This window comes from Lepidochelys kempii, chromosome 17, assembly GCF_965140285.1.
Source record: "Lepidochelys kempii isolate rLepKem1 chromosome 17, rLepKem1.hap1, whole genome shotgun sequence".
Classification (NCBI taxonomy): Eukaryota; Metazoa; Chordata; order Testudines; family Cheloniidae; genus Lepidochelys; species Lepidochelys kempii.
In genome coordinates this window covers 25310240-25376416 of record NC_136396.1, presented here as the reverse complement: position 1 = coordinate 25376416, position 66177 = coordinate 25310240, and the positions used below count along the sequence as shown (strand labels likewise).

Sequence of the window (66177 nt, the reverse complement as noted above, 5' to 3'; positions counted from 1 at the left end):
CATGGCAGGCTCTGGGGAAGGGGTAGGAGTCTTGGGGGAAGGGGTGGAGTGGGGTCAGGACCTGGGGTAGAACCAGGGGTTAAGCAGTGAGCACCACTGGCACATTGGAAAGTTAGCGCCTGTTGCTCCAGTCCCAGAGTTGGCACCTATGCAAGGAGCCGCATATTAACTTCTGAAGAGCCACATGCAGCTCCGGAACCACAGGCTGGCCACCCCTAATCTAGTTGCTGCCCAGTCTAACAGGGTTGAAAGTTTAGACTGCATGCTTGTATTTTATTTTATTTTGGTAACCACTCTGAGTTGTTACACTTTGACTTATAATCACTTAAGATTTATCTTTATAGTTAATAAGTTTGTTTGTTTATTCTACTGAAGCAGTGCATTTGGTTTGAAGGGTAGCAGAGGCTCCCCTTGGGATAACAAGCCTGGTACATATCAATTTCTTTGTTAAATTGACAAACTCATATTAGCTTGCAGCATCCAGCGGGCATAACTGGGCACTGCAAGACGGAAGTTCCTAGGGTTGTGTCTGGGACCGGAGATATTGGCTAGTATCATTCGCTTGCAAGTAGCTGGGAGCAGCTTACATGCCAGAGGCTATGCGTGAACAGCCCAGGAGTGGGGGTTCTCACAGCAGAGCAGGGTAAGGCTGGCTCCCAGAGTCAAGGATTGGGGTGACCTAGCAGATCACCAGTCTGGATAACACCAGAGGGGAAAGTCACAGTGGCATTTCTAGTCAACATGATCTTGTTCATCATTATGATCTCTGTTGAGAGTGTGTGGGTCACCACAGTCTTCAATGACTTGGCAGGTACACAGTTCTGTGCATGGAAGATTGTTCTGACTACGGACACAGTTGATTGTGCAATGGCCCCTACTGGACAGGCACAAATAAGGTCTGTTAGATGCTCAAATGCCACTGGATCCTTGAAGAATACAGGAAGTAGTTCAACTTTTACATTTTTCCATCAATGTTGCACTGGTGATCCAATATCTGGTTTACCTATGTGTGAAGACATCCAAATCTTTGTTTGTCAAGATGGTCTTTTGACATACTCTTCAAAACCGTCCTCACATGGTTGGAGTTAGGCCAGTGGCTTGTCCTTTTTTATGGTAGATAGAGGTACAAGTAATTCAGGTCTTTTGGCTCTTTTTTTTTTTTTTCTTCTACTCATCCATCACTGCTACCAACTTCCTTGCCGCAGAAAGAGCGGCTTGGCTGTCATATTCTGCCAATTTTGCAAGATCTCTGAAGCGGTAAGCTCCCTTTGTTTTGACAGCACTAAACACAGACTTTTTCCCAATACCAAACAGGGATGACAGTCACATCCTATTAATGTGTGCACACGAGGAAGTATGTTGCAAAGTCAAGAGTGAGTGTGTCACAAATTGCATGCACAGTATGAAACTATGCTTGTCAGTTGTTTTGGTAATGGTGCCTGTTTCAGTCCACCTGTCATCTGTGTGTTCCATTTTGGAAAGTAGTGAAGAGCAAGGACCAAAACATCTGTATCATGTGATCTAATTACTACTGTTCCTTGGACACCAAGAGACCCAAAACGTCATATTGGCACATACAGTATGCAGAAGCATCCTCATCTCTGCTTCCTCTTGAGTACTGTGCAAATCTTGGCCTTCTTCAACACCTCTACTGGTGATGGACTTTGCTACTTCACAACTAGAAAAGCCTCCAGCAAACATTGTTTGTGTTTGGTATGCTCAGATGCATTTTGAACGGTATATTCAGAGAAATTTTACAAGTGACTGCTTGATGGCTATCATGTTTAGAAACCTTTTGCTGTGGAGGCACAGGGCATCCACCAATCATCTGGCATTTTTTGCATTCAGCCTTAGATCCTCTCTGCCACTGTCTTTCTGCAGTTTTCACAGAGTTACTATTAACATATCTGTCAAAGACTTCAATTAAAGAATTAGTATTTTCAAGTCATTTTAGGACCTGCCTCCAACTACTCAGTAACCAATTCATCAAATGTGTGGAATTTGTCTCCAGCTATAATTTGCACAATAGCAATGGCATTTCTGATGTACACTGTGGTTCTTGGTTACATGCTCTTAGCTCATGGATTCTTTTTAGCTTGAGCTTCCAGCTGGTGCCTTAATTCAGCTTTGTCTGTTCTAACTGTTCCATCAGCATGGAGGAGGGACACAGACACAAGTAGAAAAGAAGTACTTCTGGCTAACAAATTTATCTGAGCATAAGCTTTCGTGAGCTACAGCTCACTTCATTGGATGAATTCAGTGGAAAATACAGTGGGGAAATTTATATACACAGAGAGCATGAAACATGAAACAATGGGTGTTACCATACACACTGTAACGAGAGTGATCAGGTGAGGTGAGCTATTACCAGCAGGAGAGCGGGGCGGGGGGGGGGGGGGGGGGACATTTTGTAGTGATAATCAAGGTGGGCCATTTCCAGCGGTTGACAAGAACGTCTGAGGAACAGTGGGGTGTGGGGGGGAAATAAACATGGGGAAATAGTTTTACTTTGTGTAATGAGCCATCCACTCCCAGTCTTTATTCAAGCCTAAGTTAATTGTATCCAGTTTGCAAATTAATTCCAATTCAGCAGTCTCTCATTGGAGTCTGTTTTTGAAGTTTTTTTGTTGAAGAATTGCCACTTTTAGGTCTGTAATCGAGTGACCAAAGAGATTGAAGTGTTCTCCAACTGGTTTCTGAATGTTATAATTCTTGACTTCTGATTTGGGTCCATTTATTCTTTTACGTAGAGACTGTCCAGTTTGACCAATGTACATAGCAGAGGGGCACTGCTGGCACATGATGGCATATATCACATTGGTAGATGTACAACTGAACGAGCCTCTGATGGTGTGGCTGATGTGATTAGGCCCTATGATGGTGTCCCCTGAATAGATATGTGGACATAGTTGGCAATGGGCTTTGTTGCAAGGATAGGTTCCTGGGTTAGTGGTTCTGTTGTGCGGTGTGTGGTTGCTGGTGAGTATTTGCTTCAGGTTGGGGGGCTGTCTGTAAGCAAGGACTGGCCTGTCTCCCAAGATCTGTGAGAGTGATGGGTCGTCTTTTAGGATAGGTTGTAGATCCTTGATGATGCGTTGGAGAGGTTTTAGTTCAGCCCCCTAGTCATTTGTTAAATGGTGTGAGCAGTACTCATGTAGTTCCAGCATTTGTCTGGCAAACGTTAGCTATCACTCAAAAGGTGTTTGAGTCTGAAGACGTTAAGTTCTTACATGTCCTTAAAGAATCTGATGATGCTGTAACTCAGCATATGCTACTAGTACTGCAGGGATTTCAAATGGGGGGTATGCCCAGTATCCTACATAAGTTTTGGGATTATTTTCTCCAAGTTATGCAGATATTTAAATGTCCATGCAGGGGGGCATGGATCAGAATTCATGTTGCGCTCCCCGTCAGTACCCGGCAAGCTAATGATCCAACCAGCAGACCAAATTCATTTATGAGTCCTGGTCACGTGCCATCTGAGGCATGTTGCACATATGCTAAGAAGAATGTTCATACAGAGCGAGTGTGTGACTGGAAACTTCACCTACACATACAGCATGCCATCTTTCCATACTTTTTAGTCCAAATAGTTCCAACTATGCCAGGTGGATAATAATCTACATTCTTTATACGTTAAAGCTGCCTGAAGTACACCGTGTCTCTGAATCTAGGAATTTACTGTGCGCTGAACTTCTGGATCTTTCAGTGGAATTTGGAGTAACATGGCAACAGAGAAAACTGTCATCAAAGGTCAGCACTGGGACTACAGAAAAGGACAGAGGGGTTACAGTGGACAAAAAGCTGGATATGAGTCATAGAATATCAGGGTTGGAAGAGACCTCAGGAGGTCATCTAGTCCAACCCCCTGCTCAAAGCAGGACCAATCCCCAACTAAATCATCCCAGCCAGGGCTTTGTCAAGCCTGACCTTAAAAACCTCTAAGGAAGGAGATTCTACCACCTCCCTAGGTAACGCATTCCAGTGTTTCACCACCCTCCTAGTGAAAACGTTTCTCCTAATATCCAAACTAAACCTCCCCTACTGCAACTTGAGACCATTATGCCTTGTTCTGTCATCTGCTACCACTGAGAACAGTCTAGAGCCATCCTCTTTGGAACCCCCTTTCATGTAGTTGAAACCAGCTATCAAATCCCCCCTCATTCTTCTCTTCCGCAGACTAAACAATCCCAGTTCCCTCAGCCTCTCCTCATAACTCATGTGTTCCAGTACCCTAATCATTTTTGTTGGACGTTTTCCAATTTTTCCACATCCTTCTTGTAGTGTGGGGCCCAACACTGGACACAGTACTCCAGATGAGGCCTCACCAATGTCGAATAGAGGGGAACAATCACGTCCCTCGATCTGCTGGCAATGCCCCTACTTATACATCCCAAAATGCCACTGGCCTTCTTGGCAACAAGGGCACACTGTTGACTCATATCTAGCTTCTCGTCCACTGTAACCCCTAGGTCCTTTTCTGCAGAACTGCTGCCTAGCCACTCGGTCCCTAGTCTGTAGCGGTGCATGGGATTCTTCTGTCCTAAGTGCAGGACTCTGCACTCGTCCTTGTTCAATCTCATCAGATTTCTTTTGGCCCAGTCCTCTAATTTGTCTAGGTCCCTCTGTATCGTATCCTTACCCTCCAGCGTAACTACCTCTCCTCCCAGTTTAGTGTCATCTGCAAACTTGCTGAGGGTGCAATCCATGCCATCCTCCAAATCATTAATGAAGATATTGAACAAAACCGGCCCCAGGACCGACCCTTGGGGCACTCCACTTGATACCGGCTGCCAACTAGACATGGAGCCATTGATCACCACCCATTGAGCTCGACAATCTAGCCAGCTTTCTATCCACCTTATAGTCCATTCATCCAGCCCATACTTCTTTAACTTGCTGGCAAGAATACTGTGGGACACCATATCAAAAGCTTTGCTAAAGTCAAGGAATAACATGTCCACCGCTTTCCCCTCATCCACAGAGCCAGTTATCTCGTCACAGAAGGCAATTAGATTAGTCAGGCATGACTTGCCCTTGGTGAATCCACGCTGACTGTTCCTGATCACTTTCCTCTCCCCTAAGTGCTTCAGAATTGATTCCTTGAGGTCCTGCTCCATGATTTTTTACAGAGACTGAGGTGAGGCTGACTGGCCTGTTGTTCCCTGGATCCTCCTCCTTCTCTTTTTTAAAGATGGGCACTACATTAGCCTTTTTCCAGTTGTCCGGGACTTCTCCCGTTCGCCACGAGTTTTCAAAGATAATGGCCAATGGCTCTGCAATCACAACCGCCAACTCCTTTAGCACTCTCGGATGCAGCGCATCCGGCCCCATAGACTTGTGCTAGTCCAGCTTTTCTAAATAGTCCCAAACCACTCTCCACAGAGGGCTGGTCACCTCCTCCCCATGCTGTGCTGCCCAGTGCAGTACTCTGGGAGCTGACCTTGTTCGTGAAGACCGAGGCAAAAAAAGCATTGAGTACATTAGCTTTTTCCACATCCTCTGTCACTAGGTTGCCTCCCACATTTAGTAAGGGGCCCACACTTTCCTTGACTTTCTTCTTGTTGCTAACACACCTGAAGAAACCCTTCATGTTACTCTTAACATCTCTTGCTAGCTGCAACTCCAAGTGTGATTTGGCCTTCCTGATTTCAGTCCTACATGCCTGAGCAATATTTTTATACTCTTCCCTGGTCATTTGTCCAATCTTCCACTTCTTCTAAGCTTCTTCTTTTTTGTGTTTAAGATCAACAAGGATTTCACTGTTAAGCCAAGCTGGTCGCCTGCCATATTTACTATTCTTTCGACACATCGGGATGGTTTGTCCCTGTAACCTCAACAGGGATTCTTTGAAATACAGCCAGCTCTCCTGGACTCCTTTCCCCCTCATGTTATTCTCTCAGGGGATCCTGCCCATCAGTTTCCTGAGGGAGTCAAAGTCTGTTTTTCTGAAGTCCAGGGTCCGTATTCTGCTGCTCTCCTTTCTTCCTTGTGTCAGGATCCTGAACTCGACCATCTCATGGTCACTGCCTCCCAGGTTCCCCTCCACTTTAGCTTCCCCTACTAATTCTTCCCGGTTTGTGAGCAGCAGGTCAAGAAAAGCTCCCCCCCAGTTGGCTCCTCTAGCACTTGCACCAGGAAATTGTCCCCTACATTTTCCAGAAACTTCCTGGATTGTCTATGCACCGCTGTACTGCTCTCCCAGCAGATATCAGGAAAATTAAAGTCTCCCATGAGAACCAGGGCCTGCGATCTAGTAACTTTCGTTAGTTGCCAGAAGAAAGCCTGTCCACCTCATCCCCCTGGTCCGGTGGTCTAAAGCAGACTCCCACCACGATATCACCCTTGTTGCTCACACTTCTAAACTTAATCCAGAGACACTCAGGTTTTTCTGCAGTTTCATACCGGAGCTCTGAGCAGTCACATTGCTCTCTTACATACAATGCAACTCCCCTACCTTTTCTGCCCTGCTTATTCTTCCTGAACAGTTTATATCCATCCATGACAGTACTCCAGTCATGTGAATTATCCCACCAAGTCTCTCTTATTCCAGTCGCATCATAATTCCTTGACTGTGCCAGGACTTCCAGTTCTCCCTGCTTGTTTCCCAGGCTTCTTGCATTTGTGTATACCACTTAAGATAACTCGCTGATAGTTCCTCTTTCTCAGTATGAGGCAGGAGCCCTCCCCTCTCCCACTCTCCTGCTTGTGCTTCCTCCCGGTATCCCACGTTCCCACTTACCTCAGGGCTTTGGTCTACTTCCCCCGATGAACCTAGTTTAAAGCCCTCTTCACTAGGTTAGCCAGCGTACTTGCGAAGATGCTCTTCATCTTGGCAACAGTGTATCCTTGTTGCCAAGAAGGCCAATGGCATTTTGGGCTGCATTAGTAGGGGCATTGCCAGCAGATTGAGGGATGTGATCATTCCCCTCTATTCGACATTGGTGAGGCCTCATCTGGAGTACTGTGTCCAGTTTTGGGCCCCATGGTACAAGACGAATGTGGAAAAACTGGAAAGAGTCCAGTGGACGGCAACAAAAATGATTAGGGGGCTGGAGCACATGACTTACGAGGAGAGGGAACTGGGATTGTTTAGTCTGCAGAAGAGAAGAATGAGGGGGAATTTGATAGCTGCTTTCAACTACCTGAAGGGAGTTCTAAAGAGGATGGATCTAGACTGTTCCCAGTGGTACCAGATGAGAGAACAAGGAGTAATGACCTCAAGTTGCAGTGCGGGAGGTTTAGGTTTGATGTTAGGAAAAACTTTTTCACTAGGAGGGTGGTGAAGCACTGGAATGGGTTACCTAGGGAGATGGTGGAATCTCCTTCCTTAGATATTTTTAAGGTCAGGCTTGACAATGCCCTGGCTGGGATGATTTAGTTGGGGATTGGTCCTGCTTTGAGCAGGGGGTTGGACTAGATGACCTCCTGAGGTTTCTTCCAACCCTGATATTCTATGAGTCTATGACTGTAGGACTGATGAGAAAGAAGTCGGCCCTTATAAGATGGACCCTCAAGAAATGTCCTGACTAAATATGCAAAAGCTACAAGAGAAAGTGGCCTAACAAGAAGTAGTGAACACAAAATCAACAAAATTCCTTGCCTCTGCACTGGACGGGGATGAAGAGCATGTTATGGGTCTTACCAACCATGTCATCAATAATATGACAAAGCCATTTAATCCTGAATCACAGCCAGAGGTGCTCACCAGCATGTTTACTGGACTGCATGTAACATAAGGTGTACAAGCTGTGATGGACTCAGACCAGAAGGATATAAGAGAGTAGTGGAAGGCAGGTATATCAGCCTCAGAATGAGCAGGTCCCTGTTCCCTGGATAGCCAAACAAAGGCTACTCCAGCCCAATCAAGACACCTGACGCCAATTTAATCAGTTAAGGCCATTAGGCTAATGGAGACAGCTAGAACCAATTAAGGTCCCACTCATACTGCTTAAAACCTCTCCTTTCCAGTTCTTCTTGAGAGAAGCCCAGGTGAAAGGAGCTGGAGGAGAGGAAGCATTGCTGAATCCTGAGGTAAGGGTGAAGCTTGGAAAAAGGGGACCATGGGGAAGTGGCCCAGGGAATCAAAGCAGTGTCAGTGGTGAAGGAAAAACTGCCAACAGCTGCTACCATTAGGGTCCCTGGGCTGGAACCCGGAGTAGAGGGCAGGCCCGGGTTCCCTCCTTTCCCCCCCATGCTCTACAGAGCTCCCCTTGAGAGGGTAAGCAGATTTGGGTCCAGACGGGAGGCCAAACTGCGCCTACTGAGCTCTAAGGAGCAACAGAGACTGTGGGTATTCCACCTTCCCACCTCCCTTACTGGCCTGTGATGAAAGTAGCTCAATAAGCTGTGACCTTTGCTGCTATACCGGGAGAGGTCATATTGAGGGTCTTAGCGAGCTTCTGAGGCCACTGAATCCGCCTGGAAGTGCGGGACCCACCAATACAGGCTCGGAGCTTTGTCACAAAGCGTCTTTACTGTAAATAGCTATAGTTGGTGAAGAATAAATGGAGAGATTTGTGAGAGGTGCACTGATTCTGATGGAACATGTAGTATCTTCAGCCCAATCAGGAAATCTGGCATCAAAACATTTGCTGACATGGCCCAGACCACAAAATTTAAGTTTGGCAAGGGAGGGATAATCAGAATCAACAAAAAGTTCTAACAAGCTTGCACCTCCCCAGAATTTTCCAGTATGTGCAATAAAACAGCACAGGGTGTGTACCGAGTTCATTTGGGTGAGTTCATTTCACTTGCTGAACAACAGCACACAGCTGCTGATCCATGCTCCGAATGGCATGGTGCTGTCCTACAGCACTGACATTTGCTTACATATCAGCATTGTAGTATAGCCCGTGGCCATGTCAGCTTCTTTGAATGTCTTCTGGAAGATGGTATCTCTGCTGGCTGAATTATATGCCTCTTTATTGACCAAAGGACAAACTCCGGTACCAACTGGGGGACAAAAGTAGCAGATCCCTGGAAGCTACAATCACCTGCTTTGGATATTATTCTGAGGCTTTCATTTTGGGTATTTCAGACCAAAGGATTGAAGCAGCATTGTACAAAACCACTTGTTCATTTGAAAGCTGTTCATCAGGCTCATGCACCAGAAGAACATCCACAAAACATGTGGATGACTTAAGTTCCTGCTTCTACTTACTAGCAACTTGGACAGCCGATGTGACAAAGTGGGACTGTTCTTAATGTTTCCTCTGAATACTGTAGGTGTGCCTCAGTTTCCCCATGCATTTCTTTAAGTCTCTCAGTGGTGGGATAAGAGGGTGTAATTGTTGCAAAGGGCCAGTGTACATAAATAGCCAACACTCTGATTCCTGGCAACTGATGGTCTGGGCCCTTCCCCCCTGCAAGGTGAGAGCTAAAGGGTTGGAGAACAAAGGAATCAGGTGACCTCCTGGCCCGGGAAAGGGACAAAGCCCAGAGGAGGAGGGGCTGGAGAGTGAGTCAGTTTGGGGCTGACTGGGGGCGTGGAGTGAAGTGCAGACGTGGTTGTCTTGCTCACTGCCCCCCAAAATGGACCCAGCTGAGGGGTCCTGTTCTCTGTACCTACAAGCTCTGTTTTAGACCGTGTTCCTGTCCTCTAATAAACCTCTGTTTTACTGGCTGGCTGAGAGTCACGTCTGACTGCGAAGTTGGGGTGCAGGACCCTCTGGCTTCCCCAGGACCCTGCCTGGGCGGACTCGCTGTGGGAAGCACACGGAGGGGCAGAGGATGCTGAATGCTCTGGGGTCAGACCTAGGAAGGTGGAAGCTGTGTGAGCTTTTTGCCCTGAAGACATAGAATCATAGAATATCAGGGTTGGAAGGGACCCCTGAAGGTCATCTAGTCCAACCCCCTGCTCGAAGCAGGACCAATTCCCAGTTAAATCATCCCAGCCAGGGCTTTGTCAAGCCTGACCTTAAAAACCTCTAAGGACGGAGATTCTACCACCTCCCTAGGTAACGCATTCCAGTGTTTCACCACCCTCTTAGTGAAAAAGTTTTTCCTAATATCCAATCTAAACCTCCCCCACTGCAACTTGAGACCATTACTCTTGAGACCATGACAGTCTATTCACAGAAAGGAGACTTCACCAGAGTCCTGACTGGCTTCGTAGGAAGCAGTTCCAGAACATTGCCTGGGGACTCCGTGACAGCCTCAGCTAATGTTTTGCTGCACAAAGCAATGTTAGACTTGCCTTGTCCATGCTATGTATGGAATGAAATTGTAGAACCATAGTGGTTTTTCTAATCTTACCTGTAATTTGGAAAAGCTTACAGTTTCTACATCTGAGGGGAGTAGTGTTTATAGCTTTGTAGCAGCTTGGGCAGGAGAAAAACCTTGCCACACAAGATCATAGTCTATATCTTCAATCAGCTGATAAAATGCAGTTACATAAAGCGACTATTTTTCCAGTGTAACTAGATGATTTTGCTTTAAGATTAATTTTACTCAAGCAGCAAGAAAGGCATGTTGAGTGATAAACTGGATCCTTAGCAATCAAGACTTCCACAGCTAGTCTGCGCAACATGTCATCTTCTCTCTGAAGTGCAATGTCCCTTAGATTTGTTGCTCTCTCAAATCATTCAATCATAGAATCATAGAATATCAGGGTTGGAAGGGACCTCAGGAGGTCATCTAGTCCAACCCCCTGCTCAAAAGCAGGACCCATACCCAATTAAATCATCCCAGCCAGGGCTTTGTCAAGCCTGACCTTAAAAACTTCTAAGGAAGGAGATTCCACCACCTCCCTAGGCAACGCATTCCAGTGTTTCACCACCCTCCTAGTGAAAAAGTTTTTCCTAATATCCAACCTGAACCTCCCCCACTGCAACTTGAGACCATTACTCCTTGTCCTGTCCTCTTCCACCACTGAGAATAGTCTAGAACCATCCTCTCTGGAACTACCTCTCAGATAGGTGAAAGCAGCTATCAAATCCCCCCTCATTCTTCTCTTCTGCAGACTAAACAATCCCAGTTCCCTCAGCCTCTCCTCATAACTCATGTGTTCCAGACTCCTAATCATTTTTGTTGCCCTTCGCTGGACTCTTTCCAATTTATCCACATCCTTCTGGACACAGTACTCCCGATGAGGCCTCACCAATGTCGAATAGAGGGGGATGATCACGTCCCTCGATCTGCTCGCTATGCCCCTACTTATACATCCCAAAATGCCATTGGCCTTCTTGGCAACAAGGGCACACTGCTGACTCATATCCAGCTTCTCGTCCACTGTCACCCCTAGGTCCTTTTCCGCAGAACTGCTGCCTAGCCATTCGGTCCCTAGTCTGTAGCTGTGCATTGGGTTCTTCCGTCCTAAGTGCAGGACCCTGCACTTATCCTTATTGAACCTCATCAGATTTCTTTTGGCCCAATCCTCCAATTTGTCTAGGTCCCTCTGGATCCTATCCCTGCCCTCCAGCGTATCTACCACTCCTCCCAGTTTAGTATCATCCGCAAATTTGCTGAGAGTGCAATCCACACCATCCTCCAGATCATTTATGAAGATATTGAACAAAACCGGCCCCAGGACCGACCCCTGGGGCACTCCACTTGACACCGGCTGCCAACTAGACATGGAGCCATTGATCACTACCCGTTGAGCCCGACAATCTAGTCAACTTTCTACCCACCTTATGGTGCATTCATCCAGCCCATACTTCCTTAACTTGCTGACAAGAATACTGTGGGAGACCGTGTCAAAAGCTTTGCTAAAGTCAAGATACAATACATCCACTGCTTTCCCTTCATCCACAGAACCAGTAATCTCATCATAGAAGGCGATTAGATTAGTCAGGCATGACCTTCCCTTGGTGAATCCATGCTGACTGTTCCTGATCACTTTCCTCTCATGTAAGTGCTTCAGGATTGATTCTTTGAGGACCTGCTCCATGATTTTTCCAGGGACTGAAGTGAGGCTGACTGGCCTGTAGTTCCCAGGATCCTCCTTCTTCCCTTTTTTAAAGATTGGCACTACATTAGCCTTTTTCCAGTCATCCGGGACTTCCCCGGTTCGCCACGAGTTTTCAAAGATAATGGCCAATGGCTCTGCAATCACAGCCGCCAGTTCCTTTAGCACTTTCGGATGCAACTCATCCGGCCCCATGGACTTGTGCACGTCCAGTTTTTCTAAATAGTCCCTAACCACCTCTTTCTCCACAGAGGGATGGCCATCTATTTCCCATGTTGTGATGCCCAGCACAGCGGTCTGGGAGCTGACCTTGTTCGTGAAGACAGAGGCAAAAAAATCATTGAATACATTAGCTTTTTCCACATCCTCCGTCACTAGGTTGCCTCCCTCATTCATTAAGGGGCCCACACTTTCCTTGGTTTTCTTCTTGTTGCCAACATACCTGAAGAAACCCTTCTTGTTACTCTTGACATCTCTCGCTAGCTGCAGCTCCAGGTGCGATTTGGCCCTCCTAATTTCATTCCTACATGCCCGAGCAATATTTTTATACTCTTCCCTGGTCATCTGTCCAACCTTCCACTTCTTGTAAGCTTCTTTTTTATGCTTAAGATCCGCTAGGATTTTACTGTTAAGCCAACCTGGTCGCCTGCCATATTTACTATTCTTTCGACACATCGGGATGGTTTGTCCCTGTAACCTCAACAGGGATTCCTTGAAATACAGCTAGCTCTCCTGGACTCCTTTCCCCTTCATGTTAGTCCCCCAGGGGATCCTACGCATCCGTTCCCTGAGGGAGTCAAAGTCTGCTTTCCTGAAGTCCAGGGTCCGTATCCTGCTGCTTAACTTTCTTCCCTGTGTCAGGATCCTGAACTCAACCAACTCATGGTCACTGCCTCCCAGATTCCCATCCACTTTTGCTTCCCCTACTAATTCTTCCCAGTTTGTGAGCAGCAGGTGAAGAAAAGCTCCCCCCCCTAGTTGGTTCCTCTAGCACTTGCACCAGGAAATTGTCCCCTACGCTTTCCAAAAACTTCCTGGATTGTCTATGCACCGCTGTACTGCTCTCCCAGCAGATATCAGGAAAATTAAAGTCACCCATGAGAACCAGGGCATGCGATCTAGTAGCTTCTGCGAGCTGCCGGAAGAAAGCCTCATCCACCTCATCCCCCTGGTCCGGTGGTCTATAGCAGACTCCCACCACTACATCACTCTTGTTGCTCACACTTCTAAACTTAATCCAGAGACACTCAGGTTTTTCTGCAGTATCGTACCGGAGCTCTGAGCAGTCATACTGCTCCCTTACATACAGTGCTACTCCCCCACCTTTTCTGCCCTGCCTGTCCTAAATGTTTCTATTTAATAAATGTTTCTATTTAATGAAGTTTCTTGTCTGTCTTGTTTTTCTCAAGTAAACAATGTAACAGGACCAATCGCTGGAGGACATGATTGCTCTGGTGGCTGTAGAAGCAGGTGAATGTGTTGTTGTCTGATCAGATTCACAGTCTTCTCTTTCTTGGATTCAGTACAAGTCTGACGTGCCAAATTCAACTTGCTTATGTATTTCTGAGAGCAACCCCTGGGATAGGGTATTGGTGGCACATCATCTGAACTAGAAAACTCATCCAGTAGATACCCAATATAATTAATCTCTCCTGGCTTTTGCTGCCAGCATCCCAGAAATCTGTGCACCAGTGGGGGCCTTTTTACAGTTTTGCATTCTTTTGATTTTCTTGACAAATAACACATTTTTCAAAGTTTGTGGAGAGTTTCTTTTTTATATAAGCTTTAAGAGGCTTGTCATCTGAGACTTTAACTTCCATTCTAGAGGTAAAGTTCTCAAAGAATTTGTTAGCATCCCCACTATCACTGTTTTTTGTACAACTATACAGACTTGTGCTAAAGTTAGATATGTTAGTAACACTGTATATGTGATACTATATGTATCAAAATTGCCATTTTTGTTTCGTGAGCACTTTGATTGAAGCCCAGTATGAAGCTGTGTATTGTCATCTCTAACACTAATACTGACCTGTGCATAAGTATCTGAATTAAAAAGAGTTTTTAGAATATTTCAAAAGCTAGTGCTGCATAGGCAATTACAGATCAAAACCTTCCATCAGGCACACTTGATGCTGTTTTGTATGTACAAAAGCTTACAAATAGAGAAGCATTACATTAGGACAGCGTTTCTCAAACTGGGGTCCACAAGGGTACCCCAGGAGGTCTGCTGGCCCCGCTGATCAACTCCTCTCCCTCCCTCCCAGCACCTCCTGCATGCTGTGGAACAGCTGTTCCCCAGTGTGGAGGAGGCGATGGGAGAGAGGGGGAGGAGCAGGGATGGAATCATGTCTGGGGCTGCTGGTCCCACTGATCAACTCCTCCCTCTTCCTCCCAGTGCCTCCTGCACACCACAGAACAGCTGTTCAGTGGCATGCAGGAGGTGCTGGGAAGGAGAGGGAGGGGGTGGAAAGAGGCAGGGCAGGGGTGGAGTGGGGGCGAGAAGAGGTGGGGTGGGGCTTTGGAAGAAGGTGTGGAGTGGGGACTGGGGTGAGCGGGGGAATAAGAGGTCTGAATATTTTTAAATCAAAATGGGGGTCCTCGGGTTGCTGAAGTTTGAGAACTGCTGCATTAGGAATTAAAATACATTTATATCTACCCACTATGCAGTACAAACTATGGGCATGCAATCTACTGCTACTGGTTCACTACCTACAGTGTGAGACTGATCTGGTCAGCAAATTTCAATTGAAAATATAGAAAACTGTTATATCACTTGTGAGATACTTTGACAATTAAGAATAGAATACTGCAAAAGGTTGATATTTGCCATTTTGACACCTGCTAAACAAGCTATTTCTTTTCAGACATTATTAAGAATTGCCATATTTGGTCAGACCAATTGTTCATCTAGTTCAGTATCTTGTCTTTTGACAGTAGCCAGGGCCAGATGCTTCAGAGGGAATAAACAGAACAGGGTAATTTTTCCCGTCCCAGCTTCTGGCAGCTTCAGAGGCTTAGGGACACCCAGAGCATGGGGTTGCCAATAAAAGCTTTTAATACATTGTGGTTTGGTAGTTTTGACCAAACACCACATTAAGGTGTTGAAATTAACTTAAACAGTAAAAACTGTAGTTGTAGTCATGTTGCAGTGTTTTTGGACCTTAGCAAAAAAATGACTTTTTCATTTTGGGTACCATTGTTTCACCTCACCTACAGCTTTACAGCACCACTTGACAACTCCACATCATCATACCTCATCTAAACATACATAAAATAAGCTTTCAAATGATATATGATGTAGGTGTGTGTAGGGTGGGTACATTAAACTCCAAAAATATGACCCTTTTTAGAGAATTGCCTTATGCCTAAAGAGAGTGTCCGAGAGAGCTGTTTCCTGCAGCTCTTAGAGGACACAAGGCCCCTGCTCACAGGAGAAATGCTTGTTGTCAAGCTAAATATGCGAAACGGCAGCAATCAATAATCCTAGAGACTGGATATCAGATGGCAGATAGTCAGAATTGAGGCATTGTAAACAGTGTAGTCCTGAGTTCTGCAGCTTTGCACTCAGCTGCTTTGGAAAACGTTCCAGCATCTTTAGCAACAGAATTCTTCCTTTGTAAATCCTGCTGCTAGTAAAGCAGAGAGTAACTAAATAGTCACTATTACTAGAAAGGAGTACTTGTGGCACCTTAGAGACTAACCAATTTATTTGAGCATAAGCTTTCGTGAGCTATAGCTCACTTCATCGGATGCATACTGTGGAAAATACAGATGATGTTTTTATACACACAATCCATGAAAAAATGGGTGTTTATCACTACAAAGTTTTTTTCTCCCCCCATCCCACTCTCCTGCTGCTAATAGCCAGAGCTGTCCCTAGGGTATGGCGAATAGGGGTGACCGCTCTGGGCCCCACGGGCCAGTGCAATTGGCCAGTGCAGTCAGTCCCAGAAGTGACACATCAGTTCTGGAAGTGATGCATTCATCACTTCCACCCCAGGCCCCGCACCCTACTTGGGATGGCCCTGACTATTATGTTACTTACTGTTCCTTTTGCAGCTTCAGCTCAAAAACTGCTTTGGTGATAAGGCACATAGTCACACAGTTTAAAAAAAAAAATCAATATCTTAGCCAAAAACAGAAAATTAAGTTGTTGACAATTATTTGTGACAAGTTTGGTTTGGGGCAGGGAGTGGGCCAGTTTTCATCAGAGAAACAAAAAATGTTGACAGGCTTTCCTATAGCCCTGCTACTGCTAAATAGAGCCCTCCAACAACTGGAATATGCTCATCTCCTTACTAGCATATAGAGTGACCATATGTTGTACTAAGATTTTCTTGTTTTGTTTTTTTTCAGTGAGTCAGTATAGTTTTTGCCAGCCCAGAGGATGGGCAGCCAATGTCTTATGTTTTCACAATGTTTTGTCCAACTTTCATAAAATAAATACATGGTTAATATGAGTTTAAAAGGCCAGGGACACTTCCTTGTGAAGAATCTGTGCAGCAGGTCATGCTCGAGCTGTGAAAATGTCAGTTTTTGATGGAACTTTAGAGGCAGTGATTTATCATGTATTTCTGGCAGTGTCCAAAATGTGCTGCTATTGCTAACATCTTTCCAAACAAAAATTAGGCACAATAGGACTTCTGTAACGTTTCTGTCCTACCTTAATCTAGATGAGATGATTCTATGCTGACTTCATTTTGGTCACTTCGTGCTTTACCTAGGAATAAAACTAGGGTTCTATTTTCCCGCTGCTTGGAAACCAAACTTATTAAACTGGATAATGCCATTGATCTATTTACAGTATAAGGTTGCCATAGAGTTGTAACTAACATTAAGACTGATGCCCACTATACATTTAAAACTAAAAAGTGACTTTGTAAAAATGACTTGGGTTTCCAACTCTACTGTGTCTCAGTCAGGGTGGAGCACCTTGTGAGGTATCTTCACACTAGCTCAAAGTCACAGACTCACAGCTATCCTATATTCATTATTTTAAATAGTATTTCTGATAATCTGACAATAATTTAAACAGTTATTTCTTTAAAAAACATCCTTATAAGTTATGGTGTATTGAAAACAACTTTCTGGGTCACAAAAAAGAAAACAAAAAGATGAAATACAAGCTATACAAGCACAGAAGAGTTCGATACTTAAGTTTTTATGTCATGAAAACAACGAAGTTGATCAAGATCATGGAATAACTGCCGACGAAAATTTTTATGCAGACGAAGCTCAAGAAATGCAACAACACACGGAACAATCATTTGAAACAGATGCAGACACAAAACAAGAAATTACAACAGTTGAAATTGTACTAGCATGGGATAGAGATGACATTGGCACATGGCTGCAATCTTTAAACAACGAATTACGTGCCATTATACTTGAGAAAGGCCCTGTGAGAATAAAAGGTCTTGAATATCCTAAAGACATTAGAGGTAGGAAATTCACATAAAACAATTACTACAAAAGACTTTCTAATGGTGAAATTGTCAACAGACGATGGCTTGTGTACTCTAAATGCAAGAAGAACAGGAGTACTTGTGGCACCTTAGAGATGAACACATTTATTTGAGCATAAGCTTTTGTGGGCTACAGCCCACTTCATCAAATGCATAGAATGGAACATATAGTAAGAAGATATATATACATACAGAGAACATGAAAAGGTGGAAGTTGCCATACCAACTCTGAGGCTAATTAATTAAGATGACACAGTGATGAGTGAACATCTCCGAAGAGTAACTGAAAATGAAATACATGACCACTGTTTGGGACCAAGAATTCAAAATGAACTGATCATGCTAATGAGTGATAAAGTGAAAGACAAAATTGTTTCATTGGTTACTCTGGCAAAATATTTTGCCGTAATTCTAGACTGCACTCCAGACATAAGTCATCAAGAACAGATGTCTTTAGTAGTGAGATTTGTCGACATTAGTGATTCAGCACAGATTACAGTTAAGGAATCGTTTATCACATTTTTAGAAGCAGAAGACACTACAGGTTTTGGACTTCTTCAAGCTCTCCTTGCTGAACTAAAACGAACAGGATTGTCCGTAATGAACATTACAGGACAAGGCTATGATAATAGTGCCAATATGAGAAGATGCATTTCTGGAGTGCAAGCTAGATTGCTGGCAGAAAATCCACAAGCCTTTTTTGTTCCATGTGCATGCCACAGCCTTAATTTGATTTTGTGTGATATGGCCGAATCTTCTGTAGAAGCTATTTCTTTTTTTGGTTTGCTGCAACGCATTTACGTGCTCTTTTCAGCTTCCACTCAATGATGGCAAATATTCAAAGCACATGTCAATGGTATTACCGCTAAGCCTCTATCTGAGACACACTGGGAAAGCAGAGTAGAAAGTGCAAAAACGTTGAGATATCAATCTGAGGAAGTTTACAAAGCACTGGTTGCTATTTCAGAAGAAGCCAGAGATCCAAAAGCTAAAAGTGAAGCACAGTAGTTGGCCTCTGAAATATCCAGCTTCAAGTTTCTAAAATCTGTCATAATCTAGTGTGACATTCTTGTAAGTGTAAGCAAAATAATGCAGAGTCCAATGATGCAGCTTGATTCAACACACAAGACTTTTTAGTGAAATACACAGAAAATGGATTCAAAGCAGCACAGGTTACAGTAAGAGAGCTTCCACAGGCACTCGGTGTAGAACCAAAATGGCCATGTCGGAATGTGACACGAGTTTCAAGGAAAAAACGGCAAGCAGAATATGAAGGAGCAGATGAGCCCATAGAAGATCCAGAAAAGAAATTTGACGTTGAATTTTTTAATATTGATTAAAAGTTTAATACCTTATGAGTACACCATGAACAATTTGGATTTTCAACTAAATTCAACGGAATAGGAAAACAAGAGCAGCTAATGACAAAGTGCAAGAACCTAGAGAGCCTCCTGAAGCACAGTGATTGTTGTGATTTAAATGGACTTGAACTGTATGAAGAATTGAGTACACTGTCATCCATGTTGCCACATGCAGAATCGGTGATGGACATTGTACAGTTTATTCATACCAGCAAACTTGTTGACACATATCCTAATGTGTACATTGCCACTCGTATTCTACTTACAATTCCTGTTACAGTAGTATCAGGAGAATGGAGTTTTTAATGAGCTTTAGTTTTGAGAAACTATCTCCATTCTACAATGAGTCAGGAATGCTTGACTGGTCTTTCTATTCTTGCAATCAAACAAGACATCACTTTTTGTCTTTGTCATACGATGACATTATTACTGATTTTGCAGCCAAAAAAAGCCAGAAAGATTGCTTTTAATTAAAAACAAATCCTTGTTTCAATACCTCTTCATAGAAATTTCCAATAAAATGTTGACAAATTTAAAAAATTATATTATTTGCATCATTCTGTCAATAAATCAGAATTTCTTCTATAGCGCTACTTCTTCAGTGCAAGTATAGTCCATCAGCATTACAGTGAGCTTAATTAGTTTAAGCTGGTTTTAAGAAAGTGCATGTGGCAAGTTTTCCAATACTGTAAGCTTATGTTTGTGTTGCTAAGAGCAAGTTGGGCATAGGGGCACCAGTTTAATAATCCCTCCTAGGGCACCATAAATCCTAAGGATGGCCCTGCACAGGAATGTTAAATGTTGTCATATTATGGTCACTATTTCCAAGCGGTCCTGTTATAGTTACCTCTTGGACCAGATCCTATGCTTCACTCAGGACTAAAGCGAGAGTTGCCTCTTCCCTTGGGGTTTCAGTACCAGCTGCTCCAAGAAGCAGTCATTTAAAGTATCGAGAAATTTTGTCTCTGCATTTCATCCTGAGGTGACATGTACCTAGTCAATATGGGGATAACTGAAATCCCCCACTATTATTGAGTTCTTTGTTTCGATAGCCTCTCTAATCTCCCTTAGCATTTCATCATCACTATCACTGTCCTGGTCAGGTGGTCAATAATAGATCCCTACTGTTATATTCTTATTAGAATATGGAATTACTATCCACAGAGATTCTATGGAACATGTGGATTCATTTAAGATTTTTACTTCATTTGATTCTACATTTTCTTTCACATATAGTGCTACTCCCGTCCTCCCCCCCACACCCCCCGTTCTGTCCTTCCAGTATATTTTGTACCACGGAATGATTGTGTCCCACTGATTGTCCTCACTCCACCAGGTTTCCGTGATGCCAATTCTATCAATATCCTCCTCCTTTAACAGGAGGCACGCTAGTCATTGATGTATTCCTAGGTGTGTGACAGCTGTTGTCCCCAGACACCACAGGGTCAAAGTGCCCTGGGTGTTGCCCTGAGCTGACATGTTGAAACGCTGCTCCAAAGGGGGCATTTTGCTGTGGCTGCCCGGCTAACCGAGTCGGGGAAGGAGGCAAGTTGTTGGAAATGGGTCACTCTGAGTGGACTGCAGCTGAGGCTTGCTGGGCTATGCCCCAGTCGGAGAGGGGTGCCCTGCTCTAGGCTGGGCTGGAGGCTGTGGGGCTGTCGAGTGGCTGCCTGGGTGCTGAGACGCGCAGGGCCTGCCCTGCCGGGGAAGGGCTGGCTGCCGCACAGCTCTCCGTGCCCCCGGGCGGGGGGCACTGGGTATGCGGCAGCCCCTGGCCTGGCCTGGCCTGTTGGGGGAGCCGGCGCCACCCAGCCCAGGCTGGGTCACCTCCAGCTCTGGGGCAGAGCTCTGTGGGGGATGCCCTCTGACCTTTCAACCCTCAGCAGTGTCTCTACCCTGGGTCCGCCCTGGAGAGGGCGGCAGGTCGCAGCCCCCAGGAGCCGATTTCCTCAGGGGGAATTCTCCGTCATGCGAAGCGGTGCCATCGGCACGGTTTTCGCACCTCCTCCCTACACGCGTCAGACCAAAGAGGGCGGCGCCGCGCATGCGTAGTGGGTGACGCAGTGCTCTTCCCTCACCCTCCCTTCCCCCAGGCAGAGGGGGCGCGCTGACGCATTACGCGCGGGGTGTGGGCAGGTCGGGTCGCGCGCATGCGCGGGGGGCGGGTCGTGGTGGCGGTGCTGCGGAGCTGGGGTTGCCGGGTCTGTGGACGCCATGTCGGGCCGCTCGGTGCGAGCTGAAACCCGCAGCCGCGCCAAAGATGACATCAAAAAAGTGATGGCGGCCATCGAGCGCGTCCGCAAATGGTGAGAGGCGGGGCCTGGGGGCGGGGCCTTGAAGTGTGGAGCCAATCACCGTGCCTCATTGGCTTCGGTGGTGGGACTCCCATGGAGAATAGCCAATCAAAGTTCCTCGGGAGCCAGCGGGCGGGGCCAGCGGGGGGAACATCCAATTACCTCTCCTTACGGTTTGAAAGGGCGGGGAAGCGAAGAGCAACCCGATTGGCAGGGGCTATGCCCAATCACAATTTCCCCCCAGGCGTGCGGCCTCTGAAGAGCTTTTAGAGGGACATGCTCTGAGGTCAATCAGGGCCCGCGGGCTGAGGAGGCGGGTTCTTCTGTTACTATGGGGCCCGGGAGCCGCCCACACTGAGCCAAAGTGTCCCGCGTTACGCAGGATCATGGGCCCGGAGGGCCCGGCCCTGCGGTGAGTTCCGCTTGAGCCCGGGGCCGGGGCCGGGGCCGGGGCCGTGTACCAGGCCCAGCCCGGGGCGCGGAGGCCCAGAGGCGCAGGCCGGGCTCTGCCCGAAGCGGGGCCTGCGGCGGGCGTTGGGCCTGCCGCCGACTTCGTACCCGGCAAGCCCCTCCCCTCACCGTGCCTCAGTTTCCTCGCTAGTGTAACGGTGCTCGCCGGCGGGTGTGTGGTGCGGTGCTCCTCCCCGCCCGTCTCTTGGGCATCGCCGCTTGTTGCGGCCGGGACCGGTGCCTGGGCTTGGGGGTCGGGGCTGGCACGGGGACGTGATGGGTAGGAGGGACCTGACCCGGGGTAGCTGCTGCCCTGGGGCCCGACGCCCTGCTCTAGCCCCCCGTGCAGTGCACAAGACCGTCCGTTAGAGCTTTGACCCCCTTCGTCCAGCTGACCGGAACCCGTCAGGGCCTGCCTACCTGCAGCAGTCGCGCTGGTGAATCCTAAATCGGTTGAAGAACTAGTTCATTCTGCTTCTGCTGCCCAGCCAAAATGCTGGGCGATGGAAGGGGCTGCAGCTGTTTTCAGGAAAGGCAGTCCCAAAACAGCTGTGCAGAAACAGTAACAACCTCTCCCCAGGAGGCTGGGGTAGGGGTAGTGTAGAGGTCACCCTTCTCCTGTCCTTACAGCAGCTAAGACTCTGGGGGAGAATAGCAGAGGTTATTACATAAGGTGGAGCTCCTGAGTAGGGATTAGAGCTGGGCAAATAACTGTCTCTTCAGTTCACTAGCAATTCCAAATGTCAGAAATGAAACATTTTGTTCCAATTTTAGGTATTTTAAACTGTTTTTAAAAATGTATGTGGAAAAGAAGAGTCACAGAATCTAATTAGAAAAGGAGGACTTGTGGCACCTTAGAGACTAACCAATTTATTTGAGCATGAGCTTTCGTGAGCTACAGCTCACTTCATCGGATGCATACCATGGAAACTGCAGAACACATTATATACACACAGAGACCATGAAACCATATGTGTGTATATAATGTCTTCTGCAGTTTCCACGGTATGCATCCAATGAAGTGAGCTGAAGCTCACGAAAGCTTATGCTCAAATAAATTGGTTAGTCTCTAAGGTGCCACAAGTACTCCTTTTCTTTTTGCGAATACAGACTAACACGGCTGTTACTCTGAAATGTGTTAAGTGGTGTTCTAATACAAAAGATCACCTCCTGCCCCAAAGAGCTTACGGTATTGATTGTTGAACTCTTGCAGTGGCGTCAGAGAGAAAAGTCATGGATAACTTTCAGATAGAGGGAGGGGGCTGCCCCTCATCAAAGATGGGAGGAGGAATAGCTTAGTGGTTTGAGCATTGGCCTGCTAAACCCAGGGTTGTGAGTTCAATCTTTGAGGGGGCCATTTAGGGATCTGGGGCAAAATTGGGGATTGGTCCCCCTTTGAGCAGGGGCTTGGACTAGATGACCACCTGAGGTCCCTTCCAACCGTGATAGTCTATGATTCCCGTGAGCCAATAGCTCAGCAGGCTGATAGATGAGTCACATCAGTTTTATAGCCAATGGTTTAATGTGGCCAGCATCACATCCAGGTGCCTCTGACTGCCCTAACCCACTGGATCAGGCACCTATTTTGCAGTTGGGTGAACTGAAGGTAGCCTTTCAGTGTGAGATCAAGCAAAATTAAACCAGTGGCTTCAGTTAAAGCCCAGGGAAGTGGAAGGCCAGGGTGGCCAAGTTTTCATGGTTTTCTTTGCAATCCCAAGGGCCCATAGACCACTGTAAATCAACTCCTGCTCCGAGTAGATCCTCGGTAGAATGTCTAACTCTCCCATCCCCAGTCAACCACTAATTTCCTACCCTTGTTTCAGCAAGGAGGGATTGGGATAGGCTTCTAATTTCCCTCACTGCAAACCAGTTCTGCAGGCAGAGTGCAGATTTTGACACCATTGCACGTTGGCCCTGGTGATGTTAAGGTGAGAGGCACCAGTATAAAAACTGGGAAAGGGAGAGCACCATGCTGAGCATCTGAGTGAGCAGAGACACCCCCCGCCCCTTTTCCAGCCAAGTCAGTCCGCTAGGAAAGCCCTGCTCTAGAGATAATGGGGAAAAGGCCCATTCGAGGGGAGACAATGTTCCCACAACCCCTGATTCCAGAGGAATGTTTGTATTCCTAGCCCTCATTGGTCCCCTAGAGGGCACTGGAGGGAGTTCACACCTTTGCTGCTGCTGCTTTTCTGGAGAGTTTTGTGGTGAGATTGTGTCCGTTTCACTCTGCTTCTCTCCTGCCTAGGCAAGTGTATGCAGAAGTAGCAGCACAGGCATGATCCTGAGCTGAATTTAATGGCTGTGTCCTAAGTAATTACCAGGACTTCCTTGGTTGTGTGGTTGGGAGAGATGGTTGGCTTTGTTGGTTGTAACCTGTCTCCTGCTCGGTGGTAGGGAGAAGAAGTGGGTGACGGTGGGAGACACATCCCTTCGGATATTCAAGTGGGTGCCTGTAGCAGACAGTAAAGAGGTAAGTGCTGGGTCTGCTGTAAGAAAGGCTCTTAAGGATTGCATGCGCTGGCTGGAGAGGAGGAGGCCATGCCTCACTGCTGAGGGGGACGGACTCTAGTTCTGCCCTTCAGAATGTCATCCCAGCTCCCACCAGGAAGGTCTGGTCTTCGGGGTCTCCTCTGCATGGCGCAGACAAACCCGTGGAGCTCTCAGAAAAACAAAAAAAGGGCATCGTTTCCTGTGGCTCCCCTCGCTAGTCAGAGAACAGTGAACAAATTGACGCTTTTTGCGGGGCGTCTCTGGGACAGGGGAGCTCTGGGGCCGATGGGTCTGTGGCCAGTTTGCTCATTGGGAAATCCCCAGAGAGGATCTGGAAGGCCAAACCTTCCTTTTGCAATGGACTTCAGGCTCAGGGGTTGGCCCAACAATCCACACAGCATCTATAATGTGGTGTAGCCACATTTGCTGCACTTGTGGCCTGGGCAGGTACAGTGAACATAGGCGAATGCGCCTCTGGCTCTGTGCTGTTGCTGCTGCCTGAGGAGGGCAGTGCTCCTCAAAGGCCTGCTGCCTCTCTCCCCTCTGCTTGCTGAGTGTGACTCTGTTAATCCCATGTTCTCTCTCCCTTCAAGAAAGAGAAGTCCAAAACAAGTAGCAGCACTGCCCAAGAACCCAATGGCTTCCCAGCTGACTCATCTGCCAACTCCTCCCTCCTCCTGGAGTTCCAGGGTAAGTCTGCCTACCCCCAGAACTCAGGCTGGCAGGGGGAGGGCACTGCTGCCGTTCATATCAAGAGGACTTTGTAAATATTGAGGTGTCATTAGTACAGTATCTATGTCTTGCACATCCCCCCAGGAGCAATGCAGATTTCCACAAGGGATGTTGTTCTGACACATAAGAACGGCCATATTGGGTCAGACCAATGATTCATCTAGTCTAGTATCCTGTCTTCTGACAGTGGCCAATGCTGGGTGCCCCAGAGGGAATGAACAGAACAAGCAATTATTGAGTGATCCATCCCATCATCCACTCCCAGCTTCTGGCAGTCAGAAGCTAGGGAAACCCAGAGCATGGGCTTGCATACCTGCCTATCCTGCTCCGACTCCCTTCTCTCCAGTGACTGCTGTGGGGAGAGGCTGTTAGCAGCCTGCAGCCAGGACACCCTGCCCTACACCATTCCCTGTAGCAACTGGCACAGGGATCTCCTGCACTGTCATGATGAAGCCTTTCTGGGTATGTCCCGCTTTAGAACAGTGGCTCGCAAACATTTTACTGAAACGCCCCGCCAGCTGCACATTTTGTCTTTTTTAGTGATCCGCACAGGGTCCAAATTCATGGGTGGGGGTGTGTGTGCAAAATCACAGGTCAGCCTCCTCCTCCGCCGCTACTTTCTCTGTTCTCGCACCACCAAGGGGGCACTGACCCCCCGCAGCTGGAGGTGTGGCCAGGCCAAACATGAGCAAGTGGTGCTGTGACCCCATGAGGCCGGTTGCAATACCCAGAGCATGGAGCTGTGCCCAGCCCCATAGGACATGAGCCATCGCTGCAGGGTGAGTGTGGGGAAGGCTTGCTGTCAACCCCTGCCCCTTCAGGGCCTCCCCTTGGAAAAGCTGCTGTAGGAATCCTAGGAGCAGGGGATAGTGCTGGGGCTTCCAGGTAGCCTTTGTTTGCGTCTCACAGCAGGGGTTGCAGGCAGGAAGGGGGACCGTACCCAGAGGCATGTGTCCTTCAGCTCATCTGGGTGGAGACCAGTGAATCATAGAATCATAGAATATCAGGGTTGGAAGGGACCTCACAAGGGCATCTAGTCTGACCCCCTGCTCAGAGCAGGACCAACCCCAGCTAAATCATCCCCGCTAGGGCTTTGTCAAGCCTGATCTTGGAGGCAGCACCATTACTTTCCCCCAGAGTCTGTGGTGGGTCCAGGATGGATTTTAATATTAAGGCCAGTCTTGCTCCTTGGCCCATTCCATTCAGCCATAAGGGCTTTAGGAGCACTGGAGGTCTCAGCCCCAGGGACTAGGAGCACTCTGTGATGAAGGGATTCGCAGAGGAGATGTGCACGTCACGGTGATGTCAGACTGGGGGAAAGGAACCAGTACAGCCTGGGAAACTCTACTGAACAGCTTTGTGTCCCATTCCTATGTCAGGTGCTCTTTGCTCAGCAAACACCCCAGGAACCCCTCCTCTGCCTGCTCTCTCTTCCCATGCTCAGGCGTCTCCTTCTCTCGGAGGAGCGGTATCCTGGGGATTGACCATATGGCTAATCCTGGAAATCCAGGGCAGCCTAGCATACACGGCTTGGGAACCCCATAGGGAGAGGCGGGTGCAGAGCTCTCCTGCTGGCATGACTCCTCCCTGCTCCCTTGGGTCATTCTCTGTGGGTGCCATCTTTCAGTGCTGCCCCCTGCTGTGCTACTGCAGCTGTGAACCAGGCATCCCCCCTAACATGCTGACGTTTTTTCAGATGAGACCAGTAACCAGAGCTCCTTGTCAGACGTTTACCAGCTCAAGGTCGACAGCAGCCCGAACTCGAGCCCCAGCCCCCAGCAAAGCGAGTCAATGAGTCCGGCACATATGTCCGACTTCCGCACGGACGACTCACAGCCACCTACACTGGGGCAGGAGACCCTGGAAGGTATGATGCGGCCAGCTGCACTGGGAGAGGAGATGGTGGAGGGGGCGGGCCCTAAGGAAAGCGCAGTTCAGCCAGCCATTCTGGGCCTGGTGAGCCCTGGGAGAGGCACAGTACAGCTGCCCATGATGGGCTAGGTGAGCTTTTGCTCCTTGCCCTGGCAGGGCATTTGCTGCCTTGTTCCTGTGCAAGAAGCCTGGCTGGGCAGGCTGTTTGCATGCATGTTTGCAGCAGCACTGCTGTGTTAATGCTGCTGCATGTCCAACATGGTGTTGGCTTTTCCTAGGCCTCCCTGTGGTGCAAGGGCAGCAGAGACCTGAATGCCCTCTAGGCATGGTGCTCCCCTCTGAGTCCTAGGAGTATGTTGTGCCTGCAGGCAAGGGGGCAGTAGCTGGCTGGCTCACTTGGTGAGGCCAGGCAGAGCTCTTGCTGCTAACATTGGGCTCACAGGGCCAATACATCCGTAATCCTCCCCTTTCCCTTCCAGAGCCCTGCCTCCCTTCCTCGGAAGTTGCAGATGAGCCTCCCACTCTCACGAAGGAGGAGCCTGTCCCTCTCGAGACTCAGGTAAGGAGAAGGGAAACTAAAGCCTTCCCTACATATGTACAGGCCCAAAGTACACCCTTCATCCCTCTGGTGTGTTGACTCTGAAACCTAACAATGGCACATGATGTGTCAGCATTATGAACTGTTTCACTGCTGCCCTTTTGAGCAGAAGCATCCAGCTAATATACTTTCCCCACAGTCTTGGGCTGCCCTCTGCCCAGCTTCCCTAATCATTTCTGTACTGCAGTTCTGAGCTGTGAGTGCCAAAATCGATACTGCCTGGAGAACTGAAAATGTGGGGACAGCCTGAAAGAATCACAGTAAATAACCCAGGCCACTACCGTGAGCCTGCTGTTCTCATCAGGTGCAGTTAATTAAAATGCTTCCCTGTGTCACGTCATTGGAGCTGCCCCAACCAGAGGCCTGGCCTCAGAAGTGCGAGCATTTGCTGTGGAGTGCCCTGGGCCTTGAATCTAGGCAGGGCACTGCTGGGAGCAAGCCCGTGCTGTTGGTGCCGCTAGTGGCCCGTGTAGGATGCTATGGGCCGCTGAGCCTCATCATCGGACTGTAGCCTCTGCCTCTCCCTTCAGTGCTGTTGGCTCCCTGTGAGCAGAGCCCCCAGGGCAGTGGCTGAGCTGTGCGCAGAGCTGGGAGCTGCATCCCGCATCACTCATGACCTCTGCTCTCCTGCTGTTCCAGGACACTGAAGAGGAGGATTCTGGGGCGCCGCCTCTGAAGAGATTTTGTGCAGATCAGAACTCTGTGTGCCACACGGCCTCGGAGAGCTAGGGACAGGCCCCTCCTGCCTGCCCCCGCCGCAGAGCCCTCCTGCCCTACCCCGGGTCAGGCCCCTCCCACCAGCCCCCCGCAGAACCAGCTCGCCATCCCCAGGGACGGGTTCCTCCCTCCAGCCCCCCGCAGAGCCGGCCTGCCCTCCCCAGTGATGGGCCCCTTCCACCAGCCCTCCTCCCTTCCCCAAGCCAGCCTGCCCTCCCCAGGGACAGGCCCCTCCTGCCAACCCCGGCAGAGCCGGCCTGCCCTCCCCAGGGACGGGCTCCTCCCACCAGCCCCTTGCAGAGGAACTAGTCTGTAGTCTGTCCTTCCCTCAGGGACAGGCCAGGGCACCTCGCACCATCAGTACTTGCAAACTTGCCTCTATTTATTGGCTCCCTTTTCCTGCTGATCTGTGCTGGTGCGGCAGGGGCGGGGCTGGTCATGTGGCCTGCTTGTGTGAGGGGCTGAGTCCTCTGGGTCTCCTGCTCTGCCTGGGCACTGGGCGAGAACTGCAGCCTGACAGATGTTGTTCCCCTGCAGGACGATGGTATTTAGGGTCCCGTGCCCCCGGTTGCCAGGAATGAAAGAGCCGTTCCTGCTGCACTAAGTAGTTTCTCTTCCCCAGAGAATTGTTTCCATGTCCTGGAGCTTCCCTCAGTAAACAAGCCTCATTGATGGGCCGGGTTAGGTGAGCATTTGGGGCATGGGACCGCCCAGCACTGGAACTTTAACAAAGGCCTTTGCCCTGCAGGGCAGGGATCCTGAGCTGGGACAGTGTGCAATAGCTGTTGGTTTAAGCCATTTGTGCTGGAGGAGACAGGTGCACCCGCGCTATGGAGGGTAGGCAGATGAGTGAGTCAGGGCACAGCCGCCATCCCCAGGCATGCACTATGGGGCCTCTGGAGGTCTTGGCACTCTCCCCCGGCCCCTGCAGGGTAGCAGTATTCAAGGGTGCAGGCTGTCGGCACAGAGCCCTTAGTATTGGATCCAGGGAGGTTGCCACCAGGTCCCTGGCTGACTCTGTGCCTGGCATCGACCTGTGGTTCCTTATGTGAGTGCCCATGGGAGAGGCTGAGGCAGCATAGGGTTTCTTCAGCTTGAGGGTGGGGAGGTCCTGCTGTGAGGCCCACTCCAAGTCTACCTCAGGGACCGGGAAGGACACAGCAGGGTCTAGGGTCTCTCCCAGAAAACCCAGGGGCCTTAGTTCTCACTCTGCCAGCACTGTCAGGGTGGCGTCATTTCCCAGTGCACCCTTACACTGCCTGCCCTTGGTGCCTGATTTGCACACTCTGGCACCTCTCTCACCCGGCTCCCAGTCAGAGCTGCTCCCCAGGCTTGTTTACCAAGGAGCTCCCATCCCTCCTATCCAACGCCATGGACCTGTTTCCTCTTCGTTGCGATCTGCATGTCAAATTGAGTCTGTGATTGAGCCTCTGTTGAAGCCGAAGGCGCCGGCTGTGCGTGGAAGTGGAGAGATATTTTAGCACTGAATAGAATATTTTTAAAATTAAACTATTTGAAATACAGTGTGTGAATTTTTCTGCAGCAGCCTGAAGAGGGCTGGATCCCCACCATCCTCTCCATGGACCTCTGTGAGTGCAGAAGCGACAGGACATAGGGACAGCATCTTGCCTGGGAAGGGGTGTCAGGGGCTGCTTTGTTCATGTCTTCAAGTGGATGCAGCTGCATATTCTACATAGTGTCTGCGACCTGCGTGCTGGAGCTGGAGGATTTTCCCAGCAGTACCCCTAGAGGGGCGGGGCTCGTGCTGTGTGGCCATAGTCCCTCCCCTGACTATATGAGACAGTACCGCCTTAACCCCCCAACATTCCCCTCCCCCCCCCCGTGTTCCTTCTTACCACCCATGGCTGGAGTTGCAGCACGCCGTGCATTTTACCTCACACTCCTCTATTTAGTGATGTTTTGAGTTGTATGTGTTTCATTAGGACTGTAGTACAGTGTGTGTTAAGTTACTGTCAGCTGTAGGTTGTGTTTTTCTGGTGATGCCCCCATCAGCATTTAAACATTGTCCAGCGGGAAAGTGGCATCCCCACTAATAATCCCCACACGCAGTGCTCGTTGTGTCCAGGCACAGCCCACATCAAGGTGCGCTGTTCCATTTGCACACCGTTTGCTACGCAGACTCAGGTGGCAAGGGATCTTTGTCTGAAGCAGCTCCTGCTCCAAGAGGCAGGAAGATTTACACCTCCTCTTCCTTGCAGATTCAGATTGCTAACCAGCAGCCACTGCTGCCCAAGAACGACTTTGCTACCTGGACAGCTTTGTCTAAATTTGCAGACCAGCTGCCCGAGGCCTTGAGGGAGGAATTTCAGGCATTGGTCACCGAAGGCTGCTTGGTGGCTAAGGCTTCTTTGCAGTCTACACTAGACATCACAATAATTCAGCCAGAGTGAAGGCACCTGCAGTGCCCATGAGGAGGTCTTTCTGGCTGCAGAATTCTGGCATTGCTCCTGCTGTCCAGCAGGCCACTGGGGATTTGCCCTTTGATGGGCAGGAGCTGTTCTCGGATAAGATGGATGAGACTGCTCTCCTACAAGGATTCTAGACTGCCCTAAGGCCCTTGGGCCATTACAGAATTCAATGGCAACAACAGCAGTATTGTCTGCAGCACGTTTGGGGAGCTTTTCACTCCCCCAAAGCAGGACAATCCCGGAAAAGGGCCTCGGCCCCACAGGAGGAAGCAGTTGGGTTCAGGATTCAGCCAGTTCACATGCCATCCCCAGGCACCTCCCAAGCACCCATTTTGACTCCTTGGTCCACAGCAGTGTTCCAGCCGTTGCTCTCCCTCCCCTCCCACCGTCCTCCCCTCTGTGGATGGGCTGACTCACTTTTACAATGCTTGGGGCTCAATCACCACTGACAGCTGGGTCCTAAGCACCGTCTGATCGGGCTGTGCCATCCAGTTCCTCTCCATCTGGCCCCGTCCCTCTTCAGGGACCCCTCTCACGAGATACTGCTCCTTGAGCAGGTGTACTCTCTTGCTCCTCCAGAGCACCAGGGTCAGGTTTTCTATTCCCGGTACTTTCTGGTGCCCAAATCCAAGAGAGGGGTAAGGCCCATTCTTGACCTTTGCGGCCTCAACAAATATATCAGGTACATGAGGTTGCAAATGATCGCTTTGGCACCTATTCTCTCTGTGTTGTATTAAACTGGTTTGAGACCTGGATTGTCAAGACACCTGCTTTCATGCGACCATTTTGCCAAGCCACAGAAAATTCCTTTTGTTTGTTTTGTTAGAGAACCGTTTTCAGTCCACAGTGCTTCCCTTCAGCTCCTCTTCTGCCCCTTGGGTTTTTACCAAATGCATGATCATCATCACGGCATAACTCCAGAAGAACGGGATCCACAGCTTCCCATAGCTGGATGACTGGTTGCTGAGGGGCAGATCCAGAGAGGAAGTCCTTTCTCATGTCAACATCACACTGCGCTTGCTTGACCATCTAGGTCTTATCCTAAACACCAGGAAGTCCACTGTGACAGGTTGGATCACAGAAACCCCCTTGGGGCTGCCAACTCATGTGCCAAGACTACTTCTGCCCCTGCTTTCCCTGCCAGCTTGGGACTCCAGCACCCTGTCTTGCTGAGCCAGACATGCCAGTCTGCTCCAACACAGACCCAGGGTCTGAACCTCGTGCCCCAAAGCTGCAGACTTAATTGAAAGCAACTTAAGAAGTGTTCCTGTCTTTAACACTTGGATGCTCGACTCCCAATGGGGTCCGAACCCTAAATAAATCCGTTTTACAGGGTAAATTCATAAATTGTTCACCCTCAATAACACTGATACAGAGAGATGCACAGCTGTTCCCCCCCCCCCCACAGGTATTAATACATACTCAGGATTAATTAAGAAGTAAAAAGTGATTTTATTAAATTCAGAAAGTAGGATTTAAGTGGTTCCAGGTAGTAACAGACAGAACAAAGTGAATTACCAAGCAAAATAAAATAAAACACAAGTCTAAGTCTAGTACAGTAATAAAACTGAATACAGATAAAATCTCACCCTCAGAGATGTTTCAATAAGTTTCTTTCACAGACTGGATGCGTTCCTAATCTGGCCACAATCCTTTCCCCTGGTACAGCCCTTGTTCCAGCTCAGGTGGTAGCTAGGGGATTTCTCATGATGGCTCCGCTTTGTTCTGCTCCACCCACTTATATATCTTTTGCATAAAGTGGGAATCCTTTGTCCCTCTGGGTTCCTACCCCTCCTTCTCAATGGAAAAGCACCAGGTTAAAGATGGATTCTAGTTCAGGTGACATGATCACATTTCACTGTAAGACTTCATTACCCACTTGCCAGCCCACAGATATACAGGAAGACTTACAAGTAAAACAGAGCCATCTACAGTCAATTGTCCTGGCCAATGGGAGCCATTAAGATTCCAAACCACTATTAATCATAGAATATCAGGATTGGAAGGGACCTCAGGAGGTCATCTAGTCCAACCCCCTGCTCAAAGCAGGACCAATCCCCAATTTTTGCCCCAGATCCCTAAAGGGCCCCCTCAAGGATTGAATTCACAACCCTGGGTTCAGCAGGCCAATGCTCAAACCATTGAGCTATCCCTCCCCCACCCAAGGAATTAAGCATGTTCCCACCTGGAATCGAACCGGGGACTTTCGCAAGTGAGGCAAACGTGATAACCACTACACTGTGGAAACCTGTAAAGATGGATTCCACTCATCCTATTTGTATAAATGAATCACTCTTGTACCTGAAACTAGAAATATGAAATATAACTCTGAGGACCTATTGTAATTATGCACAATGTGGGCTTTCAGATACAAGAGTGATACATTTATACAAATAGGATGACCACACTAAGTAGATTATAAGCTTTGTAATGATACCTTACAAGAGACCTTTTGCATGAAGCATATTCCAGTTACATTATATTCACACTCTTTAGCATATTTTTATAAAATCATATAGAGTGCAACGTCACATCCACCTTGGTTCCCACTCGGAAAATAGAGTTCCTTGGGGCACTAATAGACTCAACATGTTCAATAGCGTTTCTGCTGACTGTCTGTTTTCAGGCGATTTGCCACCCCTCTGTCTCACTGCAGCCTCAGCCTTCTTCGAGAGGTCGGATGTGCCTGAGGCTCTTGGGCCACATGTGTGCTGGCACGCAGATGGTCCAGTTTGCAAGGCTTTGTCTTCACCCCATTCCAGTGTGGCTCAGGGCAGTTTACTGGATTCTTCACTCCTTACACACATGGATCTGTCTCCCTCCCCTGGTCCTGGACTCCTTGCAATGGTGGATGCTTCTCAAGAATGTTTTTCAGGGCATTCCCTTTGTCTGGCCCTTACCAACCAGGTCTGCTGTCACTGAAGCCCCCCTGGTGGGCTGAGGGGCACAGGTGGGGTTGCTGAAAGTCCAAGGTTTGTGGTCAGAGCAGGAGACTTTTCTGCATATCAATGTGCTGGAGCTTTGGAGCAATGCTTGTCATGCTTTTTGGGACCATATTAGGGACTCTGTGGTTCACATACTTACCGACAATACCACTGCAATGTAGTATGTGAACTCAGGGGTGGCAGGTTTGTATAATGTTTGGTGGTGCCCAGAACAGGTCCAAGTCCTGCCACCCCTCCCAACCCCCCCGCACCTGCCTAAGGCACTGGGAGGGAGTTTGGGTGCGGGATGCGGGCTCTGGGCTGGGGCAGGAGGTTGGAGTGCAAGAGCAGGTGCAGGCGGCAGGCTCTGGGAGGGAGTTTGGGGGCAAGGGGTTGGGGTGCAGGAGGGATGCAGGGGCAGGCTCTAGGAGGGAGTTAGGGTGTGGGCTCTGGGCTGGGGGTTGGGTTGTGGGAGAGGATGAGGGGTGCAGCGCTTACCTTGGGCAGCTCCCGAAAGCGACCCGCACCCCCCTCAGGAAGCAGCTCCAAGGCGGGGGGGCGGAGGGGTCTCCATGCACTGCTGCCCGCAGGCATCTCCCCCACAGTTCCCACTGGCCACAGTTGGCAGAGTCGGCGCTCGGGGCGGGGGTAGCGCATGGAGAGACACACACACACGCCCCGGGGGCCACAGGGACATGCCAGCTACTTCCGGAAGCAGAGTGGGTGGGCAGGAAGCCACCTTAGCTCCGTTGTGCTGCTGGTGGTGGCAGCGGGGGCCCTGGGCCCTTTTAAATTGCCTGGGTGCAGCAGGCGGGGCTGCGGGGGTACACTCTGGGGGAGGCGTGTGGGGATGGCAGGTGGGGCCAGGGGAGAGACCTGGCCCCGAACTTTGGTGGAGCCGGGCCCCCATGCTCTAATATTGGTGGAGCACAGGCCCATACAACTCGCCACCCCTGTGTGAACGGGCAGCGGGAGAGGGTTCCCTGCCAAGGGGCTATCAGGCGGTGGAAGTTCTGCATTGAGGAGAGCATCACTCCGATAGCTGACCACTTGCCCAGGGTACAGAATCAGCTCACAGACCGACTCAGCAAGAATTTTTCTCTGAGTCACTTATCATCCCTGAAGACAAGTATCCTCTGGGCCATTTTTGTGGCTTTGGTTTCCTGATGATTATTTGCTAAAAGGGACAACAGGAAATGACATCTGTTCTGCTCTTGAGGGGACTCAGACCAGGGCCCCTGTCTGATGCCTTCCATCTCAGCTGGCAATCGTCTCTCTTCTGTGCTTGTCCCCCGATCATCCACAAGCTGAAGGCAGATGGGGCCAAGCTTATTTTCATTGCCCTGGCATAGCCAAGGTAATGCTGGTTCTCCAACCTTCTCACACTATTTATTCAGCCTCCCATACACAGCCACACATTGCATCCCATGCTCAGCTCCCTGCATCTCCTGGTGTGGCTGTTACATGGCTGAATGAGGAGGGAGACCAGTGTTCGGTGGTTGTTCACTAGGTCCTACTCAACAGTAGAGAGCCCTCTGCCAGGATGGGATAGTCATCTAAATGGATGCAGTTTTCGGTGTGGTCATTGGCCTGCAGAATTCAACCAATGCTGGCTTCTCTCCAGGACATCTTTGCGTACCTGTTGCGCCTTCAGTCCTTGGGACTTGTGCATCTGGCAACGATATCGGCTTCATCCCCCCAACCAGGGAAGATCAGTTTTCTCCAGTGCCATGGTAGCAAGGTTCTTAAAAGGCCTTCTTTGTCTACATCCTCCAGTCAAGAGCCAATTCCTCTGTGAGACCTTAACACGGTTCTAGCGGCTTTGATGGAACCTCTGTTCGAGCCCCTGGCATCTTGTCTCTTTCCATTTTTATATCAGAACCCTGTGTTCCTGGTAGTGATAACACCCACAAGGAGAGTGTGTGCATTGCAGGCTCTGATGGCAGGATCGCCTTATATGCAATTCTCCAAAGTGACTCTATGACCACACCCAAAAGTTGGGTTTAAAGTGGTTTCTCAGTTTCATTTGAGCTAGGTGGTATACTTACCTGTGTTCTTTCCTAAGCTGCTTTCATCTCCGGTGGAGAAGGTTCCTCCAGACGTTAGATGTCAAGCGATGTCTAGCCTTTGATCTGGACAGGACTGGACCATTTCATGCTTTGCATCACTTGTTTGTGTCGTATGCAGATCGTATGAAGGGGCAAGCAGTGTCTTCAAAGATAATCTCTAAATGGATAACATCCTGTATCAAGACTGCATATGAAATAGCTTTGGCTATACCCCCCTCAGTTGGTGTGAACTCAATCTAGAAGAGCCCAAACAGCATCAATAGCATCCCTCAGTGATGTTACCAGACTGGACATTTGCAGGGCTGCTACATGGTCATACATACATACATGTACAAACAATTATGCCATAACTGCATCTTCCAGGGCGGATGCATGCGTCAGTAGGGTGGTCTTGCTGTCCTTGGTTAGGTGGACTCTGAGCCCTGCCTCCTAGTGAGGGGTACTGCTTGGGAGTCACCTAAGTGAGATCATAGAATATCAGCGTTGGAAGGGACCTCAGGAGGTCATCTAGTCCAACCCCCTGCTCAAAGCAGGACCAATCCCCAATTTTTTTTGCCCCAGATTCCTTAATGGCCCCCTCAAGGACTGAACTCACAACTTTGGGTTTAGCAGGCCAATGCTCAAACAACGGAGCTATCCCTCCCCCTCACGGCTACATCTACTTGAAGATGCAGAAATGGTACCTGTGATTCTTGGAGACGTGATGCAGACGTTTATTCCACCCTCCATCCCCTCCGCATTGGTCTCATTTTGGATGTTCAGTGTGAAGGAAGTGAGGGGGTTGGAGCAGTGCCACCTCCTATGGTCATGAGGCACAAGCACCTCCCCCTAAGGCTACTACTTGGCAAAATTCTCTGGCTCTGGTGCACTGGGTCGAGTAGGGTGAACCTGAACTACTAAGCTGCCATCTCCCCTTAGTTCTCTAGCCTGGGCTGTCTTTTCCAATGCTTTGCTAGGGAACAACAAACCACTCCAGGCTCCATTCACTCATAGCCACCACCATGCAAAGTCAGTCCCAGCTGAATACATGAATGCTATGCCCAGCCGTTCATGAATAGACAGGGCTACTCCTACATATCCCTCAGTCCCAGCCTTGCACCGCAGAAATGTGTGTCTTGCACTGCCCAGAACACTACTGAACAGAGCAAGCTCATTAGTTAGTTCATTTCTTTTTAAAGGAAATGATCATGCCACAGCCTTTGTGAACCTGAGTAGAGATTTCCCCAACACTTCAATCAAACACACTGGTTTAGCTAAAACAGTAAAACAAGTTTATTTACTAGAGAAGGAGAGATTTTAAGTGATTGTAAGGGATAAAGGCATAAAAGTCAGACTTGGTTACAAAAGAAAATAAAAAGATAAAAACCACAATCTAATTCCTAAACATTTCCAAGCTAAATAAGATTTGAAAGCAAAAAGGTTTCTGTCACCCAGCTTTCAGTAGTCCATGCTAACTAGATGGCCTTCCAGCTAGGACCATTCCCTTCACCACCAGTTCAATGATGGTTCTTTGTCTTTCAAGCGATTATGCAGCTATCAGTAGAGATTGGGAAGGCGAGGTAAAGTGTGTGTTCTCTTGCTGCTGGGGTGTAGACAAAACAGGCCCCTATGTATGTGAGATTCGAAGCATCTTTCAGGTGAATTGTGAATTTCTTGTTCACACCTTCTGTGTACGTGATGTTTGAGATGTCTTAGGGATGCCATGCAAATAGTTTGTTTGCAGCCCCCCAACCACCCCTGATGGTGAATGGTTGCTTCAATAGTTGATAGTTTTCTAACACCTGAGGTCAGTCCTTTGTTGACACTGAGGAGCTAGGCTGTGGTCATTTCCCAAAATTACAAAATGTTTTAGTAATAAACATATAGCAATATCTCAAAACTCCCTGTACAATGTTGCTACACACTTTTTAACAGGACAATTATGTTCAATAGACTATGAATGAGATTACTGGTTCCGTGGATGAAGGGAAAGCAGTGGATGTATTGTTTCTTGACTTTAGCAAAGCTTTTGACACGGTCTCCCACAGTATTCTTGTCAGCAAGTTAAAGAAGTACGGGCTGGATGAATGCACTATAAGGTGGGTAGAAAGTTGGCTAGATTGTCGGGCTCAACGGGTAGTGATCAATGGCTCCATGTCTAGTTGGCAGCCGGTGTCAAGTGGAGTGCCCCAGGGGTCGGTCCTGGGGCCGGTTTTCTTCAATATCTTCATAAATGATCTGGAGGATGGTGTGGATTGCACTCTCAGCAAATTTGCGGATGATACTAAACTGGGAGGAGTGGTGGATACGCTGGAGGGGAGGGATAGGATACAGAAGGACCTAGACAAATTGGAGGATTGGGCCAAAAGAAATCTGATGAGGTTCAATAAGGATAAGTGCAGGGTCCTGCACTTAGGACGAAAGAACCCAATGCACAGCTACAGACTAGGGACCGAATGGCTAGGCAGCAGTTCTGCGGAAAAGGACCTAGGGGTGACAGTGGACGAGAAGCTGGATATGAGTCAGCAGTGTGCCCTTGTTGCCAAGAAGGCCAATGGCATTTTGGGATGTATAAGTAGGGGCATAGCGAGCAGATCGAGGGACGTGATCGTCCCCCTCTATTCGACATTGGTGAGGCTTCATCTGGAGTACTGTGTCCAGTTTTGGGCCGCACACTACAAGAAGGATGTGGATAAATTGGAAAGTGTCCAGCAAAGGGCAACAAAAATGATTAGGGGTCTGGAACACATGACTTATGAGGAGAGGCTGAGGGAGCTGGGATTGTTTAGTCTGCAGAAGAGAAGAATGAGGGGGGATTTGATAGCTACTTTCAACGACCTGAGAGGTGGTTCCAGAGAGGATGGTTCTAGACTATTCTCAGTGGTAGAAGAGGACAGGACAAGGAGTAATGGTCTCAGGTTGAAGTGGGGGAGGTTTAGGTTGGATATTAGGAAAAACTTTTTCACTAGGAGGGTGGTGAAACACTGGAATGCGTTGCCGAGGGAGGTGGTGGAATCTCCTTCCTTAGAAGTTTTTAAGGTCAGGCTTGACAAAGCCCTGGCTGGGATGATTTAATTGGGGATTGGTCCTGCTTTTGAGCAGGGGGTTGGACTAGATGACCTCCTGAGGACTCTTCCAACCCTGATATTCTATGATTCTATGAATTTTCAAATGATACCTCACAAGGCATAGTTTGTACAAAATAGATCATGACCATCTACAAGTAGTGAATATGCGGGTACAGGGTGTCAGAGGTGCACACACCAAAGTGGAGTACATGGCCGCATCACATCTCGAAGAACCACAGTTACGGTAAGTAACCATTTCATCTCTAGCCAGCTGCCAGCATGGGGCCCCCACTGCGAATGGTGCTAGCAAGAGGCTCCTGCAGACCAGGGCTGTTAAATAGTCTCAGCTCTCCATGCCAGCTGCTGTGCCCTGGAAGGAAGGTCTTGTCCAGCTGGACACTGGAATTGGAAGAGAAGAGCATAAGGTAGAGAGATCTCCACACCATAGCAATCACCACCACCCTTTGTGGATCCGCTGTCTTTTCTTAGCTCTGCATATTGTTTGGGGATCTATGACAGTGGATGGACCATGTTCTTCTCCATTGTCTTTTAGTCTGGATGGTCTTTGGGGAGAAAGATGGAAAATGAGAAGCCCTCTCTCCACACTGAAGCTTTTCTCTGCTGCTGCAAGATTGTTGCTTGGGGGTGGGGTGGGGGGCACCTTTTATTTCTTTCCCTGAGTGGCTCATAGTGCAACAGCTGCAGCCAGATCCCATGAGAAAAATCAATCATTCAGCTACCCCGCACCTTACCCTGGGGGACAGACCTGGCTAATTTGAACTGCTACCATGTGAGCTGTGACCAAGTGCAGTGTCTCAGCTCTTTGCAGTCAGATTTCTCTGAGTCTCTCTTCGCTTGGGAAAGCAAGTGGCCTGGCAGTGTGCCCTGAACGTTGAGACAGTGATGATTTCTGACCAGGGTTGGGATGTGAAGCAAGTTGCAAAGCTGAAGGACTCTCACAGAGACCAACTTGTCAGCAAGGCCCCCCAAGTCTCGCTCAGACATGCCCGCTTATTTCAGCTGTGCCAGGAGGCGCTGGGCTCTCAGATAAACAGGTCCTAAATTTAGGCTTTAATAGGTGTAACTGTGACTTAGTGGGTCATAACTGAAAATGCCAAATTCAGGACAAACTGCTGAGAAATAGGGTGAACACACCCCAAAACTGGTGGTTATTCTTGTGTAAGATATACCAAACCAGCCACAAAAGTAAACTCCTGTTTCACCACACTGGCTAACAAGAAAATATAAAGGGAGTTTCCTCTATTGAGGGGATATGATAGAGGTATATAAAATCATGAGTGGTGTGGAGAAAGTGAACAAGGAAAAGTTATTTACTTGTTCCCATAATATAAGAACTAGGGGCCACCAAATGAAATTAATGGGCAGCAGGTTTAAAACAAATAAAAGGAAGTTCTTCTTCACTGAGCGCACAGTCCACCTGTGAAACTCCTTGCCTGAGGAGGTTGTGAAGGCTAGGACTATACCCAGGTTTAAAAGAGAACTGGATAAATTCATGGAGGTTAAGTCCATTAATGGCTATTAGCGGGGATGGGTAAGGAATGGTGTCCCTAGCTTCCGTTTGTCAGAGGGTGGAGATAGATCGCAGGAGAGAGATCACTTGATCATTACCTGTTAGGTTCACTCCCTCTGGGGCACTTGGCATTGGCCACTGTTGGTAGACAGGATACTGGGCTGTTTGGACCTTTGGTCTGACCCAGTATAGCCATTCTTATGTTCTTATGTTCTCAGGCATTCCAGTTCTTATATCACCATGAAAAATACTGGATTCAGAGATGAGAGGTTCTTTACAACCAGTCTCATCAAATAATAGATTCTTCTGATCCCAAAGGACCAGCCACACGCCCAGGTCAATATGTAACTTTGATCTTACCCAAAAATCACGTTGATGCCAGTCCTTTAGTATCTAAAATGTAAAGGTTTATTTATAAAAAGAAAAAGAAAGGTGAGAGTTAAAATTGGTTAAAGGAATCAATTACATACAGTAATGGCAAAGTCCTTGGTTCAGGCTTGTAGCAGTGAAGGAATAAACTGCTGGCTTAAGTCAAGTCTCTGGAGTACACCCACAGCTTGGATGGGTCATTCAGTCCATTGTTCAGAGCTTCAGTTTGTAGTAAATTTCCTCCAGAGGTCAGAAGCAGGATTGAAGACTAAGTGGAGGTGTTTCCAGGACCTTTTATAGCTTTTGCCATGTGGAGGGCATCCCATTGTTCTTACTGCGGAAAATTACAGCAACAAGATGCAGTTTGGAGTCACATGGGCAAGTCACATGTTCATGCCCAGTTTCCCTCAGTCATTGCAGTAAGCCATTACCTACACTCCAGACAGCATGTTTACATGACAGTCTGTTCAATGTAGATGGGCGTCTTCCATGGTCCATTGTCAACCAAGTGTTTCTTGATGAGCCACTTAATTCAAATAGTCCCTCCAAGATGTGCTGGGTGTTTGCTCCTGGGGTAACACCCACAAGGTAACATTTGAAATCCAAGTGTAGAACCAATACTTATAACTTCAAATACAAAAATGATACCTGCATACAGATAGCATAATTGTAACCAGCAAATCATAACCTTTTCATAGTCATCTCACTTGACAACCTGTGACAAGAGTTGCTGCAAATATATAACAGTGGTTGCAACAATGGTCTATATCAGGGATCGGCAACCTTTGGCATGCGGCCCATCAGGGAAATCCGCTGGCAGGCCGGGACGGTTTGTTTACCTGCAGTGTCCCCAGGTTCGGCAATCGCAGCTCCCACTGGCCGTGGTTCATCATTCCAGGCCAATAGGGGCTGCTGGAAGCGGCAGCCAGCACATCCCTCGGCCCGTGCCGCTTCCCACAGCCTTCATTGGCCTGGAACGGTGAACCATGGCCAATGGAAGCTGCGCTTGGCTGAACCTGCGGATGCTGCAGGTAAACAAACTGTCCTGGCCTGCCAGCGGATTTCCCTGACAGGCCGCATGCCAAAGGTTGCCGATCCCTGATATAGACCATTGTTGCAACCACTGTTGTATCTGCTGAACTAGTGCTTTGTAACTTATCAGCAATATTGTCCCTGATTCTGTGGGATGTCACTGCATAGCATGCTGGCACAGGCTAGACCTAGACATGTACAACCAGGAGTGGGAGGGAGGTGAGGAGGCTCGCAGGGGAAGGACCAGTCTATGGACCTTCTGGCTTTTAGTTTTCCAGTTTTGGTCTCTAGGTTCACTATGATAGGAATCCACTATTCAAGGATAGTTCAAGGGGCTATATCACTGGGGCAATTTGCAAATTGCAATCTTTTTTATATTTTTTGACATGTTTGAGAACTGGAAGCTGACACTAGACAAATTCAGACTGGAAATAAGGTATAAATTTTGAGCAATGAGAGTAATTACCTGTTGGAACAATTTACCAAGAGATGTGGTGGATTCTCCATGACATCACTGACAATTTTTAACTCAAGATTGGATGTTTTTCTGCTCTAGGATCTGTTCTAGGAATTATTTATGGTGCTGTAGCCCAGAGCCAGGTCTAGGGTGGGAGAAACACAGAATTCCAGTCCAGGCTACGTAAAGGCATGAGAACTGACACCTGGGGTGGGGGATGCATTCAGAGGCTAATCACACCCCTAGTCTAGACCAGTGTTTCCCAGCTAGTGTACCATCAGGCCCAAACAGGTGTGTTGTGGAATTTTTGAAAAAGTATGTGTGAGAACAAGGGGGAAAGTTGCCTTCTGATTGGCCATCTGCTTCACTGCCCCACCTCTCCAGGGGTGTGGCAACCCATCAGAGTTCAATCTCCCTCTCTTCCTCCCTCCTTTCCTGGGTCAGGTCCTTTGCCCCTCCCCTTCTCTCCTGCAGCTGCTGGCCCTGGGGCAGAAGGAAGAGCCCTGGAACTCAAGGTGTGCTGGGCAGAGAAAAAGTTGGGAACCACTGGTGTAGACATCACCAGAGAGACCAGGAAGAAGCCAGAGGTACAGCTAGCTGAGTAATTGTAGCAGTCAACATGCTCTCCCCAGGTACATGTAACTGCATGTCTCTTATAATCTGAAGTACTAACAGTGGCAGAGTGGCACTCACTGTAATGTAACCCTTCTGCCAGGTGGAGCAAGCAGCAACCAGGGCCGGGTTCAATACCTGGGGGTTCCTTTCCATCGATACAACAGAGAACCAGCTGGAGCCCCCTCCCCACCCCCCAGTAATCTGGGGGAAATTACACACCCCTCCCCCCAAGCAGAGTCTGAGTGTAGAAAATAAACTTTTAATAAAAGGAGGGAAGTAACTCAGAGTTAATTTGTGAAAACACTGCAAACAGGGTCCATAAACATAAACCGTGAGTAAAAGACCCACCCCCAAGTAGGTTGGACAGTGCCCTTTTTCCCTCAGGTTCTTAAGTCTAGCAACCCAAAAGTCCCTTTAATGTGCCCATCCCTTCTCTGCACCCCACTCACAGTTGCTGTCCTTGGTCAGTGCAGGCCCAGAGTTGCATCTGCAGAGTTCATCTCCCACCCTGGCTGGGGGGGTAAAGAGGCATCTTACTTGCTCCACTGGCTGTTCACCAGCCACCTTCACACCATGACCCTCCAACAGCCACCCAGCTGGCCGCTTGTTGCGCCTCTCTGCCGCTGCCCTGCTGGCCGCTTGTCACGCCAGCTGACTGTCAGTCACCTTCTGCCTCTCTGCTGTGTCCTCTGCACATCAGTCTCTCAGTGATTTTCAGCTTGGGCTGGGCAGAAACACTGCCCCATCTCAAGTGATTTCAGCACTCAGTGATTTTAGCTCGTAGCAGGCAGAGCAGAAACACAGTCCTACCACAACTGGGACTCCTGTCCCCCACCCCTCTTACTTTCACAGGACTTTGGCAGTCAAGCCCTGGCTCAACGATGTCTCCTCCCCATCTGGCCCAGGTTAAGCACAGTCCTGCTTCCCTGTATTTCACAACCCCTGCATTTAGTACTAAGGTGATTTGTGACCCAACACCAGCCAAGTTGTTTACAATGAGCAAAACACCACTCCATCCACTGAATATCTAAGCAAAGCAGGAGCAAACTGTATTTACATAACCATGCACAGAGTCTCTCCCCCTCCCAGCTAGCTGTCAGGGAAGCATTCATTCAGAGCCTGCTTACAGTAAAATGGGTAGTTATATGCTAATGTAAGCAGTGTCAGGATGAGCTCCACCCTGACATCTGGTGGTGAGGTGTGGCAAGTTGTGGAAAAGAACTTCAGGGGCCGATCTCATTTGCATAGGCACACCCACCACGCCTAGAATGAGACCATAGCTGCCCAAATGGTCACTTTGGCTGCTGTGGGATCCCCAGTGTCTCTGTTATTGGGGCAGGAAGAATAAATTGTTATTACCCTGGTTATGGGAACTGTGCTTGGAACTGTACGTGGCCTTTTGTTATGATGGAGGGACTCACCATCAACTAAGTAGCACTCGCTAGGCAAGGGTCATGGGTTCCAAAACTATGAGTAGAGAAAAATAGAATGTGAATAGAGAGAGGCTGGGGAGAAGTAGTAATACTTGGTGGCATGGGCCCCTTGGTGAGGGCCTTACATGCTAATTGCACTTCCTCCTCTCTCCACTGTGGAATATCAGATTTAATTTTGATTTCATTAGCAGTCTAGTTACAGGCTGCTGAGCTCACTTTGGGCTGACAGTGCACCAGCACTGGGGCTCCCCTACTACAAGCTGAAATCACTGAGCGTTGTGTTAGGTAGTGGGGGAGCCTGAAGATATATTGTGGAGCAGTTTGCGGGATGGCTGGTGAAGCAGTTCGACGCAGAGCAGCGTGTGGATGGCAGGAGCTGCTTGTGGGCCGTGGAGCTGAGTGAAGGAGTTCGTGGGGCGGCTGGCGGAGCAGAGCGCAGCTGAGCGAAGGAGTTTGTGGGGCGGCTGGCGGAGCGGAGCGCCGCTATGGAGCTATGGGGCGGTCAGCTTCAGATCACGTAAGGTGCCTCTTACCCCCGTCCCATCTCCACCCAGGTTGGGAGGTGAAGCTCTGCAGATAAACTTTCGAACTCTGGGGCTGCCCTGACCAGGGACAGAGACTTTTGGGGCATTGGACTTTTGGGACTTTGGGTGATTAGGGGTTGCTGGACTCAAGAACCAAAGGGAAAGGGCATGCCCCAATTTGCCTGGGGTGGGTTTTTTTTTGCTCATGGGTTGTGTTAGGAATCCTGTTGGTGGTGTTTCCCCAGCATAATGCCACATTGTTTCTCTCTGTTATTAAAAGGCTTTTGCTACACTCAGACTATGTGCTTGCGAGAGGGGAAGTATTGCCTCTTGGAGGCGCCCAGCGGGGGTGGTATATATTTGTCCCAGGTCACTGGGTGGGGGCTCGAGCCGGTTTGCATTGTGTTATTGGAATGGATCCCCTAGATACTGAACCCGGCCTTTGTTGCTGCCAACTCTGACGGGCAGAAGGGTTACACTAAAATGACAATCTGAACAGTTCTGTGTGCTATTAAGGTGCAAACAATGTTCTCCTAGTCAGTGAAAACTCCTGTAGAGGTTTCAGAGTAGCAGCTGTGTTAGTCTGTATTCGCAAAAAGAAACGGAGGACTTGTGGCACCTTAGAGACTAACAAATTTGTTTGAGCATAAGCTTTCGTGAGCTACAGCTCACTTCATCACTGAATGCATCCGATGAAGTGAGCTGTAGCTCACGAAAGCTTATGCTCAAATAAATTTGTTAGTCTCTAAGGTGTCACAAGAACTCCTTTTCTTCCTGTAGAGCTGTGAGTTAAGCATCACATGTACTTTTCCAGGGAGAGAGCATTCCATTTCAGCAGAATGGTAATAATCTGTGGCCAAAGCAGTGTTTATTTTGTTACAGTTGTGTGATATTTGACTTTGTTTGCCTCAGTCATGTGATTTCACTCAGTCTGACATCTTTACTAGATTGGGATGTAAGAGGTAAAGAATGGCTGGCAGAAAACTCATTTCTAGAGGAACAATTTGTGTGTGCTGAGTCTCAAAGACAGTAATGCTATGCTGATCATGTCTAATCCATGTTCAGGGAGAAAAAAGATTCACCAGGAGTAAATTTGTACCGGCTGTCCCCAGTATCCCTGCAAGGAAGTTAATCAATCTAACAGGAACCCAGGAACTCTTCAGTTGTTCAAAATTCCTATTTATTTTAAACTGAGATGCAAAAGAGACGCTAAGCGAAATAGACTTTTTCCAGATTAAAGCTCTGCAGTATGCATCTGATGAAGTGAGCTGTAGCTCACAAAAGCTTATGCTCAAATAAATTGGTTAGTTTCTAAGGTGCCACAAGTACTCCTTTTCTTTTTGCGAATACAGACTAACACAGCTGCTACTCTGAAACTTCTCCTTGATCAGAGTCAGTTCTTAAAATGTGATGGAACACATTGCCTTGAAACTGCAGAAAAGTTAACCCTTGCTTCTATTGTAGAAGGGAGTCCAGATCCATGGGTTTGCTTCTTAGTTATTTCTTCTGTTTTATTAGTTTATTTACTTTATTTTTTTTTAAATGTGCCCAACCATTTCTGCAGGAGCACATACAATTAATAAGCCCCACATCACATTGGCATAAGAGATCCCTCAGAACTTCTGCTGTTTGCTAAACGGTTACCTGCACACATTAGGGCACTTTGCCTTTTCCCAGTCTGTAGGGCTCCAGGCATAACCCGGTTAATTTAGGCACCCCCACCTTTTCATAGAATATCAGGGTTGGAAGGGACCTCAGGAGGTCATCTAGTCCAACCCCCTGCTCAAAGCAGGACCGATCCCCAATTAAATCATCCCAGCCAGGGCTTTGTCAAGCCTGACCTTAAAAACTTCTAAGGAAGGAGATTCCACCACCTCCCTAGGTAACGCATTCCAGTGTTTCACCACCCTCCTAGTGAAAAAGTTTTTCCTAATATCCAACCTAAATCTCCCCCACTGCAACTTGAGACCATTCCTCCTTGTTCTGTCATCTGCTACCACTGAGAACAGTCTAGATCCATCCTCTTTGGAACCCCCTTTCAGGTAGTTGAACGCAGCTATCAAATCCCCCCTCATTCTTCTCTTCCATAGACTAAACATCCCCAGTTCTCTCAGCCTCTCCTCATGAGTCATGTGTTTCAGTACCCTAATCATTTTTGTTGCCCTCCGCTGGATGCTTTCCAATTTTTCTACATCCTTCTTGTAGTGCGGGACCCAAAACTGGACACAATACTCCAGATGAGGCCACACCAGTGGCGAATAGAGGGGAACGATCACGTCCCTCGATCTGCTGGCAATGCCCCTACTTATACATCCCAAAATGCCATTGGCCTTCTTGACAACAAGGGCACACTGTTCACTCATATCCAGCTTCTTGTCCACTGTAACCCCTAGGTCCTTTTCTGCAGAACTGCTGCCGAGCCATTGGGTCCCTAGTCTGTAGCGGTGCATGGGATTCTTCCTTCCTAAGTGCAGGACTCTGCACTTGTTCTTGTTGAACCTCATCAGATTTCTTTTGGCCCAATCCTCCAATTTGTCTAGGGCCCTCTGGATCCTATCCCTACCCTCCAGCATATCTACCACTCCTCCCAGTTTAGTGTCATCTGCAGACTTGCTGAGGGTGCAATCCACACCATCCTCCAGATCATTTATGAAGATATTGAACAAAACCGACCACTTGATACCGGCTGCCAACTAGACATGTGTTAGGGAAAAAGGTTTTCCCTCCCGTCTAGGGTTAGGAGGGTAGCCTTCCCTGGACTTCTGTATTAGCCAAACAAAACACAGAGTCTTGGCTCTTTGATAAAGTGAGGCACTTTAATGCTAGCGAGTACGACAGCTGAAGGGCTCACCAATTCCTTTACAGAGGAAAATGGTGAAGCCCTGAACAAAGAACAGAGATGGGCTTTTATAGCCTGGTTCAACATACAGTGTGATATCTCTTCCAGTTCAAGCCAGTTAACCCAGTCTGTTTGAAGTTCTGGGGTAGGTATAAACGTGGAGGCTTATCTGTATAAGGAATTCTTTCCCCAAAACAGGGAGTACAGGTTACACACAGTTCACATTCCTTCCACCCATAACCTTAGAGAGAAGACAGATAAGCATAGAAAAAAGACAGAGGCCTAGCTTTACATGATTATAGGGTTGTTTTCTGGTTCTTTTCTTTATCACATGGAGCCATTGATCACTACCCGTTGAGCCCGACAATCTAGCCAACTTTCTATCCACCTTATAGTCCATTCATCCAGCCCATACTTCTTTAACTTGCTGGCAAGAATACTGTGGGAGACCCTGTCAAAAGCTTTGCTAAACTCAAGGAACAACACGTCCACTGCTTTCCCTTCATCCACAGAACCAGTAATCTCATCATAGAAGGCAATTAGATTAGTCAGGCATGACTTGCCCTTGGTGAACCCATGCTGACTGTTCCTGATCACTTCCTCTCCTCTAAGTGCTTCAGAATTGACTCCTTGAGGACCTGCTCCATGATTTTTCCAGGAACTAAGGTGAGGCTGACTGGCCTGTAGTTCCCAGGATCCTCCTTCTTCCCTTTTTTAAAGATGGGCACTACATTAGCCTTTTTCCAGTCATCCGGGACTTCCCCGGATTGCCATGAGTTTTCAAAGATAATGGCCAATGGCTCTGCAATCGCATCCGCCAACTTCTTTAGCACTCTCGGATGCAACGCATCTGGCCCCATGGACTTGTGCACGTCCAGCTTTTCTAAATAGTCCCAAACCACTTCTTTCTCCACAGAGGGCTGGTCACCTCCTCCCCATGCTGTGCTGCCCAGTGCAGTAGTCTGGGAGCTGACCTTGTTCGTGAAGACAGAGGCAAAAAAAGCATTGAGTACATTAGCTTTTTCCACATCCTTTGTCACTAGGTTGCCTCCCTCATTCAGTAAGGGGCCCACACTTTCCTTGACTTTCTTCTTGTTGCTAACATACCTGAAGAAACCCTTCTTGTTACTCTTAACATCTCTTGCTAGCTGCAACTCCAGGTGTGATTTGGCCTTCCTGATTTCACTCCTGCATGCCCAAGCAATATTTTTATACTCATCCCTGGTCATTTGTCCAATCTTCCACTTCTTGTAAACTTCTTTTTTGTATTTAAGAGCAGCAAGGATTTCACTGTTAAGCCAAGCTGGTCGCCTGCCATATTTACTATTCTTTCTGCACATCGGGATGGTTTGTCCCTGTAACCTCAGTAAGGATTCTTTAAAATACAGCCAGCTTTCCTGGACTCCTTTCCCCCTCATGTTATTCTCCCAGGGGATCTTGCCCATCAGTTCCCTGAGGGAGTCAAAGTCTTCTTTTCTGAAGTCCAGGGTCCGTATACTGCTGCTTTCCTTTCTTCCTTGTGTCAGGATCCTGAACTTGACCATCTCATGGTCACTGCCTCCCAGGTTCCCATCGACTTTTGCTTCCCCTACTAATTCTACCCAGTTTGTGAGCAGCAGGTCAAGAAGAGCTCTGCCCCTAGTTGGTTCCTCCAGCACTTGCACCAGGAAATTGTCCCCTTCACTTTCCAAAAACTTCCTGGATTGTCTGTGCATTGCTGTATTGCTCTCCCAGCAGATATCAGGGTGATTGAAGTCTCCCATGAGAACCAGGGCCTGCGATCTAGTAATTTCTGTGAGTTGCTGGAAGAAAGCCTCATCTACCTCATCCCCCTGGTCTGGTGGTCTATAGCAGACTCCCACCATGACATTACCCTTGTTGCTCACACTTCTAAACTTAATCCAGAGACTCTCAGGTTTTTCTGCAGTTTCATACTTGAGCTCTGAGCAGTCATACTGCTCTCTTACATACAGTGCAACTCCCCCACCTTTTCTGCCCTGCCTGTCCTTCCTGAACAGTTTATATCCATTCATGACAATACTCCAGTCATGTGAGTTATCCCACCAAGTCTCTGTTATTCCAATCACATCATAATTCCTTGACTTTGCCAGGACTTCCAGTTCTCCCTGCTTGTTTCCCAGGTTTCGTGCATTTGTGTATAGGCACTTGAGATAACCCGCTGATCGCCCCTCTTTCTCAGTATGAGGCAGGAGCCCTCCCCTCTCACGCACTCCTGCTCATGCTTCCTCCCGGTATCCCACTTCCCCACTTACCTCAGGGCTTTGGTCTCCTTCCCCCTGTGAACCACCTAGTTTAAAGCCCTCCTCACTGGGTTAGCCAGCCTGCTTGCGAAGATGCTCTTCCCTCTCTTCGTTAGGTGGAGCCCGTCTCTGCCTAGCACTCCTCCTTCTTGGAACACCATCCCATGGTCAAAGAATCCAAAGCCTTAGAATCATAGAATATCAGGGTTGGAAGGGACCCCAGAAGGTCATCTAGTCCAACCCCCTGCTCAAAGCAGGACCAATTTCCAGTTAAATCATCCCAGCCAGGGCTTTGTCAAGCCTGACCTTAAAAACCTCTAAGGAAGGAGATTCTACCACCTCCCTAGGTAACGCATTCCAGTGTTTCACCACCCTCTTAGTGAAAAAGTTTTTCCTAATATCCAATCTAAACCTCCCCCACTGCAACTTGAGACCATTACTCCTCGTTCTGTCATCTGCTACCATTGAGAACAGTCTAGAGCCATCCTCTTTGGAACCCCCTTTCAGGTAGTTGAAAGCAGCTATCAGATCCCCCCTCATTCTTCTCTTCTGCAGGCTAAACAATCTCAGCTCCCTCAGCCTCTCCTCATAACTCATGTGTTCCAGTCCCCTAATCATTTTTGTTGCCCTTCGCTGGACTCTCTCCAATTTATCCACATCCTTCTTGAAGTGTGGGGCCCAAAACTGGACACAGTACTCCAGATGAGGCCTCACCAATGTCGAATAGAGGGGAACGATCACGTCCCTCTATCTGCTCGCTATGCCCCTACTTATACATCCCAAAATGCCATTGGCCTTCTTGGCAACAAGGGCACACTGCTGACTCATATCCAGCTTCTCGTCCACTGTCACCCCTAGGTCCTTTTCCGCAGAACTGCTGCCTAGCCATTCAGTCCCTAGTCTGTAGCTGTGCATTGGGTTCTTTCGTCCTAAGTGCAGGACCCTGCACTTATCCTTATTGAACCTCATCAGATTTCTTTTGGCCCAATCCTCCAATTTGTCTAGGTCCTTCTGTATCCTATCCCTCCCCTCCAGCGTATCCACCACTCCTCCCAGTTTAGTATCATCCGCAAATTTGCTGAGAGTGCAATCCACACCATCCTCCAGATCATTTATGAAGATATTGAAGAAAACCGGCCCCAGGACCGACCCCTGGGGCACTCCACTTGACACCGGCTGCCAACTAGACATGGAGCCATTGATCACTACCCGTTGAGCCCGACAATCTAGCCAGCTTTCTACCCACCTTATAGTGCATTCATCCAGCCCATACTTCCTTAACTTGCTGACAAGAATACTGTGGGAGACCGTGTCAAAAGCTTTGCTAAAGTCTAGAAACAATACATCCACTGCTTTCCCTTCATCCACAGAACCAGTAATCTCATCATAAAAGGCGATTAGATTAGTCAGGCATGACCTTCCCTTGGTGAATCCATGCTGGCTGTTCCTGATCACTTTCCTCTCATGCAAGTGCTTCAGGATTGATTCTTTGAGGACCTGCTCCATGATTTTTCCAGGGACTGAGGTGAGGCTGACTGGCCTGTAGTTCCCAGGATCTTCCTTCTTCCCTTTTTTAAAGATTGGCACTACATTAGCCTTTTTCCAGTCATCCGGGACTTCCCCGGTTCGCCACGAGTTTTCAAAGATAATGGCCAATGGCGCAGCAATCACAGCCGCCAATTCCTTCAGCACTCTCGGATGCAACTCGTCCGGCCCCATGGACTTGTGCACGTCCAGCTTTTCTAAATAGTCCCTTACCACCTCTATCTCCAGAGAGGGCTGGCCATCTCTTCCCCATTTTGTGATGCCCAGCGCAGCAGTCTGGGAGCTGACCTTGTTAGTGAAAACAGAGGCAGAAAAGCATTGAGTACATTAGCTTTCTCCACATCCTCTGTCACTAGGTTGCCTCCCTCATTCAGTAAGGGGCCCACACATTCCTTGGCTTTCTTCTTGTTGCCAACATACCTGAAGAAACCCTTCTTGTTATTCTTGACATCTCTGGCTAGCTGCAGCACCAGGTGCGATTTGGCCCTCCTGATATCATTCCTACATGCCCGAGCAATATTTTTATACTCTTCCCTGGTCATAAGTCCAACCTTCCACTTCTTGTAAGCTTCTTTTTTATGTTTAAGATCCGCTAGGATTTCACCATTAAGCCAAGCTGGTCGCCTGCCATATTTACTATTCTTCCAACTCATCGGGATGGTTTGTCCCTGTAACCGCAACAGGGATTCCTTGAAATACAGCCAGCTCTCCTGGACTCCTTTCCCCTTCAAGTTAGTCCCCCGGGGATCCTGGCCATCCGTTCCCTGAGGGAGTCGAAGTCTGCTTTCCTGAAGTCCAGGGTCCGTATCCTGCTGCTTAACTTTCTTCCCTGCGTCAGGATCCTGAACTCAACCAACTCATGGTCACTGCCCCCCAGATTCCCATCCACTTTTGCTTCCCCCACTAATTCTACCCGGTTTGTGAGCAGCAGGTCAAGAAAAGCGCCCCCCCTAGTTGGCTCCTCTAGCACTTGCGCCAGGAAATTGTCCCCTACGCTTTCCAAAAACTTCCTGGATTGTCTATGCACCGCTGTATTGCTCTCCCAGCAGATATCAGGAAAATTAAAGTCACCCATGAGAATCAGGGCATGCGATCTAGTAGCTTCCGTGAGCTGCCGGAAGAAAGCCTCATCTACCTCATCCCCCTGGTCCGGTGGTCTATAGCAGACTCCTACCACTACATCACTCTTGTTGCACACACTTCTAAACTTAATCCAGAGACACTCAGGTTTTTCTGCAGTTTCGTACCGGAGCTCTGAGCAGTCATACTGCTCCCTTACATACAGTGCTACTCCCCCACCTTTTCTGCCCTGCCTGTCCTTCCTGAACAGTTTATAACCATCCATGACAGTACTCCAGTCATGTGAGTTATCCCACCAAGTCTCTGTTATTCCGATCACGTCATAGTTCCTTGACATCACCAGGACCTCCAGTTCTCCCTGCTTGTTTCCAAGGCTTTGTGCATTTGTATATAAGCACTTGAGATAACCTGTTGATCGCCCCTCATTCCCAGTATGAGGCAGGAGCCCTCCCCTCATAGACATTCCTGCCTGTGCTTCCTCCCGGTATCCCGCTTTCCCACTTACCTCAGGGCTTTGGTCTCCTTCCCCCGGTGAACCTAGTTTAAAGCCCTCCTCACTAGGTTAGCCAGCCTGCTGGCAAAGATGCTCTTCCCTCTCTTCGTAAGATGGAGCCCGTCTCTGCCCAGCACTCCTCCTTCATGGAACACCATCCCATGGTCAAAGAAACCAAAGCCTTCTCTCCGACACCACCTGCGTAGCCATTCGTTGACTTCCACGATTCGACGGTCCCTACCTAGGCCTTTTCCTTCCACGGGGAGGATGGACGAGAACACCACTTGCGCCTCCAACTCCTTTATCCTTCTTCCTAGAGCCACATAGTCCGCAGTGATCCGCTCAAGGTTATTCTTGGCACTATCATTGGTGCCCACGTGGAGAAGCAGGAAGGGGTAGCGATCCGAGGGCTTGATGAGTCTCGGCAGTCTCTCCGTCACATCGCGAATCTTAGCCCCCGGCAAGCAGCAGACTTCTCTCCAACACCACCTGCGTAGCCATTTGTTGACTTCCACGATTCGATGGTCTCTACCCAGGCCTTTTCCTTCCACGGGGAGGATGGACGAGAACACCACTTGCACCTCAAACTCCTTTATCCTTCTTCCCAGAGCCACGTAGTCTGCAGTGATCCGCTCAAGGTCATTCTTGGCAGTATCATTGGTGTCCACGTGGAGAGGCAGGAAGGGGTAGCGGACCGAGGGCTTGATGAGTCTCGGCAGTCTCTCCGTCACATCACGAACCTTAGCTCCTGTCAAGCAGCAGACTTCTCGGTTTTCCCGGTCGGGGAGGCAGATAGATGACCCAGTCCCCCTGAGGAGAGAGTCCCTGACCACCACCACCTGCCTCCTTCTCTTGGGAGCGGTGGTCGTGGAACCCCCAACCCTAGGACAGTGCATCTGATGCCTTCCAATTGGTGGAGTCTCCTTCTGCTCCCTTCCCTCAGATGTATCATCTGGTCCACTCTCCGCATTAGTACCTGTGGAGAGAACATGAAAACGGTTACTTACCTGTATCTGCGTTGCTGGTTCATGGACGTTCCCCTTTTTTCTTCTGGAGGTCACATGATGCCAAATTTCTTCACCGTCCTCCTGTCCCCGATGTGCAGCCTGCTCTGAATCTTTAGAACTTTGTGCCCGTAGAAGCATATCCTAACGTCTGTCCAGGAAATCTTCAGTTTCTCTTATGCAACGCAGGGTCGATACCTGTTGCTCCAGACCTTGAACCTTCTCTTCCAATATGGAGACCAGCTTGCACTTTGTACAGACAAAGTCGCTTCTGTCCTGTGGAAGAAAGACAAACATGGCACATCCATTGCAGGTCACAACAGCTGAACACCCCCCATCCATATTACCTTCCTTCTACGAGCTTCCTCAGGAGTTGTAGTAATTACTCAGAGAATCCGGCAAGATGTAAGCGTCAGTGGGCTCTCCCCAGGCGAACTCCCAGGCAAACTCCTTCTGTTCGCTGCTGTGCTGGTTCGCAGCTGACTGGCTTTTTATACAGTCAGGCCCACTTAAGGCTCACCTGGAACAAAGCACTCCCAGTTCCCGCCCTTTTCAAACAACCAGTCAAGCACACGGTCAAACACTCAGATACTCACAACAAACACACACTCAGATACTCACCAACACAGCCTCCTTAATGCAGCCCAATACGTAGGGCTCCAGGTGAAAAGCACCTGCCCTTACCCAATCCGTAGGGCTCAGGGCACCTGTACGCAATTCGTAGGGCTCAGGGTGTAACTAACCTGATTAATTTAAGTACCTACACCCTTTCCCAATATGAAGGTCTCCGGGTGTATACTACTTCTGCAGATGTGCAGGACCTTTTTCAGTGAAAGAGCCCTACACAGTAATATCCTGATTCTCTGTTTATTAACAATTACCAAGCAGAATACACATATTAAGCATACAATGCTCACCAATCCTGATCACGCAGGTGGACTTTCCCTGTTGGCCAGACAAGGTTGGTCTCATCTGGGTCCTAGTTGCTGCACAGTCATGCAGAGGATTCTTAACAGCTCTGCTCTGAGGCTGAGTCTTGGGGGCGAGTTCTTCTTCTTCCAGGTTTTTCCTTCTTCTTATTCTCTTCCCAGCTGGTCTCCTTATTGGACCCCAGTTTACATAGTGACTCTTAAGTCCTGCTTAGCTATACCTTATCATTTTGCTGAAATCTACCTAACCAATCCTAACATAATTCTCTGACCAATTATATTCCACTACCCTAATTAACTTACTTCAGGTTGGGGGACTGTCTGTAAGCAAGGACTGGCCTGTGAAACAGATTGACAGAGCCAGAAGAATACCCAGAAGTCACCTACTCCAGGACAGGCTCAACAAAGAAAGTAACAGAACGCCACTAGCCCACGAAAGCTTATGCCCAAATAAATTTGTTAAGTCTCTTAAGGTGCCACAAGTACTCCTCGTTTTTTTTGCTGATACAGACTAACACGGCTACCACTCTGAAATAGGGAAGTGGGGACCATAATGAAAGGAATGAGGATTTCACAACCACAACTATTGATAAGTGATTTCTTGACAGACAGAATACTATCAAACTAAGTTTTCTTTAACCATCTTGTCAGGGTTCCCGTCCCACTCTGAACTGTGGGGTACAGATGTGGGGACCCACATGAAAGACCCCCCTAAGCTTATTTCTACCAGCTTAGGTTAAAAACTTCCCCAAGGTACAAATTCTTCCATGTCCTTGGACGGAATCGCTGCCACTACCAAGTGAGTTAGACAAAGATTTAGGAAAAGGACCACGTGGAGTTTCTGTTTCCTCAAAATATCCCCCCAAGCCCCTTCACCCCCTTTCCTGGGGAGGCTTGAGAATAATATACCAACCAAGTAGGTAAACAAGGTGAGCACAGACCAGACCCTTGGGTTTTTAGGACACTAAAAACCAATCAGGTTCTTAAAAACAGAACTTTATTATAAAGAAAAAAGTAAAAGAAACACCTGTGTAAAATCAGGATGGAAGATAATTTTACAGGGTAATAAGATTTAAAACACAGAGGATTCCCCTCTAGGCAAAACTTTAAAGTTACAAAAAACAGGAATAAACCTCCCTCTTAGCATAGGGAAAATTCACAAGCTAAAACAAAAGATAAGCTAATGCATTTCCTTGCTATTACTTACGATTTTTGTCATCTTGGATGCTTATTTCAGGTAGGGTTTTAGGAGATGGTTTTTCCTGCCCTGGTCCCTCTCTATCCTGGAGAGAACAACAAAAGGCCACACAAACAAAACCTCCCCCCACATATTTGAAAGGATCTTCTTCCCTTTTGGTCCTTTTGGTCAGGTGCTAACCAGGTTATTTGAGCTTTTTAACCCCTTACAGGTAAAGGAGGGGTTTTATGCTACCCTTAGCTGTATGTTTATGACACATCTTAAGATCTGTTTCTTTATCTGGTGATAGTGGGGGCCATTAGGACGGGGTCTCCTTCTTAACAGATATTACATTGATATTACATTGTTTTAATGTAATTTAGATGGAATGTGAGAATGTGACTTCCTGCTTCTCAGCTAATGGCTGCTGCTTGACTGCTCTTTTAAATCTGGCTGCAGACAAAGGCCTTAGGCTTAGGCCTTACAATATGGCTGCAGACAAAGGCCTTATCCTTACAGTCCCCTCCTTAATGACGCTTTTACCAAAGCCGTCATTACTATTCCAGGAGTCCAATACTCAGACCGGCTAAGCTTGAGCTTGCCTCCTGGGTATAATTAACAAGGGCCTTATTTGACTTCGCATGCCAGCTTCCTGTAGTTTTCAAACTGTTCTTTTCGTCCAGCAAGCCAAAACTATTATGCTCACTAATAAAGCCAATTGGATTCCAATGATCACCACAATGGGGTGAACCATGATATTTAGCATACCAGTTGCAGAAGGCAACCACTCTAATAACATTTCCCAACAAGAGTGAAGTCCTGCATCTGCAGTAGATTTCAGCACTTGGCTGATTTTCATATTATGTTGTACTTCAATACGTATTTGTTTTCCTGTCTGTGCAACATATTGTAAATGTGAATATAACGTAAGATGGACCAAGAATTTTCTTATCATGGTCATATTCTTGCCTAAAGTTACAGGCATTACGTTATGATACAACTGTGGTTTAAACTTCAAGTAGTTTAAAGTCCATACAGGTACATAGTACTCAAAATCACAACTTATAATTTTCCTAATATTGCAAAAACATCTATTAACTAAATAAGTCATAAAATACAGTTCATTATCCTCTATGTCTATCATAGGACAATGACTTCTAACATAAACACATCCCTTTCCCACATACACAATAGCTGACTTTTGTTCAGTGACTATATCAAACACACATCTTTGGGTTCCTTTGTCGTTTACATAAAAACATTCATCTCTTTCTTGTAAATTTTGATCCTCACACACATATCCCAGATTTTCATGAGCCACACACTGAAACATGTCAATGGTTTTCCATTGTTGGTTTTCTTTATATGCCCATGAGTGATGATCAGTGGAATACATAACCAAATTTTCCATTAGGGGGATTTCCACACGTACCAATGGGTATGTCAAGGTTCCTCCCCCACTCTGAACTCTAGGGTACAGATGTGGGGACCTGCATGAAAAACCTCCTAAGCTTATCTTTACCAGCTTAGGTCAAAACTTCCCCAAGGTACAAAATATTACACCCGTTATCCTTGGACTGGCCGCTACCACCACCAAACTAATACTGGTTACTGGGGAAGAGCTGTTTGGACGCGTCCTTCCCCCCAAAATACTTCCCAAAACCTTGCACCCCACTTCCTGGACAAGGTTTGGTAAAAAGCCTCACCAATTTGCCTAGGTGACTACAGACCCAGACCCTTGGATCTTAAGAACAATGAACAATCCTCCCAACACTTGCACCCCCCCTTTCCTGGGAAATGTTGGATAAAAAGCCTCACCAATTTGCATAGGTGACCACAGACCCAAACCCTTGGATCTGAGAACAATGAAAAAGCATTCAGTGTTTCACAAGAAGACTTTTAATAAAAAATAGAAGTAAACAGAAATAAAGAAATCCCCCCTGTAAAATCAGGATGGTAGATATCTTACAGGGTAATTAGATTCAAAAACATAGAGAACCCCTCTAGGCAAAACCTTAAGTTACAAAAAAGATACACAGACAGAAATAGTTATTCTATTCAGCACAATTCTTTTCTCAGCCATTTAAAGAAATCATAATCTAACACATACCTAGCTAGATTACTTACTAAAAGTTCTAAGACTCCATTCCTGTTCTGTCCCTGGCAAGAGCAGCATCCAGACAGACACAGACCCATTGTTTCTCTCCCTCCTCCCAGCTTTTGAAAGTATCTTGTCTCCTCATTGGTCATTTTGATCAGGTGCCAGCGAGGTTACCTTTAGCTTCTTAACCCTTTACAGGTGAGAGGAGCTTTCCCCTGCCAGGAGGGATTTCAAAGGGGTTTCCCCTTCCCTTTATATTTATGACACGCCCCCCAAATCTCAGCTAGGGTGAAACACTGGCTGGGATTTCTTCCTGGAGCTCTAGGAAAACAGAGTTAATAAGACACATGCATCTCTCAATATACTACCAAGTACATAAAGACTAACAATATTTTCCACATCTCAAGGACGATTTTAACCAGTTGATTCTGGGAAACTTTCACAGGAGAGTGCATCAGCCACTTTGTTAGAAGCTCCTGAGATGTGTTGGATGTCGAAATCAAAATCTTGGAGAGCTAAACTCCACCGAAGAAGTTTTTTGTTAGTTTCCTTGACAGTGTGAAGCCACTTCAGTGCAGCATGGTCGGTTTGCAGGTGGAAACGCTGTCCCCAGACATATGGGCGTAGCTTTTCCAGAGCATAGACAATGGCATAACATTCTTTTTCAGTGACTGACCAGTTGCTTTCCCTCTCAGACAGTTTTTTGCTGAGAAACACTACAGGGTGGAATTCTTGATCAGGTCCTTTCTGCATTAAAACTGCTCCCACACCACGCTCGGACGCATCTGTGGTTACTAGGAACCGTTTGTCAAAGTCTGGGGCCCTTAGTACAGGGTCAGACATGAGTGTCGCTTTAAGCTTGTTAAAGGCCTTCTGACACTTTTCGGTCCACTGAACAGCATTTGGCTGTTTCTTTTTGGTTAGGTCTGTCAGTGGGGCAGCGATTTGGCTGTAGTGCGGTACAAATCGTCTGTAATAACCGGCCAAGCCTAAGAAGGATTGAACCTGTTTCTTTGACTTTGGGACAGGCCATTTTGGATAGCATCCACTTTGGCCTGTAGGGGGCTGATAGTTCCTTGACCCACCTGGTGTCCAAGGTAAGTCACTCTGTTTAGGCCTATTTGACACTTCTTAGCCTTAACAGTTAGTCCTGCCTCCCTTATGCGCTCAAGGACTTTTTGTAGATGTTCCAGGTGGTCTGCCCAGGAATCCGAAATTATGGCCACGTCGTCAAGGTAGGCGACTGCATATTCTCCTAATCCTGCTAGGAGACCATCTACAAGTCTTTGGAAAGTGGCGGGTGCATTTCGCAGCCCGAAAGGGAGTACATTAAATTCATACAGCCCGAGATGTGTGATGAAGGCTGACCTTTCCTTGGCAGATTCATCTAGCGGTACCTGCCAGTACCCCTTGGTTAAGTCCAAGGTAGAGATGAACTGGGCCCGTCCCAGTTTCTCTAATAGTTCATCTGTGCGTGGCATTGGATAGTTGTCTGGGCGAGTTACAGCATTTAGCTTACGGTAGTCCATGCAAAAACATATTTCCCCATCTGGTTTGGGAACTAGAACCACTGGAGATGCCCATGCACTTTCAGAGGGGCGGATTACACCCATCTGTAACATATCCTGGATCTCCCGGTATCAAGTGGAGTGCCCCAAGGGTCGGTCCTGGGGCCGGTTTTATTCAATATCTTCATAAATGATCTGAAGGATGGTGTGGATTGCACTCTCAGCAAATTTGCGGATGATACTAAACTGGGAGGAGTGGTAGATACGCTGGAGGGGAGGGATAGGATACAGAAGGACCTAGACCAATTGGAAGATTGGGCCAAAAGGAATCTGATGAGGTTCAATAAGGATAAGTGCAGGGTCCTGCACTTAGGACGGAAGAACCCAATGCACAGCTACAGACTAGGGACCGAATGGCTAGGCAGCAGTTCTGCGGAAAAGGACCTAGGGGTGACAGTGGACGAGAAGCTGGATATGAGTCAGCAGTGTGCCCTTGTTGCCAAGAAGGCCAATGGCATTTTGGGATGTATAAGTAGGGGCATAGCGAGCAGATCGAGGGACGTGATCGTTCCCCTCTATTCGACATTGGTGAGGCCTCATCTGGAGTACTGTGTCCAGTTTTGGGCCCCACACTTCAAGAAGGATGTGGATAAATTGGAGAGAGTCCAGAGAAGGGCAACAAAAATGATTAGGGGACTGGAACACATGAGTTATGAGGAGAGGCTGAGGGAGCTGGGATTGTTTAGCCTGCAGAAGAGAAGAATGAGGGGGGATTTGATAGCTGCTTTCAACTACCTGAAAGGGGGTTCCAAAGAGGATGGCTCAAGACTGTTCTCAATGGTAGCAGATGACAGAACGAGGAGTAATGGTCTCAAGTTGCAGTGGGGGAGGTTTAGATTGGATATTAGGAAAAACTTTTTCACTAAGAGGGTGGTGAAACACTGGAATGCGTTACCTAGGGAGGTGGTAGAATCTCCTTCCTTAGAGGTTTTTAAGGTCAGGCTTGACAAAGCCCTGGCTGGGATGATTTAACTGGGAATTGGTCCTGCTTTGAGCAGGGGGTTGGACTAGATGACCTTCTGGGGTCCCTTCCAACCCTGATATTCTATGATTCTATGATTCCCGTTCTATAGCAGTTTTAGCTTGAGGAGACACCCGGTAAGGTTGGACCCCAATTGGGTGAGCATTACCTGTGTCAATGGAGTGGTATGCCCGTTCAGTCAGTCCTGGGGTGGCTGAGAACGTTGGCGCGTAGCTAGTGCACAGCTCCTGGATCTGCTGTCGCTGCATACGCCCAAGGGTCATGGAGAGGTTCACCTCTTCCACACCACCACCACATTTCCCTTCGTAGTAGACACCTTCAGGCCACTCAGCGTCGTCTCCTCCCTGGGCTGTAAACTGACAAACCTTTAATTCTCTGGAATAAAAGGGCTTTAGAGAATTAATATGGTACACCTTAGGCTTTCGGTTGGAGGTGGGGAATGCTATGAGATAATTAACAGCTCCCAGGCGCTCCTGGACCATGAATGGCCCTTCCCACGATGCTTCCATTTTATGGGCCTGGAGCGCCTTTAAGACCATGACCTGGTCTCCTACTTTGAAGGAACGCTCTCTGGCATGTTTATCATACCAGGCTTTTTGCTCTTTTTGAGCATCCTGTAAGTTTTCTCTAGCAAGGGCTAAAGAGGTTCGGAGGGTGTTTTGTAGGTTGGTTACAAAGTCCAGAATGTTAGTTCCTGGAGAAGGTGTAAATCCCTCCCATTGCTGCTTCACCAACTGCAATGGCCCCTTAACCTCACGGCCATATACAAGTTCAAATGGGGAAAACCCTAAACTGGGATGTGGTACAGCTCTGTAGGCAAAGAGCAACTGCTGCAACACTAGGTCCCAATCATTGGAGTGCTCATTTACGAATTTACGTATCATGGCCCCCAAAGTTCCATTAAACTTCTCCACCATGCCATTTGTTTGATGATGGTAAGGAGTGGCAACCAAGTGATTTACCCCATGAGCTTCCCAAAGGTTTTTCATAGTTCCTGCCAGGAAATTAGTCCCTGCATCTGTGAGGATGTCGGAGGGCCAACCTACCCTGGCAAAAATGTCTGCTAGTGCCTGGCACACACTTTTAGCCCTGGTGTTGCTTAGAGCTACTGCTTCCGGCCATCGGGTGGCAAAATCCATGAAAGTCAGTATGTACTGCTTTCCTCTGGGTGTCTTTTTCAGAAAAGGACCCGGAATATCCACAGCTACTCGCTGAAATGGAACTTCAATGATGGGGAGTGGCTGGAGAGGGGCTTTGACCTGGTCTTGGGGTTTTCCCACTCTTTGGCACACCTCACAAGACTGGACATAGGTAGAAACATCCTTGCCCATTCCCTCCCAGTGGAATGACCCCCCCAAACGGTCTTTGGTCCTGTTCACCCCAGCATGGCCACTAGGGTGATCATGGGCTAAGCTCAAGAGCTTGGCCCGGTATTTAGTTGGAACTACCAACTGTCTCTGAGGATGCCAGTCTTCCTGGTGTCCCCCAGAAAGAGTTTCCTTGTATAAAAGTCCTCTTTCTACAACAAACCTGGATCGATTAGAAGAGCTGAGAGGCGGTGAGTTGCTCTGTGCTGCCATCCAAGATCTCTGGAGGCTTTCATCTGCTTCCTGTTCGGTCTGGAACTGTTCCCTTGATGCTGGAGACATCAGTTCCTCATGGGATTGTGGACCTAGGCTTGGTCCCTCTGGAAGCGATATAGGGGATGGAGCTGTTTCTGTTGACTGTGAACCGCTCTCCGCTGGTGCACTATGTTGGGATTCAGGCTCCGGCTGAGCCTCTTGTGTAGGGTTATCGGCTGCTGCCAGTTCAGGTTCAGTGGGGCCCTCTGGCATTGAGGTTGCAAGTACTGGACTCAGTGCTGGCACGGGGTCTGGTGTTGGTTGTTTGGCTGGTTCCGGTTCTGGGACTGGTTCCGTCTGGGTCTCTGGGACTGGATCCACTACTGCTGTTGCAGACATTGGCCTGGGGTCCGGGTCCATCACCTCTGACTGGGTCCTGATAGAAGTTTCCGGAACAGAGCTAGGCCTCACGGCTTGTTTAGCCTGGCTGCAGGTGACCATTCCCACCCTCTTGGCCTGCTTCACATGATTGGCCAAGTCTTCCCCCAACAGCATGGGGATGGGATAATCATCATAGACTGCAAAAGTCCACGTTCCTGACCAGCCCTGGTACTGGACAGGCAACTTGGCTGTAGGCAAATTGAATGAGTTGGACTTGAAGGGTTGAATTGTCACTTGGATCTCTGGGTTGATTAAATTGGGGTCCACTAAGGAAGCATGGATAGCTGACACTTTTGCTCCGGTGTCCCTCCACGCGGTGACCTTCTTCCCGCCCACACTCACAGTTTCCCTCCGCTCCAAGGGTATCTGGGCCTGCGGACCTCTGGTGTGATTCCGGTGCAATGAACTGTAATCTGTTGGGGTTCTTGGGGCAGTTGGCCTTTACATGCCCCAGCTCGTTACATTTAAAACATCGTCCAGCTGACGGGTCACGGGGGCGAGGAGGGTTGCTGGAGAACGGGGTGGTGGGACGATAAGGGGTCTGGAGGGTTCTTTGGGAGGTAGGTGGGGCTTTGGGCGGCCCCCGGTAATAGGGTGTGGTCTGGGGTGGTCCCTTCTGGTCTCCGCTCCAACTGCGACCAGTTTTCTTCTTCTCTGCCACCTCCACCCATCTGGCTCCAATCTCTCTTGCCTCGATTACAGTTTTGGGTTTCCCATCTAGGATGTATCTTTCTATTTCCTCAGGAACACCCTCTAAGAATTGTTCCATTTGCTTTAGGAAGGGCAAATTTACTGGAGATTCAACACTTGCTCCTGATATCCAGGCATCCCAATGTTTCACAATGTGGTAGGCATGTCGGTTAAATGACATGTCTGGTTTCCACCTTAGGGCTCGGAACCTCCGACGAGACTGCTCGGGTGTTATCCCCATTCTGACTCTCGCCTTGGATTTAAACAGTTCATACTTGTTCATATGTTCTTTAGGCATTTCAGCTGCCACCTCAGCTAAGGGTCCACTGAGCTGCGGCCTCAGCTCTACCATGTATTGGTCAGTAGAGATGTTGTACCCAAGGCAGGCCCTTTCGAAGTTTTCTAAGAAGGCCTCAGTATCATCACCTGCCTTGTAGGTGGGGAACTTTCTGGGATGGGAAGTGGTACCTGGAGAAGGATTGCTAGGGTTTGTTGGTATATTCTGCTGGGCCTTTATCCTCTCCATCTCCTCCACATGCTTCCTTGCCTCCATTTCCCTCTTGTGGGCAGCCTCCTGTACCTCCTTCTCCAGCCGCATGAGTTCTATCTGTCTTTCATGTTCCCTTTGTTTTTCCTCAGCCTGAAATTTGGCTAATTCCAGCTGTAGTCGAGCTGAGGATTTGGTCATTCTAACCTCTCTGTTTTTAACTAACTTTACACCCGAGGTTTAGAAATAAACAAACAAAACGTGGCTGTAAAATTTTGCTGTGCTGGAATAGAATACCTATTCTCTGATAGTGACTGTCAGCCTACAGAAAAAGACAATTCCCTTGTCTCTGCTCTGGGCCCAAATTAAAGCAAAAAACCTCCAACTACTTGAAAACCTGCTTACCCAGCCCAAAGAAAAAGCAAATGGGTAGAACACACACCCCCTATTTACTTTTAGGAAGAAAAGAAAAAAAAACCTCTGGGTTGGAAGACTGTGAATTTCCCTGCAGGAGTTAAGTACCCTGCCTCCAAGCAAAGAAAACCTGCAATTCACAAGATAATCCCCTTTTGTCTCTGCTTGGCCACAAAGCAGAGAAAAAACAATCTGCTTTCAGTTTCAACTGCTTTCTGGACTTTCTTTCCAAAGGAAAAAAAAAATTCTTTTTAAAATCTGTATTTCTAGTTCAAAAAATCTCAACTGGATCTCAAAATGATTTCAGGTTAATCCCACCACTGTGCCACCATGTCAAGGTTCCTCCCCCACTCTGAACTCTAGGGTACAGATGTGGGGACCTGCATGAAAAACCTCCTAAGCTTATCTTTACCAGCTTAGGTCAAAACTTCCCCAAGGTACAAAATATTACACCCGTTATCCTTGGACTGGCCGCTACCACCACCAAACTAATACTGGTTACTGGGGAAGAGCTGTTTGGACGCGTCCTTCCCCCCAAAATACTTCCCAAAACCTTGCACCCCACTTCCTGGACAAGGTTTGGTAAAAAGCCTCACCAATTTGCCTAGGTGACTACAGACCCAAACCCTTGGATCTGAGAACAATGAAAAAGCATTCAGTGTTTTACAAGAAGACTTTTAATAAAAAATAGAAGTAAATAGAAATAAAGAAATCCCCCCTGTAAAATCAGGATGGTAGATATCTTACAGGGTAATTAGATTCAAAAACATAGAGAACCCCTCTAGGCAAAACCTTAAGTTACAAAAAAGATACACAGACAGAAATAGTTATTCTATTCAGCACAATTCTTTTCTCAGCCATTTAAAGAAATCATAATCTAACACATACCTAGCTAGATTACTTACTAAAAGTTCTAAGACTCCATTCCTGTTCTGTCCCTGGCAAGAGCAGCGTCCAGACAGACCCAGACCCTTTGTTTCTCTCCCTCCTCCCAGCTTTTGAAAGTATCTTGTCTCCTCATTGGTCATTTTGGTCAGGTGCCAGCGAGGTTACCTTTAGCTTCTTAACCCTTTACAGGTGAGAGGAGCTTTCCCCTGGCCAGGAGGGATTTCAAAGGGGTTTACCCTTCCCTTTATATTTATGACAGGGTATATATCAGTAGTCAGGCTGGGGTGTACAGTTACTTACTACATATGCCCGTAGGACCATCTGATCTTTATTCAATGTAAAGTTTACCAATTTCCACCACACCATTAATTGCTTCTCCCCTTCCATAACATTTTCCCACAACTTTTTTTTCCAAAGGCAAATTTCCTTGCATGCCTTCCTGAATTATTTGAATAACTAATTGCTGACTCATTCCCGGGGCCTGTGTACAGGCTAATGCTAACAATACATTTACTTGTATTGTATCCATAGTCCCTGCTAAAAATAACAGATCCTTTTCCCCTTGCTGTTGCCATACTGGCAGTATTTTAGAAAATAATTGTTGTCCCATTCCTAATTCTGACAAGGATATACTGATGGGCTTTCCCAATTCTTGTAGTGCACCTGTAACATAACTTAATTTGTTTGCCAATACCTCTATGTTAGTAGCATCCAGTATTCCAACTCCTAATCCAGTTCCACCCAAAGCAATTTCCAATACACCCCTTGCAGTCCTTTTTTTTATGGATTTTTTGATATACCATAATTTTAACCATGCTGCCAACCCCTTATGGAGAGTTTGCACATATGGGGCGCATTGAGCTACGGCCTTGGATACATTCAACCCAGTAAGGTCCAGATCAATGTGTTTTAGAGATCATATTGGTATTACAATAACTTGTTCCCTGTGATCCAATTTTACCACATGTGGTCCATTCAGTGGGTGTCTTCTTGATTTTTGCATATCAGATTCAGTGGCAATTACTTCCAAGTTTAATTTTAACCAGATATTTTGCAACATATTCACCTACTTGGGCAGGGATATTATGAAAATTTGTCAGACACTGATATTGTAGTAAACTTTAGGCTGTTTTTTGGTACATTCACTGCCCTGGGTTTCTTGCATCCATTCTGGGGGCCCCAGTTCATAGAATCATAGATTCATCGAATATCAGGGTTGGAAGGGACCTCAGAAGGTCATCTAGTCCAACCCCCTGCTCAAAGCAGGACCTAATCCCCAACTAAATCATCCTAGCCAGGGCTTTGTCAAGCCTGACCTTAAAAATCTCTAAGGAAGGAGATTCCACCACCTCCCTAGGTAACGCATTCCAGTGCTTCACCACCCTCCTAGTGAAAA

At 47.8% G+C, this 66177-nt stretch overlaps 1 protein-coding gene across 1 annotated transcript; it reads left to right on the top strand.

Moving 5' to 3' along the window:
* The first annotated feature begins 20812 nt into the window (after positions 1 to 20812).
* On the top strand, positions 20813 to 29413 carry BCL7B (BAF chromatin remodeling complex subunit BCL7B). Its single transcript, XM_073315347.2, has 6 exons — positions 20813 to 21043; positions 23876 to 23951; positions 24565 to 24661; positions 26400 to 26570; positions 27055 to 27134; positions 27813 to 29413. The coding sequence occupies exons 1-6, from the start codon at positions 20952 to 20954 to the stop codon at positions 27900 to 27902; spliced, it is 606 nt and encodes a 201-aa protein (XP_073171448.2). The 5' UTR covers positions 20813 to 20951; the 3' UTR covers positions 27903 to 29413.
* Positions 29414 to 66177: the final 36764 nt, after the last annotated feature.

What these genes read in the sequence shown, in the direction of transcription:
- BCL7B (XM_073315347.2), top strand. Translation starts at nt 20,952, where the DNA reads ATGTCGGGCCGCTCGGTGCGAGCTGAAACCCGCAGCCGCGCCAAAGAT. An exon ending in CTGTAGCAGACAGTAAAGAG is followed by an intron (nt 23,952 to 24,564) that starts GTAAGTGCTGGG and finishes TCTCCCTTCAAG; the next exon opens with AAAGAGAAGTCCAAAACAAG. An exon ending in CCTCCTCCTGGAGTTCCAGG is followed by an intron (nt 24,662 to 26,399) that starts GTAAGTCTGCCT and finishes ACGTTTTTTCAG; the next exon opens with ATGAGACCAGTAACCAGAGC.